Source organism: Homalodisca vitripennis, chromosome 4 (assembly GCF_021130785.1).
Source record: "Homalodisca vitripennis isolate AUS2020 chromosome 4, UT_GWSS_2.1, whole genome shotgun sequence".
NCBI lineage: Eukaryota > Metazoa > Arthropoda > Insecta > Hemiptera > Cicadellidae > Homalodisca > Homalodisca vitripennis.
In genome coordinates, this window is record NC_060210.1 from 89,117,775 (window position 1) to 89,189,863 (window position 72,089).

The 72,089-nt window shown below is 34.0% G+C and overlaps 1 protein-coding gene across 1 annotated transcript; it reads right to left on the reverse strand.

The window, feature by feature from the left end:
- Nucleotides 1–15,046: 15,046 nt before the first annotated feature.
- Nucleotides 15,047–48,466, reverse strand: LOC124359732 (homeobox protein Hmx). The gene is made up of 3 exons (XM_046812720.1): nucleotides 47,580–48,466; nucleotides 23,397–23,557; nucleotides 15,047–17,338 (listed from the first exon to the last, which is right to left on the reverse strand). The coding sequence occupies exons 1-3, from the start codon at nucleotides 47,843–47,845 to the stop codon at nucleotides 16,497–16,499; spliced, it is 1,269 nt and encodes a 422-aa protein (XP_046668676.1). The 5' UTR covers nucleotides 47,846–48,466; the 3' UTR covers nucleotides 15,047–16,496.
- Nucleotides 48,467–72,089: the final 23,623 nt, after the last annotated feature.

A 72,089-nucleotide genomic window follows, 5' to 3' on the forward strand; every position in this document is an offset into this window, starting at 1 on the left:
AGTTGTTAACACTACGTTTCAAGGATTGAAATCTGCCCTCTTCTTCGGATGTCACAAACCCTAATTCTACACTTAGTGCTTTTACAATTATGGTTATACCATTACGATTTTTGACACCTGTAGAAGAGGACAGATTCCAGTTTTTGAAACGTAGTTTTATACTTTTTGTAGCATATGGCATATATCTGAATTCCTTCCATTTTTTCAATTACGTTTTAATAGAGAGTGCTGGTGATAAAAGGGTTTTTTGATTAATCTAGGCAATACAAGATTTGATTAAATGTCCAATCCTGGTACTAGAACTTAACGCTTAAGTCCCCCCCAACCTTCTCGGCCATTTCAGGCAATCTTAAGCTACTAGATGACAATCCTTCTCATCAGTTATCCTAACCCCTTAGATGACGAACTTTCTGGTCAACACAAACTGGCTTTTCAGGCACCTCAAATTAGTTAGCACCCAGCCGTGGTTCTGGGCGTTAAGCTCTTAGAGAGAGTTTATTTGAAAAAAATTAACTAGCGTGATCATTTGAAAGTATCTGTATTACCGTCCAATATTATGTGTAAACTATTACCGAAAGTTGGGTAGTTGTACTTTTTTAAACCTTGTTACTTCTTTAAAGCACCTGACGTTTACAAATGGTAACTGAGTGTTTATTATTTTGTTGTTATACTAGTTGAAGCTTACTGTATAGCATAACAAGTAGGTATACTTATAGATTGTTTTTTAGATCTAAATATTCTTTATGATATTAGAGTATATCAACCGTACAATCTTTAAATTATGCTTGAAATATATTATTTGTTGCATTAAACTTAAATTTAACGTTTTATTAATTCTAAACATTTTCACATCACATAGTTCATGCATAAGAAGCAAGCTTAATATAATATAGAAAACCACTATCGTGCCTGCATATTACTTATTAATCATATTGTTAGATTATTTTTATATAAATTCAAATGTACGACGTGGACTTATCTTGGTAACTTAAGATGAAGTTAATTCTATAAAGTAGCAAGTAATGCTAAGATATGTAGATATAACATTACCAAGCTTTCAATGGAATTTAAACAGGAAAACCACAAGAAATAGAATTACAAAAATGAGGCACAAAATAAATTCCTTTCTGTGTTATGATATTCAAAATTGAAAACCAGCGAATTAAAAAGAGGTTCTCAGAAACAAATCATTAGACTAATAACCTAGAAAGTCAACACGTCTAATGATACCAGGTTAGGCAACTATCCGGTCTCAAATTTCACAGCTACTTTTGTTAATGATCTTCTCTCCGATTAGCGGAGTCTGACCTCTCTCTGTCTCTCTCACTCTCTGTCTCTCTCTCTAGGTCTATCGTTAGATGACAGCCGCTATCCATCTTGCAGGCCTAAACAAACAACACCTGGCTAATTTGGCCACCTATTACTACACACCTCTCTGAAAAAGTTAGAGCGATTATCGAGTCCTAGATCATCATCGGTGAGGTTTAAAAATAGGTATAAATTCTTTAGATCTTACTTTAGATTTATTTAACTATCTATGCAATTATTGTATAGCACTACTTGAGAAGCTTTCTTAAAACTATTCTCTTAAAAAACAGATCTCTATTTTATTTTTATGCATTGACGGTCGGCAAAAAGCTGAGGCCCAACAAGCAAGGATGGGGGATTAGTCTCTACAGTCATTAATTAATAATAGTAATACAAATGTTTTGGCTGAAAATTAAAACGACAAAACTCGTGAAAGCGCTAAAAAGCGTCAATTAATTATGCAACCTCACGATTTTTAGATATTCCATACAGGTTCTTGAACCGCACAGATTGGATTGCGGTTATATATCTGCAAAATATTTTGGTGGTTACAGTCATTTTTAGCATCCAATTGGAGACCTAAAACTTCTTTTCTCTTCCGTGCTTAATCTTTATCCAAACTGTTTCACTATACATACCGAAAATAACTCATTTATTAAAACTTTTAGCGATTTTAAACGACTTTTATTCTTACATTTCCTGTTTTAGAATGGATGTTACTTTGTTAACTTTTGTTAATGCAAACTATAAAGTAATGAGCTTAATTAAGATCTCGCCCTGTGTTTATTCTTGGACCGATTCAGGGGGAATATTGTGAATTGCAACTCTGTAGTGAGGAGTTTTATTTTTTTGTATAGTGTTGATAGTGTCAATCACTCAAAAATGTAATTAAAACCCCAAACAATCTGCGAATAGTGGCGAAGTAACTTTTTTCTGCTACACAGTTCACTAAGAAGGGTCACATGATATTGCATGCGGTGGCATGTGTACCTTTGTTGCACTCAAGACACGTATAAGTATGATGTATGAATCATATTTTATTTAGTTCACCAGAAGTCTGCATACGTGATATTTACTGCAGCTGCTTGCCTGTGTGCAACACTGGGGTAGCTTTATTTAACGAATGATCGATGGTTTCCAAAACCCAAGGGATCCTTACTCCAAAATGAAATCGGCTTTTATTTAATTTTCTATTTTTTTTACCTAATGACCACAAACAAACACAAATTAAAGACGGTATTTTGAACATGTATTAAAATTAATCTGACTTTTATATTACTTCTTTGATTAAAGTTTTTTTAGCTATATAACTTTTATGGAGATAAAAGGAATGTTCGGGCATTTTCCATCATATCGAGATCTGCAATAGAACCTCTGCCTCAGATAACTACCCTTGCATATAAATATGTTAATAAACAAACCAAGTTAAAGCGTTGTGATTTTCAAACAAATACATAACTGATAGTCTGTGGTTGGTTACTTCAAGCAGATGTATTGTGCCTTGTATTATTTAGTTCAGTTTATAATAATTAGTTTCAGTGTTATGAAATGCACATTTTAGATAGTGGATATAAAGATGGCACATAATGTGTTCCTCGTGATCCGCTACTAATGTTATCATTCGTAAGCTTAAAGTAGCTTTGAAGTAAACAAATCTGATCTTTTCCTTAGGTTGGCAACAAAAGAAAACATAATTATAGATTCAGGATCACAAAAGAAATGAGATCATTAAGTAGGAGTGTAATTAAGAAATAAAGCATCTAATGTTACCATTAGTTTCCATTTTGAAATTCAAATATCTATATTTTAACACAAAATTACATGTAGAAACTAATTATATTACCTCAAAGTCCTATTAGGGGTTTTGTTTATTAATATTTTATTGCATTACACGAGGCACCTAATACCAAAACATTTCAGATCCTATTTTCATAGAAATGGAACATTAGTCATTAGTAATTTAACATTTACTAATTATTTTAAACATGCTGAATTAAAAAAAAATTGTTTTCCTAAATCCGCCAAATCCTAAAGCTTGGTACCAAAACTCACCAGGCCCGAATATATTTCAGTAATTTGTTTTAATAAATCAAAACCTTCATTTTTTAACGGTAAGAGGGCAACACTTGTAAAATGTTTTGTAAAAGAATTATTATATTTATCTGTACAAGGCTTTATTTGCGACAGATTTTGCTGATTTTTCAGGAAGTGAGTGAGAGGATTTGGATACTAGGTACCTCATACCACGAAATGTGATGTTCTCAGTTCCGGTTCACAATGAGACGAACTACTGCTAGGCTGATCCGAACCGCAACCTCAGATCTCCGTGTTCCATTGTTCCTTAGTAATCCGTCGTTCCAGGTTGGGTTCTAGTGAACCACCAATCTGGTACTAATTTGTGACATCAATATGGTCTTGAAATAATGTTTTGTCTTTACTGTTTTTTACTATCTAGTGTAATTAGTGGCTCAGTATATGCTCATATCAATTTTGAACGTAGTTTTGAATTAATTATTTTGTAGAATGGCCTAGTATAATGCACTTTAGTTTATGAATGATAACGTATTGTAATTTCACACTTGGATAAAGTATATTATAGGCGCACTCCATTTCATTGATTTTGTTTTGTAAATAATTACGAAATTGGTGATGGCACCTGTCAATGAAATTAATTATAATTATTTTAAACAGTTTTATTATTTTATGTTCATTATAAAACCTTAATGCGATCAGCATATTCTCGTACATTTTATATTACTTCTAAGGTAATATTACAGATTGTATATGTAACTAATTGTTAAAAAAAATAAATTAAGAAACTTTTACTTAGAAACATTTGTTACATTTACCGTTTGTTATGTAGTTTTAATATTTATATGAACCGTGTGACATTTTTCACATCAGCGTATATTTTGAATACAGGAATAAATATTAATTGCTTATAACTGATTTATTGTTAATTTATGCTCTGTGTAGATAATAGGTATGCAATGTTACCTAAACTGACAAAAATCTATACATAACGAATTATGGATAAAAAACAATTGATGCTCGTAAACATTCGTTTACGCGAATATTTAAATATTAGACTTATTTATAAATATATTAAAAGCTTATAGATAAATATATTAAAAATTCTTATAGTTTTAACATTTATTGACAATTTAACATATTTATCAACCATACATATTTTTTAATATAGGAATAACCTTTTTCAGCTATGACATTACTAATTTGTTCTCTGTGCAGATTATAGGTGGCGAGTGTTACCTAAACATGCCAAGATTGAACGTTCCATATCACTTATTTATAAATTACTGGACCCTAAAATAATATACTAAGAGTTACGTGGACAAAAATAGGCAAGACACTGAAAACCACTGCACCATCCCGGGACGCCGCAAACGGAACACAATGTACATTCAGGAAAAGAGTTGGACACAGGTATTACGGAAAATTTAAGCAGAAATAGAACACTTTCACCAAAGGTTGAGAACCTAGACGGATCGATTTTGTTTGTCTAAGCCAAAGGCGCGGCTTTTCACACTCGAAGAGGATGTTCCGCCTGACGACACCTCATCTTGACACCTACAGGGATGAAAAAACGTCTCAGAATAAATCGGTGAACGGAGCCTGGGACCTCCGCTTCCTCGCCTTTGTGTGGACCATGTGTTAGTTCGAATGTCACCTAATTTTCGGCTTATTGAAATTTGAGTTGTTAATGATTGCTCCCCTCCTAGGCGTTTTATTCTCTTGTTTTTTGGGGCGGGGAAGAGGTGGGGTCGGGGGAGCTTTTAATTCCCTCCACAGAGAACACATGGTGCCCGGGATACACGGGGTTGGCAACCCCCCCCCCCCCCACCGGCCACATCTGACGTCCAGTAGCACCCTGCACCACGACAATCCGACAACTTCACTTTAAACTGTGCCCGATTGTCGGCAACCCTGCAATCATACATTGTCCGCTCCGCTTGTCAACACCTTGGCGACGAGTGAGGTCGCTTTTCATTGTTGCCGCATAGCTCCAGCTGCCCCATTCACCGCTTTGAGAAATCGCTCGTTATTGTTATAATCAAAACAACCATTGTTACGTTCTCAGCCTGTACACTATCGTAATTGAGTATTTACGTTTGTAATTATTTATCGTTGCCACAGCCAAGTATTGAAGTCAACACATAAGGCTTCTTCGTTTTAGTAAGATAAATTACAAATATGTAGCTACGAGTACATTGTGACTAGAACAGTCTGTACGAAATTACTTTGAAGATAGCTATTTGTATTTCGTTTCAACCCCCCCCCCCCTATACACCCCGTGCCGAACACTCTGTCAGTTTACGTGTATGAAAAGTTCCTGATCCAGAGAACAGCCAGCGGCGATATGTCAACTCAAGTCTCATCGGACTATTTTTGTGCAGGGTGCTTTAGTGTTGTTTTTGTTAATACTAACGTTGTATGATATGGGAGGTTAACGGCTTTTTCTACATTTTTCATTGTTATTATATGTTATAAAAAGTATCTCATCTGTTCCGATGTGTAACATAATGTTGATAAATTAGCCTTCATCTGAGCTTCAAAGGTTCAAAATGGTTGGAAACTGAAAAAAGAAACACTACAGAGAATAAAAAAGGGATAACATAACAATGTGAGAAAGGGATTTCAATCAAAATTACGTTAATTAAGCTGTAACACGTGTATATTGCGTGTTACACATAAGGAAACGATTAACGTTTACAAATAAGAAAGGTTCAAAATTATTGAAAACTGAAAAAAGGAAACACTACAGATAATCTAAAAGGGATAACATAACATTGTGATAAAGGGATTTTAATCAAAATGACGGTAGTTAAGCTGTAACATGTGTGTTATACTAACACAATGTCGTGTAGTGTGTGTTACAAATAAGGAAAGATTTATCAATCAGTCAGTGGCATGAATGACGCGTGTGTACAATAAACACTATTAGATCTAAAAGCAAGCCGGGGAAAGAGAGGAGGAGAGAGAGAGAACGGTACAAGTCGGCTAACCCACACGTCACAAGGACGTTATCCCGCCCCTGGTTGTCCCGGCGCTCCCTCGGGACTCTCCTCTGACGTTTACAGCTCCAACTGCTACACTTTTCCCGATTCAATCTCGCACCGCACATTCCAATATCTTCTGTGTTTCCTCCGCGGCAATCTCAGTTACTTCTGTGGCAGAATCGGTTCCATAAAATGGAGTACGTATGTCACTGATTCTTGTTCTGTTCAGGGGATGTGAGTTTGCTTTCCTGGTTCTCCGATTCTTATTTCCGGCTTAACTCCAATCCTAGTGGTTACGAGGTGATAAAGTTTTTCAAACGGAGATTCCTTGGATGAGTAACCGATGACTCAGTTTAATTAATTTTCCATGTTCGCCACTGCGTAGTTCGTAAGTCAACATAAGTCCGCTGGTACTTAACCTACGGTTCCGAGGCGACACACTGTCACTTTATTGTGTCAGCCAAGTGAAAATTCAGTTCATTAACATTCAACTATCCTTTCTAACAAAATAATAACAAATAGACGAACCTAGCAAAACACAATACTCATTTTATTGGAATGGAAACATGTGGATGATTATTTTTAGACTAAACATGAATATAGATATTTGTTCATAAAGAAAGTAAACTATAAGTGTAGGCATTTTAAGGAGACATTTACATCCTGTACACGACATTGTGCCTACAAGTGTAGGCATTAATATTCTATTTTATTTTATTTTTCACAGAAATATCAAATTTTCACTGATATGTATTAATATGTTTCATTGATATGTCACTTTAAGTTTTAGTGACTATTTCAAAATTCCATTTCTCCAATTGTTCAAGTTCTTGTGTATCACGTTATTTGCATTGTAAAAAACACAAAATTTTAAAAATATACTTAAATATTCTTATCTACTCGATGATTTCTACGCATTGAAGGACAGGCTGGATTTCATCTAATTAATGACCTGAATTAATGAGTTTACTTAAAATGTTGAAATCAATGCACATAACACTACTGATCGGACATAACGTAATGTCGTAATCTCTTTAAAATATTTCAAATATACATCTATGAGTTTCAAAATGTTCTTGTGGAGCTTCTAGTCTGTGTGTCTACTTGGTTTTTTAATTTGTACGTAAACGGTGACATTTGCAAAATCATTTAAGTTTGACTTCCAATATTTTTCATCCCCATTTCAGGTCACAAAAGGTGTACTGATGTGATCAGATACCTGCGGTATTGAATTCAAAGCATATTCAATAAAGAAACATTTCAGTCATGAGACTAGATTTAAGTTCATTTACAAGAAGAAAACTATGAAACATTAAAACTCTAATGAATATTTATCATGGTACGTGTTATTGAATAGCCACTCATTTATTAAGTACTATTTACATGCATTTTGCTTACAGTGCTATTTGTACCTTTTTTGTGGTTTTGGGATACACAAGTTTTCCACATGATGTGTTTGTAGTATCTCTTGTAAATATTGGACACTCAACAATTTAATAATTCTAACTTGCTAAAGTACTGCTTTATAATTTGTTAATGAATGCGATATTGGCAAATCCATAACTAAATCTAAAGTAGACGGGGGCTTCTACAAATATTAATCGCTCTTAACAACAGCTGATATGTACATAACATTAGATATAATAATTTTACATTATAAGAATCTATGTTTTAAACAAAGACTTTTTTCTTTAAACCTCTACAAAACCCACTCACTTTAATAATGAATGAGGGTTTAAAATGCATAATAAAAGAGTTTAGGAGTCCTGAATACGTTAAGGACTGAAAGGCTTTACGTCCGACTGTAGGAACAATCCTGAGGACAGCGTTTCCCCTGCTTTGTTCAGAGCAGCGGATTCCTTCAAGCCCACGGGCACATTGTGGGGCTAAACGACATCTGAATGCGCCTATTCTAATTAAGCCATAGCCACGCGTGACACCTGACATTATTGTAGGGTAATCACGAATGTCCGTCCGGCCGTCCGCTGGTTCCTTTAATTGGGCCAATTTGGAAGCAGGTAACCCAAAACCGCCGGTTAACAAAGGCTCATTTATTTGTTTATAAATTCGATTTCCCAGATGTTTTTGTCGCCGGGCAGAAAAAAGAGGCGTCCCTCGGCGTTCACAAGTCGGGCATTATTTTGGACTCAATCGGAGAAAAGGAAAAAAGCCTCCGGTGGCAGTTGTTTGTCAAAAACCAATTACATCCCGTTTACCCGTGACGAGGGAGGGCACCTTTTCAAACGCTTTCATTGAAATTAAACGCCGCTTTTGAAAGGGGCTCGAATTGCTGTTGTATGGGGTTGGCCCAATAAACCGTGTATGGACCGTATCGATCGGGGAGCTATCTTACGCACAATGAGAGCTCTTCAATGCCGGACTGATTGCGCCAAGATCGGCTTCATTATACAAAGTAATCAGTTGAGCTGCGTCTGCCTTTTGTTGCGAACACCTCTGTGCCGGCCTTTCTGCAGATTAAACAGAGATACTGGCTAAAGGATGATGGCTCTCTTAATAGTAGTAGTTTAATTTGTGTAATCAACACTGATCAACTATTTGAGTAGGGTGTTCATAGTTAATCATAAATTACATTTTAGTTAATAAACTAGTAATTGATCTGAAAGTGTTGTGAAATGTATTTGTTTAAATACAAATGTGTAATTATTAATTAATACCAAATTATCCGGATGATAAGTTTTTATTGATAATTAGAATCATAAACTAAGATTATTCATGTTTAAAACTTAACTTTTGTTCATAAGATATGTGCAAATTTTTTTTCATACGTAGCAAACCAATAGAAATAAACATTAAAACAAGAATTTTTGTTGATTTTAGAATAGATCAAACATAACGTCACAGTCATACAGTACTTATTAACGCTCACAATATTAGTTTATTGTAATTAAATTCAATAAATCAATATCAAATTTTAAATTGAAATTAGATTAAAATTACTGTTAGATAGGGTTGTCTACTAAGCTGATTATTTCTTGTAAGACAATGGTGACGCCAGTATATTTCCCAAGCTGTCATGAAAGCCAGCTAGATTGAAGCTAATGAGCAGTTTTGTTTGTGAAGCCAATGCATTTCCAATGCTGACTGAAGTTAGTGCGTTTGAAGTTGATAATAAAAAAGACTTCAGGTATTACATCCTTTTGGGTATAATTAGATTTTATTTTAAGTGCAAATATTAAAAATACTTTAAAAACACAATTTTAATCATTAATCATTTTAGTCATTATTTGCCCGTTTTATTCAGTACATTTTCACATGAGAGTATTAATTCATGCAGCATCTTAATTATAACACGATTTCAACTCTAGCTATAGTGATTAGCATAACGCATTGTAAAACTAGAGCGATGATAATTGACGTGGAAACCAGATGGGCCCAATTCCTAGCGGTGAAAGTCGCTGCTTTAGAATTAAATAGGTAAAAAACAAACCATCCAATTCATGGCATTCCTTAATTGCCTCGGTATTCACCTTAGATAGCACGGACAGCTGTTTATGCTAATAGTGGACCGTTCGGCATTCCGTAAATGACATGGCCGTGTCGTCTGCGGCGTCTGATTACCTGTGTTTTTCGCGCCAAATAATTGCCGAAAAGCACCAAACCGATAGGCAGATAATTACATGCTTGCTGGTCTTGTTGATGTTTATATCCGAAGATGTATTGTATAATTTGCAAGGTGGGTATTCGGTGAGAGAGTCATCATGATAGATTGGAAAGATTAGAAATTGGATACTTTTACGAGTTTGGCAATCATATAGAGCCAAGACATGTCTGTAAAGATAGAAGTGAATTCTTAAGATTAGTGGTAAAGTGGTTTCGATTCCTGCCTTCTCTTCATAATTTTGCAAGGAGGTCGCAGCTTTTAGAGTACGAAATAGTGCTGATGATCCTCGGATGATGTAAGCCCTTTCTTAAACTATTGTTAAGCCCTTAGTCGAATTAAATCTATCAGCAGTTATGTATTCTTTAATTTAGAATTGAGAAATTTTCGTATTTAGCTCTCTAGAAAGCACTTATAAATTGCCTACAAAATAATGGTACCTCAAGGGGGTTGTGAAAGGGAGTTGGAAGGAAATAAACTGACGTGTCATATTCGAGTAAATATAAGCGACGTTAACTGATATTTATTTACAATTTTTACTTTACTGTTCCACTCTCGTTAACATAATTATGAAAACAGAAAACATATTTTTAATAAGATTTTTAATATGAAGTAAACGTGATTTTTCGGACATTTGCCATCGTTCAGTGATACAAAGAAATCAGTAACCCGTACGTTTCTAGATATGTGATTCCTCAGTTATACGTTTTTCTTAACGTCTATATTGTAATTATGTGTTAGGTTAGTTATTTAACTGAAGAAGAGATCAAGTTACAGATCATAAAACATAGTGTTACTGATTTTTTTCTGTCACTGAACGATGGCAAATGTCCGGAAAAATCCTGCTTCCTTCACATTTCTTCCATTGTCAAAAACAAACTTCAAACAAAGAATCTGTAATATATTATAAGTGCTTTAACTTAAATTTGCTTTGCTTTGTTAAATCTTACAATAGATCAGTTCAATTAATTAGATAAATTTGGTCATTTATAGTTTAAATATCGTGTATTTTATTGCCAATGTCGATACTACTTTGAGAAAGTGTATACATATGATTCGCAACACAGACGTCCAAATATTGCAGCTTTAACAAAACATTGCTATTACTAATACATTAACTACACCTGGCTAAGCCTGCCACAACCCTGACGGTTAAACAGGTCATGTCTCAAATGTGGCCAGGTCTCGGGTCGCCCCAAGCAATACATGTAATCAATTAACCTCCAGGAGGCAATCGCTTGAGTGGCCCCTTAGCGCCACCTACTGGCTCCAGCTTGAGCAGTAGCAGTAGCTCAAGCCGGGCCTGAGACGGCTCATCATCTCACCTCCTTTGTGCCATCAGGACTGCTTGTGCTCTGTTCAAAGCGGAGCCGGCTTGATTGAATTGGAACATTAAGGAGTCTAAGGAGCAGACGATAGGAAGCCCAAGGCAACATTGCAAATGTAATAAATGCATTAACGGTAAATCTCGTAAATTTAAGTGATCCTTAATGCAACTAAGATTAAATCCTTAAAACTCAAAGTGACAAAAGCCTTACAGCTGAGAGAATTTTATTGGTTTAAATAAACTGAAAGATTGCATTCAAGTCATATCATAAATAAATTCAACTGTTATTATAAATTGGAAACTCTCAGAAAGACATATGAAGAGGATTATCAATACAAATGGGCCATGTCTTCTTTTTGATTAGATTGCTAGACATTACTGTATCTTCTTAATTAATCCTGTTATTATATATATATAAACATTTTTATTTCTTGTTTATATACATTATTATATATTTTATATCTTTTTCGAAAACGACGATTAGTCGAAATATTAATGGATTGTAAAATCTTCGTTTCGTTCAGATGTATAACAGCAGTTTTAAGCTACATAAAAAACTAGAACATGTTTATTTATGATACTAAAATGTTCAGTATAGTTTATCAGTGCCAAGTACGCTAAATAAATGGTCAAAAGCACCGTTGGAGCAATTTAGCGGGTTCGGCAGTTATCCCTTGACAAGCAACCGAGGCAACGTTCAGCTTGGCTGCTCCTTGAGTAGAAAACCACTGAACAATCCTGTATTTGCAAGCAGCCTGCCTACCCGATCATTGGTGGTGGTTCAAAACTTACCATTAAGCCGTTAGTCACAATGTTGGTTAGCGAAGGCTTGTTAGTTCTTACTTCACACGGTAATCATTCATTCTACCTTTATCTTTTCTATAAGGTATTGAGGCAGTTAAAAGCTTATTTTTTCTGTTCTTCCTTGAGTATTGCAAAGGACTCTCAAGGACTGCCTGCTTCACTATCACAGAACTAATCCTCGGTTTGTCACTTCTTCCTCGGAAGTCTTACTCCATAACTTTCTTTTGTCAGGTGATATATCAAACTTTTACAAATTTTTTATTAAATTCTGCTTGTTTCCTGTATTCAGACGGATTATCTTGCTTATGTACTGGGGACCATTAATAAAGGGTAGCCATAATACCAAATTATAATATAAAACTAATTATAGTACGGGTATAAAGCTGATAGTTGTTAGCGGCCTTCTTTTACCTTGCGTGTAATCCTCCAGAGATGGGTCCTTACGGTGATACTCTGGAGTAATCTCCAAGTTGGTCCACTGTGAATACCTAAACCGTTGTGCTGGAAGTATATACTACTAAACTGATTGTTAAATTTATTCTTAGCCATCCAATCACTGAGGTAGAAGCAGGCTGCCTTTGTTTTGAAAGAGTTAGGTTTTAAGTTCCAGGTTGAATAAAGACTGGCGATGATCAGTTGTTAGAGTACTTTCCACTACGTAATATCTCATCTTTTCATCATCACATCATGTTATTAAAGTGGGAATAAAATATTTTTAATCAGGCCGAAACTACGTCGACTGAAGATAAAGTGTGAAATGTTTACAGTATTTCTATGTAAACAAGTTACAGGTTTAATGAAGATTTTTTTAATTAATGACAGGATTGTTATATATTTTAAATAAATATAATATAAGAAAACAACATATTTATTCATTTAAAAAAATCTAAATATACTTTTGTAATAAATAAACACATCCCTCCAGTTATATTTCACGTATATACTGGATAAATCCAATACCTATCCGTTCTTCAAAAGTTTTGCTTTGGGTCTGATTGTAATATGTAGAAATTATGCTTCAAATTCCTGACACTTCTCGTGGAGTATTACAAAAATTATAATTTTTTTTGTCTTTAGAAAGATTATCTTAAAGGGTATGACACAGTTTTCTTCAAACATAAAAATACGATTTCTAACCGAAAACCTGCCCGAGGATTATAGGACGTGATGGAGAATGTCTCATAAACATTCTTTCTCATCTTATTAGTTAAACTATTATATTTCCATAGAACATTTTATCTGTGTGACGTTCAATATTGGATGATTTCATTTGTTCATTGCTAGATTTTGGCACATTTTCTATATTTAGTACAGTCAACATTACAGTCAACAAATATATTTATACATAGCAGTGGTATATATCTTTTGGCATAACCCTGCTCATCGATACCAACTTTCCTTAATTAAACACTCATGGTTTAACTGGGTGAGCTGAAAGTGGAAGAGGTTTTATTTATTAAAACATATTTGCCTACAAGTTAAGTTTTTGAATTGCTAACACGAAAAAATCCCAAATTAGATAACTCATTTTAATAAGCACGAACGAATGGTTAGAAAACGTTATTGGGGACTGAATAAATCATCAACATCAACTCTAAATAAGGTCTGATTTCCTATATGACAAAGTTGTTTCTCCTTCCTGCCATCCAATTTCACGGTGAATGGGCAGCCATCTAGAGACAGTTCCAGGAAATTGAACGGTCGAGGAGACGGGCAGCATTTGTCGGCTTTATCTTGTTTGGGATAAACAAACACCTGTAGGTCAGTTAGTAAATTGGGCCCATTAATCCTTCGTTGGTTAAAAGGGCATTAATTGGCATGGGTGCGGGCCCTAGGCTCTATAAATCTAACAGCATCTGCTGCTCACCTGCACGGCTGCGAATCCGTTGCCCTAAATTAATAACCACTCTTCGATCGGTCAATTATAACGTCGGCCCACTAATGTTCCGTCGTAATTATTGCTAGACGTGCTAAACTAATTGTTAGTTGTCTTTGTTTTACAATTGATGCCGTTAATAAGGGTTAAGTGGGTGATTTAGCCTTCCAAGTTTTGGTAGGTCAATTTATTATGTTGAATGCACACCGCGGCGATGTTGAACAATCACTGCTATATTGTATTTATTTAGATGTAATAAATACATTGTATTGTGCATTAAATTTTAATTTAATTCTAAAAATATTTACAAAATATGTTTTCTTATCAAACCACTTAAAGTTGGCCCAATCGGTTTTTGGATTGATATTTGTTGTCAGTTTTTAAGGATATTTTGGTCATAGTCCTTTAAGAAACTATTTCAGAAGACGGGAAAAACTAAAGTTTTCATTATTTCATGAATATAAAAACATTAAAGCTATAATTCCTGATCATACTTTTAAAATTTTACATTTTATCTTGAGCCATTTTTATTCAGGCTTGATTAAAAAATGGCTAAATTTCCTACTGTAAACGCATTACATTCCTCATGGTATGATTAAACGGTCTTTAAGAAATGTGTCTTCAATGCCTATAAATTAAAAATAAACCGAATCCACAACGTCAAAAACAAACAATTTAACTAGGTATTCAGTTTGTGAAATCCGTACACAGATAAAATATAACAAATAGTTTATATACCTATTCTGTTTTTAGATCATTTTAACTGAAATTATTGTAGGTGCTAGTCAATAAATAATAATCCTAGTATCTATTCACTGACCAAATTTAATTAAGGGCATTCATGAGTAAAACCCCTATAATAAATATATAGGTATATAATGTCGAAGTAGTCCGATGTATAATACATACGCACGAATATAATATTTCAATTTTTTTAAAGATTTCATACTGACTAAATTTAAAATAATAAATATGCATCTTTTATGAGCAAATCTTTCCATAAGTAAATTTGATTAGCACGTGCTTTTTAAAGTATTTTCAGGAGAACTCGCAGGTAGCAAAGGACCGTTCTTCTGGGATTAGTAATAAAAACATGTTCTGGTTGAGAGTCGAGAGTTGTATTGTTTGAAAATGTACATGACACATAATAAGCAATAGGTGACAACAACAACTAACATAGTACATATATAATACATCACTTGGTAACCTTACATCACCTATGTACAAAACTTTGATTACTGTTGTTATACATACATTCATCGCATTGAAACGTACTATTATTTTAATGTATATTAATAATTAAGTTTTAAATTGAGAGTTAATTTTAAGTACAAATCTACCCATACAAATCTTTATAGGGAAACATAAACAATTATTTTATAATTGCGAATTTTGAAATTAATACACTTATGAACAAATTTTAATCCCTTATTAAATTTAAAGTATTTCTATACGACCAAAGCTAACACAAATTGAGAAATTAAACACTGTTTTCTCAAACGTTTACTGAATTCCATAATTTAAGGTACTACTGAAATTTCATACTTTCATAAACTCAAAACCTAAGCAAAGTGAATAATTCAAAATTTCCCATTATTCATAATTTGTTCAATGTAATTTTGTTTTAAATCTAAGAAAAATAAATTAAATTCAGCTTCTCAGTTATAGTAAACAAAGTGAAAAATACTGATATAAACTAAATAAATACTACAATTTAAATATATTATTATCACAAATTATAAACTATGCACTATACATTTGGTACAAAATTATCAATCGAGATCGATGTATGTATTTTGACTAGTTAACCCCTATTTACAGATTGAGACCGTCCTAACCACATATTCCTAATCTCATAAACAGTATGTATCTCACAATACAATTTTTTAAAGAAATCTAACTAGGACGTCGAAAATTCAACACCTTTGCTTCTTTTGACAATATTTTGCCCAAAGTTTGTAGCAAATTTTCATTAAGAAAATCTTAAATTAAATTGCTGTGCTGGTCAAATTTACTATTCCTGAAGATTTAAATATTAAATTTAAAATTAAGATGTACGGTAATATTAACATTTAAATTAAAACGTATTATTAAAGAAAACGTATTGTTTTTATTGTGCTAATTCTATGACAGGGCTCTCCACCATTAGGATACTGTCAATCTGTTTGACACCAATTTCGTCCTTTTCCTCGCTTGGTAAGAAGTCATGTCTGTCCACTTCTTTTACTTGTCATGTCTGTTTCACTGTTGTAATGGTCTTTAAATTCAAAACACACAACACATAAGATTGATTGATCCATTGGAGTTTCTTCACTTAGTGAAATACTAGAAGTGTGGGAGACAGTAATAACGAGGACGGCAAGGCAAGGAGTCGTCGTGAGGAAGGATTATTTCACTGATGAATAATGACCCTTTGTAAATTTTTCATCAGACCGACAGAGTTCAAGAGATAGGAGGCAAGTCTGAGAGTGGCGGATGGAAATAGTCTTGCCGATAGAGTTGATTCGGTGAGAAAATTTTGGTGTCAGAGACGTTAGGTAGGCTTCAGACTAGACTAGGTAGCGGTGCTCGTGGTGGTACAGGACTAGAAGACTGTGTGGAGGTCGGAGGCGTGTGGTGGTGATGGTGGTGGTAGTAGAGAGAGGGGTATGTGGAGGCCGAGGTTACAGGGGCCGTGAGGTGGTGTTGGAGCCCAGGGGTGGATGTAGCCTCGTGGTAGAGTATGGGTACTCGCACTAATCTCTGGGCAGCTTGCGCCATGTTAGCTGCCTCTAACTCGGCAGCCAGCTGTCTCTTCCACTTGTTTCTCCTGTTTTGGAACCAAATTTTTACTTGTGTCTCCGTGAGATGTAGGGACGCCGCTAAGCCTGCCCTTTCTGAACTGGAAAGATACCTCTTCATGTCGAAAGTCGATTCCAACTGGAACACTTGACTTCTAGAAAACACAGTTCTTGTCTTCTTTTTCCTCTTATTGTTGTTATTCAACATGCTTCCGTCCTTCTTGTCATCCTTGCCGTCCAGATCGTCCTCTCCATCGTCGCCGTCATCGCCGTCCACCACCATATCGTCCTCGTGTCGTCTCTCCGACATGAAGCCGTGGATGCCCTTCTGGCTGGCCGCGGCCAACTGGAGGTAAGAGTCGTGTTGGTGCATGAAGCTCGGCCCTAGCAGTGAGCTGAGGTGATGGTTGGCCAAGGGCTGCCTGGGAGGCGTCACCTCCTCACCCAGGGAAGACGCCGGAGAGTGCCTGTGGGGGTCGGTTCCGCTGGTCACCAAGGGTTCTCTGGCTTGGGTGCTGGAGGGGGTGATAGGAGAACTGCTGCGGGGTCCGACACTGTGAGGGGTACTGGGCCGGCTCGTCTCCTCGTTCGTGGTTGTCGATCCTCCTGTGGAAAATACATATCCTGTTAGATGGTACTAACATTCAAATAACCAAAGGTCAAGACTATAAAAGTTATACTTCGTACAAGTATCAACACTTCCTGCAGTACTTTAAACGTTGAAAATTATAAAGACTATTTCAAAGTTTGGAGATCCCGTCGTACAACTCGGTGTTGGATACTCATGCAAAGTCTAATGAATTATAAATATAAACTAAAGAAAAGGCGGATTAGTTAACCGCTCTCAATCATCTCCCACCGAGGCCCACATCCGGTTGCTGCCAGGTACTCAAGCCCTCTAAGATTAATTAATCGACTACAAAAAGACACAACTAATCAAGGAAGTATCTATAAGGTGATCGTTATCTTTACAAAACAAACACATCAATCTCACACATGACGTATGCAAGTAAACTGCCTTCAATATTATTTCGGAGGATACAACTTCATTGAAAGAACTGTAATTAAGGAAAGTGCATGATCAAGGGTGCCCAGGAAGGGAATCAATACGCCGTACGAAGCCTTTCAAAACTATCGGCCGAAGCCTCACGGGGACATTCCTAGACCGTTTGTCAACCGATCACCCTTGACGTCCTGCTGACAATTAAGCCCTCTCAGCCACACGATATTCTCTGTGTGTTATGTAGTCGGTGTGTTTCGGTGAGATATTCGGAATGTGTTTACTATGTGTGCTTTGTTACATTTTATTACTTTCGTACGTATGCAAATTTGTTTAGTAAATCGGTATCTTTTATTTTATATACGTACTTGGGAGTGCCGATGGCCGAGCGGTCTTAGTCGTTGGACTTGGGTCTGAGTTAGAGATAGCGCAGGTTCAAAATCTGTCTGTGACCGTTGCATTTTTTATCAGTACCATCGACCTTGTATTGTATCGACACTCCCCCTTATTCTGTTCGATAAGATCCTCGCACAGGCCAGTGGCCCATGAGGACGGACAGAATAAGGCTTAAAAGGGGATCGGTCTCCCCTTAAAAAAATAAATAAAAAAATAATAAAGGGCTTATGTGTGTTAAGAGCCTGGTGTAGTAAATCGATCTTGAGTTTTTACCTCATAATTAGATACAACTTTGGGCTTTTGTATACCCTTATTTTTGATCGTAGCATTATGGAATATAGCTACTTTTAAATATATAATTAATGCGCCATATTTTTAAGTTTTCTTATAAAGTGTAAACTTCACAAGATGAATTATAGAATGATGCTTGGTTTCTTGCTGAATGACAACAAAATAGAAAATAAAAGGGGTTTGATGCATATTAATCACATCTTTTAAAACATATTTCAACCATGTGACTACATCTATAAATAGGGGCATGCTATATTTAGGTTCAATAATGTTCTGATCCAAAACCAAGACGGCCTTCAGTACAGACGACTCGTAAAATATTTCTAATATTTTTAAAATGTTGCACTAATAATACAGATACGTGCTTTACGTACGAATCGAATTTGGCAAGATACGTCTATTTTAGTACGCATGTACGTGCAGACTAGGGCTTTATCACAGTGTTATTCATGAAACAATTACGTCACTTTTATAGTTTTAACGGGAAGTACTCAATGAGTCACTAACAGTAGTGACTAACCGATTCCGACTAATCATTACACGAGACGTGTCGTTTCAAATATTAACATTTAGTTTACTCGTTTCGTTATGAATAAAATCAATAAAATACCTGATTTATTAAAATTATTTATAGACTTACAGACATAAAAATCAATATTATAAAATTATTTAGCTGAAATAGAAATTTTATGAAAATTTCAAAGGAACACGCCATTGTAAAACTTCTAAAATACTAGTACCATTCCAGAGGAAACTCCTTATTTATTGTCTTAGTTATTACCCTGCTAAAGTAGCATGTAAAGCAATTTCTAGCCTGGAGTATTACTAAAATAAAAAAAAAACATATTAGTATTACTAAGAGTTCTCTCCTATAATCTTTCACCGTAAGAGATTATTTTCTACGGGCGTATATAGCTGTTACTATTTTATAGCAGATTGTTCCAAAATCATTTCGATCATGAATACTACAATAGTCTCAAATGGCTACCGAACAGAGAACAGTTCAGAAAGATTTTAATAAAACAAGGAGCCAATCCTGAGAGCAAGTTCTGGCCCGGAAGTTCCTTGGAAATGATCTTAAGTGCCTCGTCCATATTTAATGGGAGAAGTCGACTGCTTTGTCGATCTGGGAGTTGAACGCTTATTTTCTGGAAATTGTTTTCAACCTCTTAATTTATGTTTACTAATTTAAATATCATTCTTTTTATAGAACTGCATATAAAGAGAAGAACGTAAATAACGAGCTGGGATAAATTTATATTCGGTTTCAGTATAATGCAAATGGTTTGAAACAATTAAATAAAAACTTAAGCGAATTTTAAACAAGTGAATTAAGTTTAAACATTATATGACAGAAAACCAAGTCCCCCTCACCCAACTGAAGTTTAATTAAATTGTAATATTATTTATTTCTCGACTCAGTAATAACTTAAAAGTATATAATATTTGATGTCGTAATATGTTACAATATTTAAGGGATACCATAAGTAAATATTGGTAACTTTTTATTCTAATTAGGACCTTATTGTTGAATTGTTTGGAGAAATATTGAAAGGCGTACGTTTTAAATCATTTCAACTATTTATTACAAATTTACAGAAAGCAAGTTTGTTTAATATATAGATAATTTAATAGTAGCCTTTACTCTAACATTTTCCCGAAGAAAAGTAAAGAGTCTCTAAGATCCAATATCAATAATAAGGAATTTTTCATCGTATAAAAATACTAAATTAGCTTCATGGGTTTAAATTTATACAAATGTTAGCTTAGTTCTTTTATGTTGCTACAGCAAGTACTAAATATTTCCAGAATTTCATTGTGTTCAGAATGTTTCAGCGCGGTGTGATATGGAAAACTTACATTGATATCGCATTTTTCTGTCCAGAAAAATTAAAATACTACATCCTACTCACTATTTTCTCCATTTCAGTGTAAAACTTAACTTTTTATGAAAACTTTCGATTTCAAGGCAAAATGGATATAGGTCTGTAATTCATTATTGTCTTGTAGGTCTTTCCATTCGTTTCTGTAAGCCAATATTTCATCGTTATCTTGTACGTCTTTCCATTCGTTTCTGTAAGCCAATATTTCATCGTTATCTTGTACGTCTTTCCATTCGCTTCTGTAAGCCAATATTTAGAAACACTGATAATTTAAAATAGTGGGTGACACAGAGGTTCCCAACAAGGTCTTTCCATTTTTCCTACTGACTTTAGTTAATTAAATAGCACTTCCCTTTGGCAGAGTTTCGGCAAACAAGACCCGGAGGGGCTGCGCGGTTTGTCGACTCAGACGGTTGCTGCTGAGCGGATTACTGCAGAGGTGTTGACGCCAGAACTGGGTCGAGTGGCCGGCACTTGTACGGTAGCACAGTTTGAATGTAACGCCCCATATAATCAGCACAATCCGGGCTTCCTCAGTGGCCGACTACAATAACAGTTTACCCTTCCACCACCACCACCACTCATGTCTACATTAGTTTGTGCAATATCCCGCAGATTTCCTTACTGGAACTAGTTCTTCCTTAGCAGTAATAAAATCCATGAAACGTTGGTGTTACTTGGAAGGATCAAATGGAAATAACTGTGGTTTACCAGACTTCAGGAAAGAAGTAAAAACAGTTATAGCAGCCAAAAATAAGATGGTATAGTGTAAGAAATGGCCATATGGGCCTTACTTGACATATATAAATTATTATTTTTCAGTTCATTTCAAGCCATTGACAATATTTGAAAACACATAGAAATTGCATACATATACATAAGAAAAACAGAAAATCAGTGTTCATTTTATTAATTTTCTAGTTACCAGAAACCCTTATCCGAAACCGCTGATTGATAAAACAACAAAACGAATATAAATCAAACCAATAATAATATGACAAATAAATACCATAATCAACAAGTTTATAATCAGCTGTGAGTTAAATATTTGTACATTTTGACATAGAAAATACATTTTGTTTTTAATAATCTTAAGTTTAATTCGTCTGGTTGCCTTAATTTTAAAATTTAATTAAGGTACTATTTCACCATTTATTAAATTAATTAGGTTGAGGTTGGGATTGGGCTTTTGATAATTGGTCATTCTTACTCTTTATGAAGTGATAGTTTTGGCAACATAATCTTTTAGTCAATCTACAGGTTATAGTTGATAAATTGTAATTTTTTGGGGGGGGGAGGTTTTTTAAAGATTACAAGGGATAAGATTGCAGATTACGAAACGTAGTAATATTGTTTTCTTAACAATTACAACTGTCCGGAAAAATCGTGTTTCCTTTACAATCTAAAATATATCCACTTTGATTATATTCTCCCACAAGATACATTTACGGACGTTTCCCTCCAGCTGAAGTTCAAAATTTATATTCGCAAACTTCAATGAGTTTGGTTTGAAGAAAATAAATTTTAAACGAACATCAGGCTTCCGTATTTTTGGGTCATCCGATAAGAAGACATGTGAATCAAAAATTCGTTTAGAAATCCAGTTAGTTTTCAGCTATTACATAAAGCCCTTTTGGCGAGCTCAGGCCCGGAAGCACGTATGGAACACCTCAGCACAAGTGGTTAACCATTGCCCTCGCTCCTACGGCTTCCGCTTACTCGATTTGTGCCCACTCACACACTTTTACAGCAGGCCTTCTTTAATTAGATTTTAAGTAAACAGCGAAGCCGTTTTAAATACTTCTCTCTCTGGCGGCTTATGGAACCCTCCAAGTGTCCCGTCAACTTATCGGTTTTCGCTTTGTTGTTCGTTTGTCTTTCGACGTTTTTAAACCTCTCTTTCAACTTGCCTCCTGTCAACATCATTATCTCATTACTGCGTATTGACAGTGCTATTTATTCTGTTTGGTTTTTATTAACACAAGAGTTTTTGAATGGATTGTTTTGAAAAATTGTTCAGAATTGATAAAATTTAATAAATGCGTCATTCAGATTAAATATAGTTTCTTAATGGAACAAAATGTATTGCTTCAATTTATTTATTTATTTCAAAAATTAAAAATGTTCAATTTTGTATCCATATGCTTGTGCCAAACCGCTTATTTCCCCATGCAGTTTATTGTTTATTGTCTTTAATACTCAGTTATAATGGTAGCAGGAAGGCATATTAGTAGGAAACTAAGTACAAGAGTAAGGTTGAGAACTATTTCAGATACTGAACAAACCAATACGTAACGAAAGAGTAATCGCACATACAGACAGACGAAAGGGCTGCACTTTTACCTTTCGACCACCAATCAGTAGATATCTACTATGGATCAATAATCTATGTACTTAGACTCAAATCTCTAGGACATTGCTATCAAGAGTTACATACTTATTGACGGACTGCTCGTTGACCTTTTGATCCCCGATTCAAAATGGTTCTTCCTTTGGATCAAGAGGAACCTATATAACAAGTTTCAATGGACCTATATTTAGGACTTTTTCAATGGTCTTAGGTCTCTAGGGTGTCTCCATCAAGATTTATCGCACAGACGGACATATGTACGGACTTTCTTTAGACCTTTTGACTTCAAAATCAATGGGTTCTTCTTTCCATCAAGGGGTTCCATACAACGATTTTATTAAGTTTCTAGGAACTTTATTACCGGTACGGAAAACGGTATGATTTTAAGAAGACGATTTCAGCTCCTTACTAATCGAAGTATGCAAGAATGTAAAAACTCCTAATAATGGGGTGAACACATTTATATCCATTATTTCAATTCGTTATGCCTAGGCTTAAATTGCAAAGTTAATATTTTATTAACAAATGGAAATTTTATCACTTTCTGAGAACATTTTCGGCGTAATATGTCAAGAAAATGCAGAAGGGTCGAGATAACAACCATCAATTGTTAATTATAATGTGAAAATTGAAAAATCCATAAGTCGGATATTAATAAAGTAATTATATTCTTTAAAAGCATGTTTAGATAAAGCAACATTGAACCGCATTATTCTATGCTATGATATAGGATAACAACGTCACCTGTAGGACTAGTAGTAGGAGGGGGCTGGTGTAACCTGGCCCATGCTGCATACCAGGGCTTGTCCGGTGACTGACCGGGGCCGGGGGGATAGACGGCTATGAAGGGACTTCGCCCACTGGCCGCCGCCGCCAGAGCATTGAAGTGGGACATCAGACCCAGTCTGCAACAAGAGGAATGCTTAGTACTGGAAACCTGCGTCACAGACAGAAAAAGGAATATCTCTCGATTGCCGACAATGCCAGCTGTTACTTTGGAATGTTTATGGATTCGAATTCGCCCATAAATTCAAGCAGACTGCACCTGAAAGATACCGGAAACAAATTAACACATATTTCAAATTGACATGAAAAACGTTCGTTAAAGCGAATTGCCAACAAGATATTGTTCTCCTTGTTTTTTAATACGCTGTTCCTATTTCAATTATACGAGTAGATACCAGGAACTTAACCTTCTTTGAAAGTCATCTTGTAGACTTGAACTGTCTCTTTTTTTGTCTAAATACTTACTTTAAGATGAGGATATTCCTTTCATAGTTTTATTCTCCTCGCCATCAATGCTAACAAGAATTTCCTGTTCCAGAAGTTCCTCAGGCCAATTTGGTGTTTCGGATTTGTAGGAAATTCTTTAATTCTAAAAAAGGTCTATTTGGTCAAAAATTAACTTTTAAACGGATTAACACAGTTCCATTTGTTGGAAATCGATAAATAAATAAACTAATTTGGACGGACGAGAACCAAAAGTAAAGAATGCACCGCCAAATCTTCGTCAGCGCAAAGAGAAGCACTGTTTGCACCATCTAATTCTCATTTGATTTTATGTTTAACAGTTGTGAAGAACTTTGTTTTCTACTTTTTACTGAAGCCACTAACGTTAATTTTCTCAGCACATAACTTGTCTTCAAGTCAGTGAAGGCAAATGCCTGAAAGGTTTTAGCGCTTAGAAACTTAAGCGCTCACTTTGTTTGCATTCCAGTTGTGCACTGTGGTCGCAGACCTTTTAAACTTGCAAACAGATATAAATATACGCTATAAAAGGTTTCTTTTATATATTAAAAGATAATTACTAGCACAGCATACAATTTAAATACTTTAATATCCCTTTTATGTTTGTGTACTTTTTGTTTTAATTTAAGTTTTGTAAGAAAAAGACTAAATGAAGTAAACTTTAATGGCGATGTGCCGGGTAATTCCTGAGATATGCACTAAGTACAGGCTGTAAAGAAAACAAGTAGGCCTACATTTGATTCGTAAAATATTCAATTGTTGTACTGTTTATGATGGCTTTAAATACAATTTTCAGCACACTGCATGAAAAATATGTGTATATTATACGTGCACAGTCAAAAATATTGTTCATTTTCTTAGTCCTACAAAAAAAGCTTAACTTAAAAATAAAAGATTAAACATTTGTTTAGATTAAGTATCATTATTTTTAATTCCTATTTGCAGAAAAATTAAAAAGTATCGTTCAGTAGTTCACTAGTGCAAAATTGCTATTTTGGTACATGATCGTATTTACGTATTCGAATTCGCCTCTAAACCGCAATCCAATTAGAAATATATCTTACTTTACATATTAATAATAAAATACACTACTTTATACCTACTGTAAAATGTTTACTCTTTTGCACATATTTAATTTATAGTTTTTGTTTTTTAGTTTAAGAATGTACATATACATGTTTGAATGATATTAGTAGCTCTTACATCTCACAACAGTGGAATTAGTAAATGGCATAATAATCTTTAATATATTTTTTAAATCTTATAAATCATTGCACTAACAAACTTTAAACCACTACTTGTAGACATTAGAGCAAAAATAATTTAGATTGTTAAGTCAGAGATACCACTTGTTATCGGTGTATAAAACAAGCCTTATTAAGACGAAACAATACTAAAACTGTTAAAGAATAAAGTAACAAAGCAAAGAGAAGCACTGTTTGCACCATCTAATTCTAATTTGATTTTATGTTTAACAGGTTTGAAGAACTTGTTTGAAAGGTTTTAAATTGAGTTTTACCACTTGTTATCAGTGTATAAAACAAGCCTTATTAAGACGAAACAATACTAAAACTGTTAAAGAATAAAGTAATCATTGTTATTAGAACAATAGCACACAATACTTTTTGGTACAAATTTAAGAACCGTACATAAGGATAAAATAAAACATATGTTTTCTCGCAAGGGATCAAACCTGGACCTCTTGGTATTAAATAAAAAGGTAAGTGAACAATATTTTGAGAATATATAAAGTATTTTTGCAGCGTTGTGACTTATAAAAGTATGGCGGTAAATGTTGGACTTTAGAGCGAAGCCTGGACTTGCAATTCTAGAGAGAATCTAAAGTGAAGTGTTGAAGTGAGGCAAAGTACGTGCCACTGAATGTTTATTTAGATCTAGAGTGCTGTAAATGGCGGCAATTGGATTGAGTGGCGAGCACTTGACTGAAGAGCTGAGAAAGCACTTTGGCGCCCCCAGTGGCCCAACACTTAAGTTCAAGTGCCCGTGTACAGGCATCCATTTCAATACCACGTCGAACCTCTCTTATGCATATTCCCACCTGGAACAACCCCCCCCCTGCCACTGCCACCCCCTTGATCTCTTCTACGCCAACATTTACATCCACTTCCTCACCAAACTATTACGTTTAAATAAAACATCAAATCATGTATTAAAACATAAAGAAGATCATAGTATTTTTAATAATTTACTCTACAAAAATTTATTTGGTTTCAACCATTTAACATCTATTTTATGTATTGATATAATTTTTAAACTTACATCATGTATAAGTGTACTTTTAATCGACGTTACGTATTTCAATAAGAACATTTAAAAACATATAAAACATTTGTATGTGTCTTGCCCGTGATTACTACACAACTTATACGTTTATAAATAAATGTATAGATTCCAAAGATTCATAAAAATTAATTATGCACTCATAAACCGCAAAAACACTTTTTAAATATTTATTTTGCTTAGTGAACGATAAATGAATATTATAAATGTTAAACTTAAGAGCTTTTAGTAAAACGCTTTTATAAATTTTTTAATTTTTGAATTGGCACTAAAAAACAACAATCAGACCAGCAAGAAATCAAATTTTGCTGAACATTTAATTATATCAAATCTGTTTAAAGAACTTGAAAACAATTTGTTAATGTTAAATTTTGAAACTGAAGATGAGAAAATGAATAGGTAATAAATAATAATTACTAATTATAATGGGCTATAAAACGGTCCTAAAAATTTGATGAATACTACGCAAGTCAATAATAAAAATCCTATTTTAAGAAAAATATGTAAATGAAAAGAAAGTCTACACAAAGTGTATGAATATTTTACCAAGTACATCACATAGTATAATGTAACTGTGTCCTAGATTTTTATCTGTGTATTATTATTGTTACTATCTTATTATATTTTGAGGTTAATTTACTGTTACTGTCACCATGGCCTTCGATCTGAAACATGTGAGTGCAATATTAAAAAAAAAGTTAAGGTTGCTTTATCTATGGTTCTTAATAATATGTTTGTTTATAAATAAACATATTAAGAGAGGGTAAGTGGAAGAGAGAATTGTTAAGTCCTAATTTCGCCTCTATAAATAAAGACATTTTTCATCATACGAGTATTTTATTTTATAGTATGCCTATTGAGTGAATTACAATAAGTTCATCTTTTTATCGTATGATTAAATGAAAATAATATTTTCTGAATACTTAAACCAAATATAATTATTATTCTCTTACCTTAACAGAAGTATATAGAATGCATTAGTATTGTTGCTGATATGTGTCGATTCTTAATGGAATTGGAGCAAAACCAAACTAACCTAACTTTATCTAGAAACGAATGCTGAATGGCTAACTGATAACGAGGCGATAAGATACCGCTGTGGATAATTTAAGCACGATTATTGCATCTTTGTGACATTTAATCGAACAAATTACATATACACTTTACATTACTAGTGCATATTATTGTTGGTTGTCTGTTAGAAAGTATTTAAATGCATACGCCTACTTATGGATGACTGAGTAAAGCAGACTTAATTCAATGTTACAAGAGATGCCGCAAGTTTACTATAACGATAGGAACAATCACTACCCACCGCCGCGGCGGCGGTAATGAATTAGGCAGAGGCGAATAAAGGGAACTTGTGATCGCGCTGCTCCAACTTTTGCTCTGACGGTACATCATCTTACGGGGAAGTTCTGCCTCTTAAGTGTTCGTGCAAATTTAATACGCTTAGGGCTGCAAGACGTGGGGGAAGGGGAGGTGGGGGCGGAACAGTGTTATTTACAGGCGGCTTATCGATTTAACTCCGCTACTTAGCAAGAAGCTTCTGCGACCAACTTGTTAACTAAGTAACGGAGGTATCGTCTCTGTATAACTCTTGACTTGTCTCGTCGTAACCTCACCTTTCTTATCGTTACAAGGCGGTGAGGTTCTCTACCGACATCATCGCCTCTTACCTCTGCTCCTGTCGAGTATCTAGTTCGGATAGTTTCTTTCAACGGATGTTATCCAGACGTTTGTTATATAATAACGGAGGTATCGTCTCCGAATAACTCTTGACTTGTCTCGTCGTAACCTCACCTTTCTTATCGTTACAAGGCGGTGAGGTTCTCTACCGACATCATCGCCTCTAATCTCTGCTCTTGCCGAGTTTTCAGTTACGATAGCTTTTTTGAACTGATGTAAATCGAGTATTTTTCGGAATTGTAATAACCTTTTTGAATTCCACGACAATCCACTGAGTAAATCATACGATAGCGTACCAATGCACAGCTCATTTGACAGATTAAAATAACACTCGAGCTAATTACTGAATAATTAATAATTAAGTGCCTTCAACCAGAATCGAAGTACGTATATTTTGTACGTATTTGTTAAGTTTAAAGTGTTTGGATGAAATTTAAAAATTAATCTCGCCTTATATAATTTCTTTTCGATGGGTTTGAATATACTACAGTAAAATTTTACAGTTTGACGAACTGCCCATTTGATTACATACATTCCAGTGTAAAAATATGTTTTATTTTAAAATTCATTATTTATGTTTTAAATTTATAGACACTATTCTAAGAAAAAGCTAGGGTTTCTCAAGAAAAGGTTTGATTTTTATTATTCCCTATTTTGTGAGTACTTAAATGAATACTAGAGCTTTCAGAGATCAAAATTCGAGCGATTCTTAGTTTCACACAAGTTTAATGACGATAAAGTCGTTCTCCTTGCAGTTAGAGTAAGTTACGTGCAACTGTTTACGTTCTAGTTTAGATAGTCTACTAGATAACAAAATTGCTTGGTTAACCTATAATTTATATGCTCAGTAGTTTAATATTTCCTAGCTGAAAGCGTAGTCCACGAAATGCAAACATACATAAAATAGAAAGAATACTAAAAGTATATACTTATAGAATGATTCCGATTATTTGTAACAGTTTTATTATTATAATGTAGTTTAATTAAATTACACTAGTCAAAATATACCATTTTATAATATAAATCAAATTAAAAAACTTTTCCCGATAGTGGAAGTATAAAGTATTGTAATCACTTAGATAAAATGTGAAGCATACATTGAGCGAAAAGTAACTGATGATTTTTCTGTAACGCATTTCGTTTGACATTGCATTGTCCATTCCGATTTGGTTCTAGTAACTTACTCTTTCAATATAATTAAATCTTCCGTATAAAAACACAGTAGTGGCAAACCTTATACATTTTTAAATTACTGACGTTATGGAATACCAACGTTATCACTTATCGTTAATTATCCATAAATTAATTCAGTATTAAATATTAAATGAAGCGGAAATGTGATCTGCAGTCCATAACAGCGTCAGTAACCAGTTTCCGGTTTACCACCTCTGAGAAAGTTTTCCATCGGGTCACTGGCCGCGGATACATTACAAGAACTTCATGATGGTTTTATCGAGAAAATCCAACTGTTGACATACAGTTAATCACAATAAAGTTGTGCAATATGATTGTCCGCGCGTTGCCACAAATCAGCAGCTTCACAAGTACGAACTGATCTTCTCCAATCACTTGTAGTCACTGGCCGCGGATACATTACAAGAACTTCATGATGGTTTTATCGAGAAAATCCAACTGTTGACATACAGTTAATCACAATAAAGTTGTGCAATATGACTGTCCGCGCGTTGCCACAAATCAGCAGCTTCACAAGTACGAACTGATCTTCTCCAATCACTTGTAGTCAGTGGCTCGCGGCAACGCGAAATTGGGCTTTGGAAGGAACTTGAAACGAGTGAAAATGTTAAGAGCTGCTCGGTTTATTAAAATGTTTCTGGGAGCTATTAATTATTGCCTAGAGGCCCCCACTATTGTTAGCTGCATAATTGAACACTTGGAAGGAAGAAAAGGGAGGATAAGAAGAAGAAGCCGTGAGGGGTGGAGGGGCGATCTGTCTAAGTGCAGGGGCGAATCATCAAACATTGAAGGGGATTTGTTGTGGGTCGGAGTGGGCCCTCCAGCGTTGGTCGTTGAGAGGCCTCCTAAGGGTGTTTAAAAATATTAGAAGCAGTGAATCAGAGTAAATGAATTTAAGCCTAACTTATGTGAATATTTTATGAAATTGCAAGCAGCAGTGAGGTGTTAACAAGTGGGTCTTAGCTCCAGTGTGAGTTTAGTAAATCATTCTTCCCAGGAATTTGCTGAACTTCGTGTTTTATTTTACTTCTGCCTTACACGAACAAAGGGAAAACGTGTATCAGGTCTGGAGATAAGTAGAAAACATGTTACTTGACCAACTATAAATTTCCACCTTCATCAACAAAACACTTTATATTTGTACTTACTTTGTAAATTAAATGCCTAATTTTAATTGACACTGATTTTGATTTACTGGCAGCCAGGGAACAACAAGGAAAGTCGTAAAACGTTAACGAGCCGCGATCTCGAGGATCAGTGCCGGGAGCGACGGCACAATCAACAAAGCGGGCAGGAGGCGAATACCTTCACGCTCTTGTTGTGACTCAGGCGGGCTCACGAGTAGACGGAACTGCGGCGATCGGTTCCAATAATTAATCTGATACAAGGAAAGCCGTTAGTCGTAATGGGTTTTGCGAATTCTGTCCGGTCAGAAGTTAACAAGACGCATGGCGGACACGGTCGCGTTGTCGGACCGATGGGGGTCCAATTAGCGTGATAAGGCCGGGGTGATAACGACTATCAATTATAGGATGGCTCGGGTGCCCGGGGTCGCGTGTCTCCCGTTAATTTGCCCACAGCCATCTTGATAGCGTGTATTTGTTCTGGCCAGCTGGCGACGCACGGCCCGTGCCGCGTGCGTGTGCGTTGGCGCGCGTGCTTCCGTCTGTTCCGCAATACGCGATAACGTCATTACGTGTAAGCGTTGTCATTGGGCACCGGGGAGTGATACTGTAATTAAATATATTGGCCAGATAATGTGAGTAACATGGCGGTCTCTTTGTGAGCAACAAAATGGCGACGTCTTCGCGGGCTTACCTGCCCCCCTTGCGGGATTAATGCGACATTCAGATGCTAATCCGATACTGGGAGGGTCCTCAGTGCGATCGTGACGTGGGAAATTCAGGAGAGGGATCCAAATTATTATGTGGAAAATAAAAGTAACCGACGCTTAAAGCCGCTGACAAATCTTAAAGGGATGTAAAGTAAATACTGTGTTGAACTAACCTGTGTGTTTGTGTGTGTGTGTGTGTGTTTCTTTTTTTACTTTAAAAGCTTTTCCGCACAAAAAAGGAAATAATATTATGAACCCAAAAATAGAACAGCCTATTCTACGTTTTTAAGGAAAGTAAATTTAATGTTATTTAAGCAAAACACAATAATAATAATACTTAGAGAAGCTGATTTAACTCTTACTCGTTATTAAGCACACGACTACTAAGTCCTTCTAAAAAACATATAGACTTAAGAATTGGTACAAAGAAGACCAAAGGTCTAATGGCATCAAAGGTTTTACTAAAAAGGTCAAAGAGCTATCGGTAACGATTATGCAATTTAGATAAACTCAAAATAAACGCATTTTTAATTAGGTTGCCAAAGGATATGATGAATTTATTTTAATGGACTAGTTATTTCACAAGACGATGTAATATTATGTTGTACGTGTATGTTATATTGGATGTTTTCACTGAGGTTTGCGACACGTGCTGTGGGTACCTCGATATTCCGTTATGTCGGTGTATTCCTATTGCCTATTATCGCGTGTTTACTGTGGATCTGAAACCGGGTGTGGGAATGAAAGGAGTAAGAACTTTTATTTTGAAACATAATTTTTATCTAGATAAACGTTGTACAATCTATAATAAATAAATATCTTTCTCATGCTTACAAACACGTATATTTAATACAAAAATTACGAATAACAGTATCGTATTTTATTAATTAAATAAAAGCACTGGACATTAAAAATAATAAAATAACGTGTTACATAAACGGCAGGAGAGAACACAACAGTGAAGGAATGCAGTTAGGAGTTATAATGATAAACAGAGAGCAAGCTGGAGGGACGCCTCTGGGAGGGAGTTGTAATGAAAATGCATTGCCACTGTTTTGAGGCGCGCAGGTACACCTTGTTAACAAGGGCCGACGGCTTTTAATAATTCTGCGCCGTTAAGCGACATTCACTCGCGCCTTTGCGATTAAAATATAATGCCACCGCGTCGGTTAAGGCGATTAAACTTCAATAGTAGTCTAGAATTGCAGTATCACCGCAGTGTAGTTTGTAGTTTGGTGAGGCGTTCGTAAAGAATCATTGGATTTGATATACATTGGGACTGAAACTATTCTGGCTCCTAGGTGACTTTATTCAGGGCGGTGTTTATATCAAAGATAACAAATTAGGTTAATTACTGATTTTTAAATCATGCAATTTTTATTCAGTATACTACTATTCACGGTTGTCAGAAATCCTAAATCAGTATAAAAACAGAAAACTTGAAAGTCGAACAATTGATTTTCGATTAGATTATGTGTTTTGTAAATGTACAATTATAACTGTTTTACAATTTTGCAATGCTTACACAAGACAATTAGAAGAGATGTTTGATAATTGCACTAAAAAATTGCAGGCGTTTAAAGAAGAATATGTGTGATATGAAATGTTTACAAGTATGTATATTTTGGCTAAAGGCAATAAGATGATTTTATATAAAAGTAATGTAGTTCCTTAAGTAATATTTTATTTAAATTCATGAAAGTAACTGCATGAATGTTTCTCATAATAAATCGCTAAAAACATGTCCTTTGCTGAAGTTCTAACTCATATACGGATTGTAAAAACCCTTCCTCATTATCCGTTTTTCTTTAGCCCTAATTGATTACAAAATTGTCAAAAATTCCTTGATTCAAATTAAATATGAATCATCTTGGAGCGATATAAATATGTTTTGTCATCTAGGAAGTAATCTTTACGAAATAAAAAGAACAAACACATCCAAAAGGTGGCTTCAATAGTCTTTTTGGCGCCTAAACCTGCTGAAGTAGTAACGCTGGTTTTCTCTGCGTAGTTAGCTCATTCATTCCGATATTCAATCTCGTGTTGTTCATATATTTTTAAATAAGATACTTACTATAAGATACTATAACACTATTCATAAGAATTTAAAAAATAATTGCAAAATAAATGCCACCAAAACAACCAAAATCCGCTGACTATAATTGTCTTTCATTATTAATATGATTAATAAATCTCTAATGTAATAGTTCTAATCATAACGGTTTGTTTCAAATACGCATCTAAACGTAAGAGTTGAAGTTTGTCATCTCTTAGCCGTTTTCTGCCCCGCAATAATGGAGGATAACGAAAAATGAACTCGAGACAACAGGCCTATCACGAAAGCTCTTGAAAATCTCCACAGGCGCTCATGAATCTCAATATATTCTAGAAACCCAAAGTCTGTTTGCTCAGTATAAGAGCACAACCTGGACTCGCTAGAAATTGATAGGAGAATTTTTTCTAAGAAAGAAATCGATTATTACCCATGCTGGATAGTGTTGGTGAAGGTTGTAATTTGAGGTATCAAAAGGCTTCAAAATATGAAAATATAATATGCTTTTCTCACATTATATTTTTCCCAGCTTGGAACACTTAAAATCGACTGTTAGACACATAAATAATCCTCATTACATCGTCAGACAATTAGATAAAGATAAAGAAATTGGAAATCGGCAATTTAAGGCTCTAAATATAAGTTGACATTGATTAAACACTTATTTACGTATATGACGGTTAGTCTTAATCGTTTTAGGCTAAAAAAATATGGTCCAAAACCTTTTTTATCATTTTATATTTGAAACCAACAAATACGCTCCAATATTCGCTCTTTACCAAAAGTAGGGTGGCTGACGATTTATCGATTTATTTTATAGGGGAAATCTCTGTATCGATTTCAAGAAAAACCAAACTGAATGCTCATACAGTGTAAATTTGATCTCGGCCCCTTGAAAAAATATGAATCAGGCAATAGTATATAACTAGTCGTAACTCGATCTGGAAAGACTTAGATTCTAACAAGTACGTCGTGAAACAGGATGTGACGGTTACAATATTGTGGTTCATTACCCAAAGTAAATTATACGGGTGAAATAAATGTAAACCTTGATCAGATTGAAATATTTCAGTTTGTGGCATTCACATTTGAAAGAATACTTAGGTACGATCTACTATAGAACAAAACAAATAAATATTTGGATTCCCTACTAAACCCGTATCTCTCCATCAATAATGTTTGACCGGTAAGTATGTATTGTAAGGCCCTCCAGCCATAGTGAAACATTTTGCTATAAATCTGTCATATCGTACTGAACAAATATGTCCCTATTGATAGTTAGTACAGCCGCCGGCTACTGCATATAATAACTTATTTGAAGCGAACATCAAACATGGAAATTAAAGATAACAGATATTTATTCGCACATAAAATTTAGCAAATACAGAAGTTTTTCCGGTCATGTAGGAGAATTCAGTTGTAACAACGTACTAATATTGAAATCATATTATTCGATAGTGACAAAAACTTATAAAGGTACCAACGCAGCACTTTAAACTATTAAATCACTGAGTCTTTGTCTTTTTCTTGTACTCTTAGAGCTTTTTAGAATTCCACTTCAGATTCTAAACTCTTAGTTAGGTCAAATTTTGAATTGAAGTGTTCTAACTTTAGAGCGTTTAAACAATAACAAAGACAAATATTTAAGTAAAATGTGAAAGTAAAATTAAAAACTTCAAAGATTGTTTGAATTTAATCTTTTTTTTTGTGGTAACGTATTTTCTTTGTTTAATGTCCACTATTACATATTTAAAAATATAACATAAACTAAATCATGATGATTTAAGAAACCCGTAATTCTAGGCAACCACATTAAATTTAAAGATAAATTAAATAAATTTTAATTTTAAGAAGAAATTGACGAATACGTAAAAGTTTACACAGTTACTGTACGTAAACAGAATCTAAGTTTAAAATATGAAAATATCGCACTGTCTATATGTGGAGTAGAGTTTGTTTTAAATAATTTAATCAGATTTAACTTAGATTTTAAACAATAATTTTTCGTACTAACAAAAAAAAACCATTTGAAGTGAAGTGAAGGTGAAACATTTTCAAAATGTGAAATTGTATAGCTATGTGAAAGATTTGTTTAATGAGGTATTAAATTAAATTTTTTAAATTAAATATTACCTATGTAGTTATTATTAAGACGTTATTGTTCCTGTATCTTATATTAATTGGCATATGATTGTCATTGTGTAAAGGATAATTCAAACATAGAATTATTCAAGCATTAGTTGATACTGTTATGCATTTGATTTGATTGAGAGTCAAGAGAATCACTAGCCAATAAAATTGGGAGTAAGGCTTAACTCCTTAACCGAGAAGGTCGATTTCCGGGAAAGTCAATGGAAGTTGTGAGCTTGGACTGTTTTATTTTAAATGCGCTTAGAATAATCAATTAAGATGCCCTTAGCGTATAATGAATACACATAACAAGTGTAGAACTATTATTTTCTATCCAAGAAACAAATAAAGGTTTCATCATTTTATACCTATTCATTTAAATGTCAAAGGTGTCACATATTTTAACGTGTTTAAGGTTACCCCTGAGGGTTTCTCCTCAGCGGTGTAGGGAGAATTATTAGAACATTTATAAATGACCTGTTACGATGACGATACGCCTCAAGTGACAAAGTTATCAGTGTTTATCCTAGCCTATAGCGAATAACAGGTTATTACGGAAACATATAGCCTATCCATTGTAAAACAAGAGTTTCCTGGGCCCATCTAGACCAGTGAAGACCGCTGAAGAGGGAAATTAACTGGAACAAATAATACAGACGGTACGCATAACAGTCGTCATAATTCAGCCTGTAGACGTGGTAGATGGGTGGGGCGGGGAGGGGGCGCCCGGGGAAAACACACAGACGGACGGGTAATTACGAGAGAACGGGTAATTACCCCTCGTCGTATAAATTTGCAACACGGAGATGATCTTTGTTTCTAATTATTTCGCAGCAATAAAATTGTCGGAATGGGCGCGCAGCGATGAGATGCCGAAAGATAAATGAGCTGTCAGCTGGAACCCCACTCCACCATCTTCCCCCAACTCACAATTTGGCTGTTCGGACAGTGGTTACAGGACTGTAAACGTCCACTGGAAATTGGGAAATGGAAAGAAAGGGGTTACTGTTGGTGAACTTAGTTGCCGTACTCAAGGCACCTAGTTTCCTTATTCTTATCCATCTGACTTTAGAGCTTCGTTTATTTACATGTATTCCATTAATATGGTACATAACTTCGTACACTTGTATATTACGTTGAATTTTGACTTGTTTTATACAAGCAGAATGAATATATAGATTGGTCATAAGATTTACCCCAAATATAGTTGAACTATTAACGAATAAAGAGGAAACTTGTGGTGAGAGGGGGGGTGTTCGGTCATTGAAATAAAAATGTTACAATCCTGCAAAGGTTCAAATTAATAAAAGAATTAAGCTGTTAGTATTGTTGTGGATATTCGAATCACATGTAGGCTATATCTTGCTTGCTGCATGCTGTGGAACAGATAATTTGTTCCTACATCTGAGTTTATTGTGACAATATTCAGAATAGAAAATGGCGGACGTTTTCCGGAGCCGCCAGAATGGTCGACAAAGACACGCCTAACCTCTTTGTAATTTGCCGTAGTGGCAATACAAACATCAATTTACGTGCTCATAACTATGCCGCCGACCCAAATCTTCAAGATGTCTTAGAGTGAGGGTCGTTTATGTGATTAATTTTGATCAATATCTAATTAACACTCGTTAGGATGGCCGTAACAACGATAAAAATTTAATTTCCCACAGTTTATAATAAAATAGAGAATGAACTAGGCCTTGTGACCCATATTTTGGCCTGCTATAATCATTTGTTCTTCCGCCTCTGGTATTTGAATATTGGAAAGTCTGTTACGTACTTAAGTACAAAGTTCGCAATAATCTTTCTACTCCTTTGTTTTTCTTCCTCTGGCATTAGAAAATTGGGAAGCCTGTTGCATACTTAAGTACAATGTTCAAATCACAAACTTTACACATCACTGAACAGACTATAGATAGATTAAAATGAGATCAGGATTTTGGAATTTTGCCATTTTTGGAATTCACTCATAGATTTTGAGTATCAGCACAAAAATGAAAAGATCAACAATTTTTCAGTTATATATGAACTAAAACTCTCAGTACTGAAATACACTTATGTAACTAAAAAGGAAAAAAGGAATTATTAAGTTATTTTTTTACACGGGTTGATATTACATCGAACTCAGTAGCGCTTTCAACACTTTATAAAATTAATAATATCATCAAATTTGGTTTCACGATATTTCCCCTTGATTAATGTACTCCCAATTCAGATTTCAATATATAGATAATCACTGCTTGAAAGAAACAATTATAAATATTATTAATTTTCAGCCGAAAAACGATCTGGGATATTTCTCTCAAAAGTAAAAAACAAACCAAGGCAGACCATAAGAAGTAATGTATAGTCATCATCAATAATTAAATATGCACACCAAACTCTATTTTCAATAGAACTGACAGGGATACTAGACAAAGAAACTATCATATCAAATATTTTCCAAACCCATAACAGCACACAAGAAATAAATTTATAGCCATCAACAATAAATAAATACGTACACTAAACTCTATTGTCAATAGAACTGACAGGGATACCAGACAAAGAGACTATCATATCCAATATTTTCCAATTGGTCGAAAACCAACAATAGCTAATTAAAAAGATCGCCAGTTATAGAGATACCAGGCATCGGTATTGCTTTTCAAAACCCGTATCGTGGACGCCATTCATTTGTTTGTTGACCGCGACAAAACAATGTGTCCATGAATGGCTGACATTGAATTTTGTTTGATACACTTTAAAAAACGTTATAGCTGGTTACTGTAATGATTTTATACCCAAATCGTTAAATTTAATTGGATTATTACTTATTTTATAACCGTTTCGTAGTCTAGGAGTGAGTTTCCGGTTCTCTAACCGGGAAGTTAAAGATTTGTTTTCTTACAGTTATAGGGGGTAGGAATTACATATTTGTATGGTGTGGAACGTTTTAATTTTAAATATCTATCACAAACTTGAAAGATCCAATGAATATGAAACAAAAAATAAATATTGTACGGCACGTTATGATTAATAATTCCCACATAAATCAACATTTCTTATTATTTTACAATGTAATTTTATTTCCAATCAGTTGTTTAATTTTTCCATTCTTATCCTTTGTATAGATTAATTTTATGACTCCTTATACAGCTAAGGTGAAATTAAAATGAAATATGCGTTTATTTAAGAGGTGGAGTTAGGGCTATTTAACTCTCTCTACCACTCAACCTCACATAACGTACAGATATATAACATTGAATGACCTTAACTAATAACAAATTAAATTTTAAATTAAAATAAATGCTTAAAAATTAACCAAAATATTATATATACTATGTAATAATTAAATATCAAAATTATCAGCTTAATATGTAAAAACATTACAAACAAAGTTAAATTAAAACTTAAATTAACAGATTACTTTTTAAAGAATTTCTCGATATTGCTACATTCGTTCTCTCAAACACACAGCCTGACCACAAGCACGCCATGGGCACCGCCACCCGGCGGCCACCTTTTACATGTTGGTAAAACATGTGAAAGAGATGGGCATACATTGATGAATTATACATTTTACATATTTAAATTGTGTCAACTAAAGCTTTTTAAAAATTATACAATTTTAATAATAGTATATTTAGTTAAACAATTAGTATATTCTCTATACCCCCACTACTAAACGGGTGCCAGCCGATAAGTGCGGGAAAACAGCTTAACTCACAGAGTATAAAATACTGTTAACTCTTATCGCCGCGAATCTGTAGTGATAGATAATCCGGAGCGGTATTACAGATAATGGAGTTTGTGTGTTGATTACTCCACTATTGAACGAGTGCGGGAAAACAGCTTAACTCACAGAGTATAAAATACTGTTAACTCATATCGCCGCGTATCTGTAGTGATAGATAATCCGGAGCGGTAGTACAGATAATGCAGTTTGTGTGTTGATTACTCCACTATTGAACAAGTGCGGGAAAACAGCTTAACTCACAGAGTATAAAATACTGTTAACTCTTATCGCCGCGTATCTGTAGTGATAGATAATCCGGAGCGGTAGTAGTACAGATAATGCAGTTTGTGTGTTGATTACTCCACTACTGAACGAGTGCGGGAGAACAGCTTAACTAACAGAGTATAAAAATACTGTTAACTCTTATCGCCGCGTATCTGTAGTGATAGATAATCCGGAGCGGTAGTACAGATAATGCAGTTTGTGTGTTGATTACTCCACTACTGAACGAGTGCGGGAGAACAGCTTAACTAACAGAGTATAAAATACTGTTATCTCTTATCGGCTCGAATCTGTAGTGAAAGATAATCCGGAGCGGTAGTACAGATAATGCAGTTTGTGTGTTGATTACTCCACTACTGAACGAGTGCGGGAGAACAGCTTAACTCACAGAGTATAAAATACTGTTATCTCTTATCGCCGCGAATCTGTAGTGAATGATAAACCGGAGCGGTAGTACAGATAATGCAGTTTGTGTGTTGATTACTCCACTACTGAACGAGTGCGGGAGAACAGCTTAACTAACAGAGTATAAAATACTGTTAACTCTTATCGCCGCGTATCTGTAGTGATAGATAATCCGGAGCGGTAGTACAGATAATGCAGTTTGTGTGTTGATTACTCCACTACTGAACGAGTGCGGGAGAACAGCTTAACTAACAGAGTATAAAATACTGTTATCTCTTATCGCCGCGAATCTGTAGTGAAAGATAATCCGGAGCGGTAGTACAGATAATGCAGTTTGTGTGTTGATTACTCCACTACTGAACGAGTGCGGGAGAACAGCTTAACTAACAGAGTATAAAATACTGTTATCTCTTATCGCCGCGAATCTGTAGTGAAAGATAATCCGGAGCGGTAGTACAGATAATGCAGTTTGTGTGTTGATTACTCCACTACTGAACGAGTGCGGGAGAACAGCTTAACTAACAGAGTATAAAATACTGTTAACTCTTATCGCCGCGAATCTGTAGTGATAGATAATCCGGAGCGGTAGTACAGATAATGGAGTTTGTGTGTTGATTACTCCATTGCTAATCTATTGGTGATGCCGTTCCATTAACAGAGAGCCTAAGTGCTCGTTCAGCCGCCATTATAGCCTTGCTACTCGGTGTAGCTAGCTGCTGCTACTGCTACAGTTACACTGTGCCACTTTACTATAAATTGTGTTACCGACATTTTACTGTCCAAACAAAATATCTGGTTAATATTGCTTCGGACTGTATTGCGTGGTCTAGTATAAATGCACATACTACACATGTTATGGTATTAATACGCATATTATTTATATAGCCTACGCCTGATAAGATCAAGAGGTACCTAATATTAGATTTGACATATCTACAAAAAAACTTAAATTTGCATTAAAATTATTTTCTTAATTTTATTCCTTCCTTCAGTTTGCTTGCTTTATCCACAAAAAAAAAAACTAAATCGGTTGAGGATAAATTTTTCTTTGCTTTCCAATATATATTATCTTTATCTTTATCTCGTGAACATTTCTACTAAATTAAATATTATATTTAAAAAAAGAAAATACAAGAAAGGAATAATAAAATTATTGAAAGGTAATCAATTATTATTTTTCATTCGGCCATATACATTTTTATTTAAACTCGGATATCGTGTGTAGGCCTACTGTGTAAAATTATTTAAAACTTCCCTTCTTTTACAAAATGATGTATGCAATATCAAAATGTACATAACTCAATCGCGCCATAGTTTTATACGCATTGTCAAATTTAATGAGAATAATTGCAATAGTTGTGTAATTAAACAAAATCCTCTTAATAAAATATTATCAATAATGGAGCATTTAAGATTTAAAGTTTGTGGGAAATTTTTGCTTAGAAAGTTTATAATTAATGCTTTCAATTCTCAGGTAAATGTTCTAATTAACCTTTTATTCTAATTCTTAACTGCCTAATATAGTGATGAACAAACATGGTTATAATGTTTATAAAAACTAAGAATCGTAAAATTTAAAGAAGTGAAGAAAATTCAACTATTTTTGTATCCAATTACATGATTTTACCGCTCATAATAATACAAAATACGAGTGTTAATTGTTTCTTGGCGTAAATAAATGATACATGAAACGAAACATAGGTTACAAAATCATTAATTGAATCACTACAATGAAACTATTACCTTCAGTATTATACCTCTATCCTGTTAAGATGATAAAATGTCGTCATTAATAAACGAAATTTCTCCGTATGCTCCAGTGGAGAATATTTAAGCGTTAAGTGCAACCTATCTTTCGGGAGTTCTCAGTAAATTTTGTAAAGTAAAAGAAAATAATAAAAAGCCTATGTAATAGACAGTTAAAAATTTTCCTTAACTCGAAAATCTTGAAATGATTAGATATAATTCCTAACCACAGCTAGACACTCAGGAATATAATCAGAATTGATACAGTTTACTGCAGTATCTCTATTAGTTTAAAGAGTAAACTGTTTATATAAATATATGTTTTTTAATAAACTGTAATCCTTTGTTTGAAGGTTATTTTTGACGATGGAAGGATTGTGAAGGAAACAGGATTTTTCCGGACATTTGCCATCGTTAAGTGAAACAAGAAAACAGTAACACTACGTTTCGAGATCTGCAATCTGATCTCTTCTTCAGGTAAAGAACTAACCTAATACATAATTACAAACTAGGTTAAAATAAACAAATCTTACTAAAGCGTTGTGGCACGCCTAAGTCAGGAATCACAACCTACATGTTGTATGTCAACTTCACTAACACTAAAGACATGCACTTAATACAAAACTATACAGTGTTTTGTATAGTTTTGTATTAAGTGCATGTCTTTAGTGTTAGTGAAGTTGACATACAACATGTAGGTTGTGATTCCTGACTTAGGCGTGCCACAACGCTTTAGTAAGATTTGTTTATTTTAACCTAGTTTGTAATTATGTATTAGGTTAGTTCTTTACCTGAAGAAGAGATCAGATTGCAGATCTCGAAACGTAGTGTTACTGTTTTCTTGTTTCACTTAACGATGGCAAATGTCCGGAAAAATCCTGTTTCCTTCAAAAACTGTAATCATCATCAAATCTAAATTTTAACATTTTATATATATACTTATTATATGTAAACTACTCCCAAATTGTACAACCGATTTTCGGCACGGTATATTAAAAAAAAATGTTTTTGCAGCTCTTTAATATAATTTTTCTACAGAATTTAAAAATATAAAAAGCTATTTGTTACTCTGTGAGGAGTTTTAGCCCTTAAAGAAAGAATATTTGAGCCATTTTTAAATCATGCTTATAGAAAAAAAGAGAAATTAAGGATATGCAATTTAATACTTTCTATAAATATATCATTATATACGTATAAATCACATTATAAGTAATGTTTCATAAATGATCACAGTGGTAACGGGCTGAGTCCCAAAACGTGTCAGTCTAATACAAATAACTAAAATTTTCAATCTGCTTTGTTTTATTAAACATCGTTTATAATATATTTACATTTCATTTTACAAATTGCGTATGTTAGAATTATACTTTATTAAGTAACATATAATTATTTTTATATATGTTCCGTTTTTCCTTGAGATTAATTCCTCCAAGGCCAATTTTTCTTAGTTTATATTATATTAGATACATTTTTTTTAAGTTAGAGCAGCCAAAGTAGTCCGATAGCGGATGTTGCGTTTTAATCCTCCGCACCTTGTTATACTATTATAAGTTTTGCGTGTATGAATTCGTCTCATTCTAAAAGAGCTATTGGTCAGCAGCGATATGGCAACACTGTTAATTTCGTATATAATAAGACATTTAATATGAATAATTTTTATCATAAATACATGAAATGAATTACAAATAACTAAAGGATGGTTTTTTTCATATATTTTTCTCCAAAGTTGTGTAAATATCAATATGGTGTAGTTTTTTGTAGTAAAAAGTATTTAGTCTGTATTTAGATTTCGTATTCTATATTACAATTACGTAGGCATTATCACTACCAGACAGTATCCCTAATTTAAACCCGGCTTTACCAACGATTTCATGTCGCCGGATATCTTTTCTTGTATGGTAAACATAATACATTTACAAGGACATAAACTTTCAATAATATTAAATCGGCACGCAAAGATTTGAACGCATCAGTTACTCGCGAGTATTCTGCAACTCAGAATGAAATATTGCACTATTATTTCAAACATTACACAAATTTCACAGTGTTTTAATCTGTAAGTCTTTGTTAATAAGAACCAATTGGAAAATATAATTGTATTTTTATGGACCCCGTTTTCCGTATCCGTTGTACACAGATTATCTTTATTTAAGATGGAAAAAATATTGATTGTGATGACTGACAGACTAATATATATATATATATATATATATATATATATATATATATATATATATATAGTATAATATATAGTAGAGTAAATGCGATTTTGTTAAAACCTCACTTTTAAACCACCTAAAAAATGCCACTATTGTAGATAGTTTTAGGCTTCGATTTCTTAAACGTATTATAACTGATTTAGTTTAGGTTTTAACTATATGTGTACTGAGTGTCCGTAGTGTAATATTTATAGCTAATTTAGCAAGGTTCTGAGGTATAAACACAAAGTTAATCGCAATAACTGCTATTTTAAGAGAAATACAATCGCATGTTTTAAAAGTAAGAGACATTGTTATTGATTTCTTGTCTATTCTGAACATAACTTAAACTTTATGGGAAAATTCATCTTTGTCATGATTAACTTAGATAAAGCAACCATGGTACCAAAAGCGCAGATTACACCGTCTATAACTTTTGGATATTAAATTCCTACGCCTTTTTAATAATATTTCAATTATTCAATAGTTAAAAAATGTTTAATATAATAGAATTAGCTTTTTTGTTATAGATTAATGAAATATTTTGTAAACTTTACAGACTATTGGTTTATTAAATATAAAAATATGAACGGTATTATACATTGGTGTAGCTATGGAGGAATGTATAGTGGTTATACACTATATATAGTTATATAAAACGAGAAAAGTTTGGCGAAAAATGCATCATTAACAGTTTGATCCACGGGACCTATTTTGGTTTGCATTGTATAACTCAAAAAGTAAATTATTTTTTGGACGTTGTATTTTTGTTTAAACCTTTGTTTTGGTAATTGGTAAATAGGATCTAATTCAGTGCAGCCATTTTGTGAAATAAAAAAAAAAAAACTTGTCTTTTGCCATGACTATGGTTTTCGTGGTAAAAATCAGTAATAAAAAAGACTTCAAAAGTAATTGAAGTATAATAATTACAGAATACGCCTATTATACCAAATTTGAAAAAGTGAACTGCCGTGATGTTTTTACATGGTTGCCTTAGTGATTTTATACAGAAAGCCAGAAATGAACTATACTTTAATTAAAAATATAAATATAAAACCTATACCGACAATTTGTATGTCTGTATCGAGAGTTTCAAAATGATTCACTCATCCTTTTACAGGTATTTAAGTGGCACGTTTCAAGCGGTTGTTAAATTCCTTGATCATTCGCTACAATATTTGATGGCAGTACCTCGGCCGGTAAATTAGTCCTCGGATACCCCAATTGGCCCTCTAATCAGATTTTTATTATCATTAAATTGATCGCTGCGAGTTTTATTTACGGTTTATGTTCTGGCCGCCAGTTGATTACCTCTACCCCGACACCTCTTTGACCTTGTACTCAATAAATTATGTCAGGAAACAACTGATTATCTTCTGACTGTGCTGATTATCTGTTCTCTTCTCTTCGACATCAGGATTGTGAAAGATCCAAATATAAAACAAATAATGCCTTAGTAGTATGTAGCCTTTATCTCTAGCCGTCTATTTGTCATCCTACCGGGTTAAAACGTCGCCTTGGTGGTCGTCATGATGGTTCACAATGGATACAAAAGTTTAGTATTTTTAGAAAGATTGTTGCACAAAATAATTTTAACCTTTAAATGTGCATATATTAAGCAAATCGCTAGACAGTTTAAAATAGATTACTTCTTAGAATAAAGTGAACGAGTTTTTATTTTACAACATAATGATTTATTGTGTGTTTATATTTCTTAAAATTAAAACACAACTAAATCTTTAAGTTAAAACCACATCTAAGAAATTTTGATAAGTTTAGTTGCAAACCAAAACTAATTATATTCACTATACTGTATCTTACTATTTTTGTAAATCATGATCATATGCCAAATTTGGTCTGTATTAAAAATTCAGTCATTCAGCCACGAATCGGATGATGGCTAAACATATACAAATACATAGACTAATATTTGAAAGGACAAATTTCTAAAACAAGCTTTTTTATTTTTGCGTTTACAGTAAGACAAAATGTACTTTTGTGGGACATTTCAATAATTTTCAATTGCTATAGAGAACAAATTAACGGGCTTGCTAACAAAAACGTATAATTATGTAGCTCGTCTTTTTCTAATTTTCACAACTATTCAGATATTATTTTCATAAAATGCACGCAATAATTAAAAGACGTCTAATTATTCAAACAATTAAATGGTCTAATAATTTTTGATTCCTTAGGTGTTAGTGATTAAACAAACATAATTTCTAGTTAACACATTTTGTATTTACAGGCATTGTAAAGAAAAAACGCACTAATACAATTATGGTTTTTATGCTTCGTAAGTGCCCGGGACATTTCCACGTAGCTGGTAGCGGCTTGTGTCGTAATTTACTAATTTTAAAACATTAAACGTTGTATTATAAGGTTATAAAGTATAAATTTTAAAAGCAACGGTCAGTTTTGTGCAAAGAATTTATATTTTCTTATTTCAAAAATTGTATTCATAGGTTAGCGCTCCAACTGTTGCGATTTACAATGTTTGGTACGATACTGCAGTACCTAATCGTGGAGGCATCGTGTGGAAATTAATAAAATAATTGTTATTATGCCAATTAAAACTACAGAGTCATAAATTTGGAATATTAAAATAGTTAGCGATTAAATATATCAACAGTAAAAACATCACAAGTAAATCAAACTAATACAAATGCATTAAAAATAATACTTATGAAACTTTTTGTGAAACTCACAAAATTTTAATCACGTCTAATTAAAAGAGTATTACATAAAATGTGTTAATTAGTTACTTAATTAGGGAATGAAGAATACTTTATTTTTTCTTAGTAGAAATTTTTTCTTGAATGATACTGTAATATAATAATACAATTATAATATATTAAGAAAAATAATACATGATCTTTATACTTATCAAATTACTATACCAACAGAGGAGTATCAGAGTAAATTTCATCGTTTAAATTTTAAAATATTGCATTAGTTAATCTTAAATTTTTAAGATTAACCTTCTAATAACCTGTTTTGGAAACTCTGATGAAATATTTTACAATTTTTGCGAATAAAAGAATACATATTTGAAACAGTAAAAGTACCTTAAGTACAAAGTTTCGTTACAAACTAACATTAGCTAATTTATTCTTAAGTTGTGTATTAATAATAAAAACTGTTATTTCCTGATATTTTCTTTTGCTCCTTTCAAAATTAAAATAGAGCCAAAATAGTAATGTAATGTGTTATAAAGAATAATTTACTTATGAGGTCATTAAAGTGAGTAGAGTAGTAAATATTTTTGTCGTGTATGTCTTTAACAGGTTGTCTTTAATGGATAATATGGTCAATGCAATTTATATATAATTTTCAGTTTAATCAAATTATATTTTAAAAATTAAAAGGAAATGGCTGTTGTGATCTGAAAGGATTCATTCCAACTGAATAGAATATAAGGTATTACGTATCATGAAAAAGTATGTACAGCATAAACAACCATGTATCATAGGATTATGCAGTTAAATACAATAGATAATTTTAAATACAGTTATAAACGTAGGTACGTGTTTATTTAAATGCTTATTTGAGAAAAGAGCTAATTTTTTTCGGAGAGTTTCTCAGAATTTCAGCGCTTTCTGTTACTAAGCGTATTGGTAAAATTACCGTAAGTATTGCATGTCTATTGCTTTAGGATAAAATTAACTGGTGTTTATTTTTTTTTAAGTAGTATATATATAAATATATTTTAATATTAATGAATAAATTTTAATGAATCGTTATTCTAATACATTGCGCAAGAGTTTATAAAACAGTAAAAAGGAAAAATATTATTTCTTCGCCGTTTACGTCCGCGCTGTTTAGTAAGAGATTGAATAACATTTCTGTAAACTTAAATTCCACTGAAATTACGCTGAAAAAAGTTTCCCTGAATTCTATTGCTACTACTAATTGTATATATTTGTGCGAAATGCTGTGATGTACTACAATACAATAATTTATACTTGTTTTTACAATATAAAAATGTATGATAAAATTATAATGATAATTTTTCCGTACGATCTAAATAAAATCTGACGGTATAAACATATTCAGCCCAGAGGTGATCGCTTTTCTGTATTTTAGTATATTAGAGTGACGGGAACATTGATAACTTAACTAACCGTACCTGGAGAGCATGGCGGAGTCGGAGTTGCAGGGATGGAGGGCGGCGGCGGCGAGGTGTGCCACGTCCAGTGGGTTGTCGCGTCTCTCTGGCTCTCCGCGGCTCAGGATACTGGAGATGGAGAAGGACGTGTAGGCGGCTGAGGAGCTCTTGGAGTCGCTCACCTCCGAGGTCTTGGTGGGGCAGCACCGGAGTACGGTGGAGGCCGGTGCCGGACTCACGACGCGCTCCGGGGACGAACACACATCGATGTGGGGCGAAGAGCTCATCTCGGTGGAACTGAACTTCAAAGTCCTCTGAAAGTCTACTACTTCTGTCCAACTTCAGAAGCACTCATCCACGTAGTCTTGTACACTTAGCATTAAAGTTTTAATATTTTCACCACGAAGACGTGATCAGTTGATTACCGTAAAACATAACACCTGACTATTATCACAATCACTTATCACAAGTTGGCGGCCGGCGCGGTGCCGTGCACGAGTCCTGTCCAAGTGGTAAGTTAAACTGAACTGAACAACTTCTAGATGTGTCTAACACAAATTGCAGCCCCCTCCCTTCGCTGGATATCCATTTCGGGGTGGGGTTAGAAGTTCTTTGTCGTTGTCGTCGGTAGCCACCGTAAAATCAGAACAACCCCCTTTCCAGTCCGAGAATTACAAACCTCCCCTCGGCGATGTTACCCTAGAAAATAACATAATTTCAGAAACCCTCGCACAGCGAAAAACCCAAATTGGAAGTGTCAACGGCGTGAAATCAAGACACCAGGTATCCCCTCCACCCGTGGACGCGGACGAATCTCGACCTAATCCGGGTTGATTTAAGGGTGATTTTAGTTTGAACGAGGCGACATATCACTCGTGTCGTTCCCAGCGATACACGTGAAGCTATCGCGTCCCCTCGAACGAATAAGGGCCTTACTTCATCCCTCGTTTAGGCCGAGTTTCCTCCACCACGTCGGTGTTAACTTCTAAATAAAAATTCCTCCCCTTCCTCGATGTAACCCCTGTTTTATCGGTCTAATAAAACTCTACCCCTATTTATGAACTACCTTGTGATACGCAATTGTGATCCGTATCGTGAGTAGTAGAAGGTTCAAGATTCCGTGCGTCGGTTGACGCGCCTCCCCTGTGGGCTCCGCGAGGGGAGGGGGTGCTGCTCTCTGATTGGTGGAACTCATAATTTGATCGCTGGGGGAGGAAGGGGGGATCGATAGTTCACCCGCCAGTCTCTCCGCAGATGTTGTAGGATGCACAACACAAATTCTCTCCCTTTAAACTGTTGGTCTGTATTTATCACATGTTAAATAAATTGAATCATCATTTTTCACACTAAATTTTAGTCAAAATACTATAGATTTCGTATTCATGTATATTCATTAAATAATATTGTAATATGTAGGATAAAGATTCACAATTTTAATTTTTGCACATTGCCCACAAGCTTGAAGTACAATAAAATTGAGATTATTAGTTAGAACAACGTTCGTTAGTATAATTTTGTGGTTTATTTGCGTTTGTATATACAACTCAAGACATGTTTTCTAACCTTTAATAATTCAAAGTGTTTTAAAAATGTTATAAAACAAGTATTTATTGTATATTTGAATGTTAAAATTATTATTATATTAAAAACAATTAAATAAATAAATAAGCAGCTTAAAAATTATGTTAACTTGTACGTTAGAGCACAACTGTGAAAAGATATTTAAATACAACATGTAAAAATTCTCATTTATCGAGCAATATTAAGTTAATAGAAATAAGACAACTAGAGTAAGGATTCCAGTAAAACCTGATTGAAAATTCTTTACTCGATTCCACTTTTATTTTTAATTTCCAAACATCTAACTAAAACAACGAAAATAAAAATATGATAGCTAATAATTAAATGTTTAATGTCCAAATACAATTAACTATTTGAACTATGACATACAGATCATTTTACCCACAAAGACAAAATTATCCCACAATGTAAAAGGTCAATGAACCCAAGGAAAATAACAAGCAAGTTGTACCGGCAAAGACGCTGTATGCAGCTGAACCCCATTGTAAAACCAGTCTGCTGTCGGGCAGGTTTGGTCAATGGGCCAGCTAAAGGATTACTCTCGAATGGCCCAACAACCCCCAATAATTGTTCTCCGACCAGCTGTTCTACCGCCGATTATAGTATTACTTACCAATAGCAGCAGAAAACAGATGCATTTTCGTTGTACCTATTTGTTTAATTCTAATTACGGAATCGACAAACTTTAGATTAATTGTTGTACTTGACCAAATTTAATGTGACCAAATGTCGTTTGCCAATGTAAGGAAAACATTTTTGAGTCAGATATTACTAAATCTCTTTATCCTTCTTCCTCTACAAGTTTTTGGTGAACGACATCAATTGGTAATGCAAAAATAAATGATTTTACTCGACAATTTAAAATCTCTCATATTCCTTCATCCGTGAATACGTCGTTATTGACTTTATTTTTTGTCTTTTTCTTTTGAAGCTTCTAATGAATAGGCGTACACTACCCATTTTTAGAGAAGGGGTGTTTGTTGATTCTCCCTGAACGGGTGTTATAATATTGTTGCACTGATTTACACTTATCAAGGAAATAATATAGAAATACTCGTACTTTACGTTTGTAATTAAAGTATAAGAAGATACTTCGGTCATTAGTAGACCTATCAAATTTCAAGCTATTAAATGGGTCAATATATTTTGTAGCTAATTTGTAATTTTAGAGTTGTATTAAGCTGATAAAATTAATGTGAACAGTTTAAATATTTACTCATAACTAAATTTAACAGGGAATAAAATGCTGTTACAAAATGCTTGGTTAAAAATATACTTCAAAAAGTGTTTGATGGTTACATGCTTAATCGTAAATATTTAAATGATCATGAAATGCTCTTCTAAATTTAATGCAACTAATAAAAAAGTACACACTTAACGAGTGTAAATTTTTATACTGGCCTTTCGAAATTAAACATTTTATCTTCTGGCAACTCCACAAATAATTATTTACATCTTAAAGAAATATTAATGTAAACACGGTAAAGGATTTGGTTTGTATTCTAAATGTTCATACATTTAAGAGATAGACTAGTACCAGATCGTCTTAACCAGGGAAGTTTTAGTAGTAGAGGCCAGTGTCCTACAGTGGCTGGGATGGAGTTACAGCGTACTCAGTTTTCGAAAACCATCCCAGCTAGTGTAGGAAATTAAATTCCACTACGTTTAAGATAGCCATAATTAAATTTTTTGAAACCTTCCACTCATAAAAATATATTGAATTTTAATAACCTAAATTTGTAAAATTATTTTAGTAATTGTGGGTGGTACCAACCATGCTAAAATGTATTCTACCAGGTTGAATTAGGAGAGTCTATACTTATACTCCTTGTAGCGTCAAATCACTTAAAATGGTGTTTGTGGTCTCTTACAGTTAAGATCTGACGGTGATCAGGCGTGACATTTCTATGCCTTAAACCACACAGCAGCGTCTAATATCTAAGTGGCTGATACTTTCGTGTATCCTTATCGTGGGAATTCTCCACTGTTTGGAAACTAAAAGGATGTTTGTAGCAGACCTTGGCATAGAGTACGAACACAAACACCAACACTGAACACACTGCACACCAAACTAACTATGAGAAGTCTGTGCTACTTGCCACATTAGAGCAAGATCTACACTAATGACAGAACAAGTAGTTCAAGAACTCCGTTTTATCAAGACTATTTCACGCACATTACTGCCGATTGTTGTGTTAGTCAGGAATGATGTTTGCTAAGTGAATCCGCCCATTTTATTGCTCTTTGTTGTTGTTAAAATGCTCTTAATTGATTTCATGGCAGATTCACTTTATAGTTTGTAGTTTTACCGGATGCAAAAGCACAATAGGCTACGTAGACCAGCGTTTGCTTCGTCCCTTACAAAGTGTGTAACAATAAATGATAAACACATTTTTTCGAAATTAAGTTTAAAATATTATTATTGAAATGAAGATTATAAAAATATTTTAAATTTTGCCTGCTGCAATCTTAAGAGCCAAAACATGTGCTGACGGCCATCCTGATTTTAGACTAACATAACTATGTTAAATTTCATTATTTTGGCAGACATGAGACATATATATCAATAATTTTAATATTCAGAAAAACTTTTTCAAACATTTTGTTCATTCATTGTTTGGGTATTAAAAAAGAATACACTTTACATAAAAACTAAAGCCTTTGGGTACGTATTTACCTTATTCTTAAACTAAGACATGTCCAATATTTCTAGAATAAAGTATAAAAGCGTAAAAGTGATTGAACAGTTTAAGGTGTTCAAGATTGTTTTTATTACAGAAGACTATTAAATTGTTTCAGTAAATATAGTAATAAAATATCAGTTGTTAAATTTAATTTATCAAGCAATGAAGTTATTATTTGTAACTCTTTCTTCAATGGTATCTACCGAATTTTCTGTACACCCTGATCAAAGAAAATCCAAACCCTGTCACCTTACTAAATTTCATAAGTAGGTCAACAGAATTTATTAGTGATACCATACGTGCCGCAAATGGTGGGTCCTAGACCTAGCCGCCTGAACGCGCTGTTAGCAGTGTTCTATTGAGGCTTATTTGTTCTACATTAATAATTGTAGAATATCCCTAATGAAATTATTAGGCTTAGGCAGCATTATAGTTGCAGTGTTATTTGTGTAGCTAACAACAGGATATCCTAATAATATTATAATTTAAAAACTGCCTTTCTATGTTTGTTTTGAACTGTTGGTCTGTTGGACTACATATAAGTAAGTATGTTTAAAACTTTAAACGTTATAAATGCATGGCAAGGTTTAGGATTTTAAGCGAGCATATCATGCCACTGCTTACTCTATGAATCGCTACTTTATTTTGAAGCCACAGCGGAAATAAATTAATGTCTTATTTGTGTAAAGAACAGCTCTGTTCTGGATTATTTTCCTTGTCAAGTCCTTGGTCAATCCATTAGTCAGTTATCAGGCAAACACATAACAAAGAGACAAGACATACCGACTAAGTAAAGTAAGCAAATACTCGTATAATATATGTTTTATATATATACAGGGTGATTCAAAACTAAACGGCAATCTCTCGGGAGCTTATTCTATAGCTAAAAACAAGTAAAAAAGTTCATATAACCATATGCCCGGAAACGCTTCGTTAGCGAGTTACGCCTAGCGAAAGATTTCCAAATAATCACAGGATCTCACAAAATACAATCTTCACACGCCACAATACAAAAAACCTCCATAAAGGTTATTCAAATATTACTTCATGAACTTAATTGTTGATCAGCTGATATTGCCAACCTTTGCAAAGAAAATATGACGATAAAAAGTGTTGAATAAATGATCAGCTGTTACTCACAACCTAAACATTAGTTAATATTTTATGCAGATAAGAATATGCATTTTTGTGCGTCTGTTTTATTTGTAAATAAAGCTAAATTTCAATACCTATTATTAATTTTTTTCCTAAGTAATTCACATGAATCTTTTCAGAATTAAATGTTCTACAAATCTGTTTAAGAAAAAAAATGACCTTTATTTAACATTTATGGAAGTAATCTTACGTTAAACACAAAAAAGTGTTATTTCTTTGCACCAATTCTTGTGTTTTACGTAAGATATCTCTGAAAGTATTGCATTTACAGCTCTGGGACGAATTTTAATAAATTTATCAGATATAAAAACATAAAAAAACAATCGTATTTGTATCTTTGTAACTACCTTTACCATTTTTATACGGCCTGACTTCACCAAGGGTTCTGAAATCCGGGCGAAATCTTTCGCTAGGCGTAACTCGCTAACGAAGCGTTTCCGGGCATATGGTTATATGAACTTTTTTACTTGTTTTTAGCTATAGAATAAGCTCCCGAGAGATTGCCGTTTAGTTTTGAATCACCCTGTATAATGGTGTGTGTATTGTGTGTGTTTGGAAATTATGAGCCGTCCCATGCGTTTTTCAACGTGCGATTATTGTAAAGCATATTTACTTATATCTATTTTATTATATATACACATATATACTGATATATATATATATATATATATATATATATATATATATATATATATATATATATATATATATATGTTATATGTATATATACTGTATACATGACAAAGACTGAAGTAGTGAATTAAATGTAACTCCCTTTTTTTATTTCGTCGACAATATTATAAATTGTACGAAAGATGTAATTTACCAATTAATACACATACATTATACATATATAAACCAAGTTTGTCCTGTATGATAAAAAAAAAGAATTAACTGTGTTTTATCTATGTCTATCTACCAAATACTTCTGAACGCTGTAGAAGCTCTTGTTTTGTCAAACGTGTAGTATTCTTTTCGAAAGAACTCTTTAAAGAAAGGTCAAGAATAATAATTAACCAACGTCAGTACTTGTTAGTCGTATTACAGTTTCTTATAGAGCTTGTGTTCCACAGTCAAATGTAATTGCATGACCAGATGGTAATCTCATTATAATCTCTTTTCCAGAAAGAGGATATGACCAAACAGATTATAGTACCCGCCCCGATTCAAAGAACAATCTAGAAACAATCGGATTCGCAGAATGATAATTCTGAGGGTTTCCCACTATAAATTTACTAGAATAGCGCTTCTTTTATTACAGGTAAGATGCATTATGGTCGATTGATCAATATTAATCAAAAGGAGTGACTCTGTAAACAAATTCAACAGATGTATCTTCCAAGAAATTAGTGCTTTAAGAAAGTTCAGCAAATAAATCATCTGGATATTTGCTTGTTTTATACCACAAACCTACGGAATAAAATTATGTACTACAATTGACTACGTATGACTTTCTGGAAAGACTAAACCTTTATTATAACACCTTAAACCATCTTATATAGGTATTTAAATATTTGTGCAACCTCAATGTAAACTCAGAAAAATTACAATACCTATGCATTGTGACCAAAGTAATAACGATTAAAAACGTAACATAACGCATTAGTATAATTTACTCAATATGATATCCAACACATATTATTTTAGGAGTCGCACGCCAAGTCACCCACCCCCAAAAAATGTTGTCGACACACCGGGGAAGGACATCCTATATCATGACTGCTGTTCTCAGCAATAATCCTAATAATATTATAAATGTGAAAGTGACTTTGTTTGTTTGTTCGCTTTCACGCGTAAACTTTACAACCTATACACTAGCAAAACATCCCATCTTGGTTTCTAAAGTTATGAAATATTAATTGAAAGAACCTGTCAAACGTGATCAAGTGTTCTGTGTAAACATTGTTTATTATTTTAAATTTGTTGTAGAGAAAATTTATCTACGTATTAACTATTATTTTTTTTTAGATTTCAGTGATTAGGTAAGTAAGCAAGATGGTCTGAATTTGACTCCGAAGGCTCCCTTTGAAGCAGTCAGCAAGAACGCTATATGAAAGTTCGATGGACTGTGTTTTTAAACTAATGTACCATTTCCAGCTTAAAATGCTCAATAATATTAAAAATATTTTTAGTGTATAAAAAACGAACGCGTAGTGTAGTTGTTAATGTTCGTTTAACTGTATACTTTTATAAAATATTAAAGAGTAGCGTCTTATGTTGTAGTTACAACTTATGTACAATTATATAATTAATAAAACGTGTGTAATAATATACTTTTTGTATTATTCAGAGATTGTGCACTATTATAACTCATTTAATGTATATAATAAGACATATATAATGAAGTCACATAATTTAGAGTAATAGTTGCATTTTTACTACCTTTTATAAAGAGTGATTTTAGCTTGCGTTTCTTTTTTTTATATAAGAAAAAAAGGATTTTGCGAAAAACATACCTTTATGGGAGGGAATTTGTGTACATTAAAAGTCAACTCCCAATTTCCAATTTAAACTTCCTTCCCTCAACACCTCTTATTTAAAAATTCCAAATAGTAAAGTACCCCATGTGACATATTAAACCAAAGGGGAGGATAAAAAGACAAATGTTTTGGTAAAAAAAAAAAATAAAAAAAATAAATAAATAAATAAAAAAAAAAAATGGGATGTCAGTTTTCAACATGATATAAATAGGTGTTTTTAAACGAGTTATAAGATTAATGTTTGGTTTTCACCAGCGATCACATAAGACCAACGATATGTTGAGTTTTAATTTAAGAGCCGAGAGCGGCCTGGAGTGTAGGCGATCTGTTTTAGGTCGGGCGATGCGGTCAGGGTTTTCGCCTATATTCTGCCGATAATATCAGGAAAACTGGTCTTAGAAAAAAAAGTTTCGAATGAAAAAAATAATTCAACTCTTTATCTCAAACTTTCCCGCTTACAAAACTTGCCTGTCCTAAAAACAAAAAAATTCCTCATAGACCGACTTTTTCATGTTACGATTTCAAATGTGTATAAAACTTTTAAAGTTTTTTGCTCATTAAAATTATATAGAGATCAAAACTGGTAATTTGAGTTGCGCCATTGGAATCGGTGTTTTATGAGATATACGTACACCAAATTTGAACATTTTGGCTTAATCCTAAGTGGGCTAGGTGGCGATTTATTTATGCGCGCGCACTGCAATTTTTAAGCTTCTCTGGACGGCGTTTGGCGTTTCTAGATGCTCTCAAGATGGCCGCCGCTGGCTTCAACACCATTAATGTTGTAGGAATAGGAGTGCTCCATCTATTGGTCTTATGTGATCGCTGGTTTTCACCCATCATTTTGTTCTTTTAATCCCCTTTAATTTGATACGTCACATGGGGTTACTATGCTGTTTGACTTTTTAAGTTTCGAGTTAAGGGCGAAAGTATATGTTTGCCGCAAACTATATATTTAAATCTGTTTTAAGTTTTATAATAAATATACAAATACCCTGTATTGAAGAGGACTAGTTTTATAAGTTTATAAATATTACTCTAATCACTTTTTTATTTTTTAAATTAACTGCATTATTTATTTTTAGATTATGATTATGGCTATGAAGTAATATGTTTTTCTACAATATTGTAATTTTTACACGACCATTTCAAGGTTAGAAACCCTTAAGTATCAAAATTGGAAATTAAATTTAGTAAAAACTAAATAATTTTATTTTGATGTAAACAACAAACGTATCTTCAAGATCCGTAAGCAACAAGCAACATAATGGCTACATACAGACAAGGTAAACACGAGTGTTTACTTTGCCACCTCGGGTCGGGGTGGGATGAAGGATCAGTCGACCGTGCTCGAGGTCCCCGCGGACTTCCCTGGGATTGAAAATATCACCAGTACTTTGTTTAATTTTGTTAAAACCTCATTCCCCTTGAATTCCTCTTTACTTTTTAATTTAGTCCTGAGCCATCAAAGTGTTCTCTCGCGGTCAGCGACAAAGAGCTACTTAATTCCACAACCGGACATTTCATTTGGTCGCCATTTCTCTACTTGCTTTTTCATTTAAAAGAGCGCCATTAATTCATTACACAAGGTCGCTGTGAGTTTTGTTGAAGACGGTCATTAGTTTAATTATCCATTGTAAATCACTAACGTGACTCTATTATATTATAATAAACAAAATGGTATAATAATTACGTTCCTGTTTAGTTAAAAGCTCAAAACTATTTAAAAAATAGTTGAAAAGTTGATATTAACAGCCGTAAAGTACAAATTATTCATTACAATATCCCGAAAATAACCGAAATCAGCAAACTGATATCACAAAGTTAGTACAGTGTCCTCACTCATTTTTTCAAACTACCTCGTTATTTAAAATATATTGACGTCCTTATTTTTGTATGTGAACAACAATACAAGAAATAGATAATGGACAATGTGTTACCAAATAATAATAACTTAAAAATCTATACGATTATACGCTTTTTGTTAGTATATTTTGCAATATGACTGGGTTTCGCCGTTTAAAATTTTTACAACTAGTAACATAGCCTCCCTCTGATCTTTTCATTTAATATAATATAACCCACATCCAATAAAAATCTAAAAATTAACTTACTTGTTTCTTAATTCCCTGAAAAAAAAAAAACAAATATCTGGATATTCCACTCACTGGTGGTCAATTTTTGGAGATCACTAAGGCAACTATCACTTTAGGGATATCAACACTGTTCCACTTATTTTGCTGATGAACATTCTCTTTGCTGAAGTAGTCCAGTAGGGGTAGCGTTTTTGAAATGTAACCACTGAAAACATTATGAAAATGTGGATTTTTAATTGTCTATTACATTTAAAATGGAGGACTAATTTTCAGCCATGTAGTCTTTTCTTAAAAACTCTATTTTCCGGCAACTAGAGGTCTTGGCACAAACTTCAAGAGAATTAAAATCCATAAAAAAGATCCAATAACGCCTTCTTGTATCTATAACGATTAGGTCACACAACGCCACAAAAGTCGTAACTTTTTAAAAAAATTTGAATTAGTATTTAACCTTTTCCACTACTCAGTTTAATTAAAACTACGTTTCATAATTTGCTTTAACACCTATCTATACACAATGTGGCGGATTTGCGTACTTTTCTTTAACTACAACTAGTTTTTAACCTCTCTGATCAAGTAATAAAATACCCGGATAGCCAACGTCCTAAATTTGACACTTTATCTACTTTTAATTACCTCGGAATTAACATCACCTAGGTAGACACCAGAGAGCCCATGGCGAGTACTTGTCTATATGAGTCTATCCTTCAAATATACCGGAAGTCAAGTCTGTGGCAGCGTCAGATTCCAGAGGAAGGAGTTAAAATCAAAATGTTCATTGGACCAACCTTTTCATAACACAGCTACATTATCTGTATCCCCACGTTAGTTCTTCACATTTTACTGTTGATGCGCGGCGTATCAGTTGGTGGAGGCTCCGAGGCGTTCCAGCCACAATGCAAAAGTCAGGGTGGTGTGTAATGGTTAACATTACATTTAAATATTCTCTTATAACTGATTAAATATATACTCTAGGATCAATAAAAACGTCATTAGGAATTCTTTACTGTGCCCTCATGTACTTCTGACCCCAGAAATAAAGGTTTGGAGACAATGCTCAAAGTCACTCTCACTTGCCTCGATGATGCTTGAGACAATCTCTCCGATCAAAAAAGGGTTTTAAGTAACACTCAGGTTAAAGATATTTTACGACTTTTAAATAGCGAATCGGAATTCCTCACAATAAAGCAAAGACAGGAATTTTCTGTTTAAAAATTGCGCTATGATTACCAGATCACATAACGCTCCCTTTCGGCGGTCAGGACCTTTATTTCGGTTCATGTTTATTGAGACTGGACTAACACAAAGATACAATATTATCGGTGATACGGATTTCTCTTTGTAACCGTCATAGATCTAAGAGATTTTTTGGGGCGTCTCCTATAAAAACAGAGGTTTACATAGAATCCGAATCGGAAGCATTAAAAACCTCAACAAAGTTGTTCAAATGTGACGACATAAAATATAAATTAAGTGGTATACAGATCGTAGGTATACGCCTCACTTTGGCTCAGCCTCATTGTTATACATTAGTAGTGTACTGCGCCTGCTTCATTCTGTCGAAGGTTGGCTATCACGAAGACCAAAACAATCATATGCCGAAACTTTTTTTACATTGCTAGTGGGTTCAAAGTAAAACAAAAAGGAGATAAAAGGACGGAATGAAACCTACACTTCTATTTCTGTTAATTCCGCATACTCTTATCACCCGATTTTGGCTAACACTGAGAAAATGAGGGCTTAGATAGATCAAATAGATGAAGATGAACAATTCAATATAACAAATAATTCAGCACGTTGTCTCTGTTATATCAATATTATAAAGTATGTTTTACACAAAGCCAGGCACCAGGCTAAGGTGATTGGCACCCTGGGCAAAATTGACAACTTGCGCCCCCCCCCCTTTCATACTCGGTCACTCGATAATATTGTGTTTTCCATTTATAATAATAAGCTTTACCATTTTTCCGTTATAGACTACCTACACCACAGTGTAATATATGTGCCTATGTATATATGTCATGTCTAATGGCATAACCCAACCAAACCTAACCTGACCTAGCTGTTGTTATCTATGAAGGTTAGGTTAGGTATTGTCTATAGAATTAAAAGTGATAGGCTATATGGGTATCGGAAGAGATCCACGTTTTTATAAGCATTAGACTTACTAATTTTGTACATGTGCCACAGGAAATAACAACAAAGGCTGGTTGATATTTCTCACAGCGCGTTTGCTATTTATTTACACAGTAATACTACAAATGTTTAATATCGAATAATTGATTGAACATATTTAAATCAAAGCTTCCTTTCTGGCTTTCAATTTTGAAAACTTGTTTATAATTTCAAAAAATTCTGCACTGAGATTTAAGTCCTTTTCACAACACAACATTAGAGAATTTAGTTCGTCATGTGAAAGAGTTGATCTCTTCGCATTCTTGACATGGGTCATAACAGAAAACCCTTTGACAAGTAACAGAAAAATCCTGATGGACACTTGAAAATTGGAAAATATTTTTAAAATGATAACACTCTTTTTCCAAACCAATTTCAATATCATTCGGGTGCAATCATAGTTTATTTACATCCTGTGATATGTCCTCCTTCTGTAGTTCATTTTGTAAGAGAATGGAAAGTTTCGAATTTGTTAGCCAATGTTCAGAAGCAGCTTTTTGTCTCAACAGGTTGCACATTAATGAGTCAAAGATTGTTATGCACACTTGAATTTCAAAGCGGATCTTTCATTTAGGTTATAAGGACTTGGCCTTACCAACTACGGCCCTTATCTACAAAGATTTTTCTTGTTCTGACTCTTTTGCAGTTGGGAGATTCAGATTAAACTTGTAACAACACTTTTTCTGCTTCTGTGTACTTATACTCATATTGTTTTTCGCAGAACAGACGCAGCGTCTGAACGCCTGCCATGCATTGCTGCCACTACAAGTCTATCAGTGTCAGTGTCACCAATCCATCGTGTTATGAGTGATATAATTATGTGGAAAAACAAAACTATATGTTTTAAGTTTACGTGTATTCAACATAACTCCTGTTTTTTTACAATTCCCATATTTTTCCCGTTTTTTTTTTACGTTAACCATATTTTAAAAATCAATTTATCATACCTTTCTTTATTGTTTATTATCTTTTATTTTTTTTCTTTAAAGCAAAATCTTGCACTCTTAAAATTTAGCACCCTGAGCAGATGACTATTTATAGCTGCAAAAAGCTCGGACTTTAGTGGGCAGTCGTGCAACAGTAATTATAAATCTCTGTACCTAATCATTTTGAGCTAATTTTGAAATTGACAAGAACGGCAATCTAATTCACTTTCCGTGTTATAAGTATTGCACTAAGAGTGTACTTTCTCTTCAAGGCGCAGACTCTTAGATCTATAGGTATTTTCCTTAAATATCCACACCAAAAGTGGAAGGTAACCATGGTTTAGACATAAAAAACGGATGCCTACCTTCGAGCCAGCTTTAAGGAAGAGGCTTACACTCAGCCAACAATATAAATTTCAGTGCTCTTTAATTATCAATAAATTCAAACTTTTTACTTGACTTTAATTTTATATATTATCATAAAAATATTTATATATATGTTATTTTTATTTATTTATTTATACATATTTATATTTATATGGTATTAACAATGCACGAGGTTTTATTCAAACACTTTCCCGAAGCTAAGTCATTAAGCGACGAAAAGACCGACGCGGAGTTTTTGAAGACACTAATGGTTTAAAACTCCACACCGTACAGAGTTCAGCTTAAAACAATACTGCAAGCGAGCAGAGCTCCGGACATGAGCCATTAGGGGAAGATATGCTTGACCCTCTCTCACTAAGGGTAGCAAGCTATCCTTTGTTTAGCAATATCCCGACAAAGAGGGCCCGCTTGCCAGCTTTTAATGAACATATTAATTAAGCCAGAGCTGTAGAATAAAGGTGCAATCTGATCTTTATCCAAGGTACTGACCGCCCGCGCTTACGCGAAACAGTTTTCATTATCTCTTAATTTTAGAAAGCTCGAGAAGATAACTTACATCTTTTTTTAAATTATTTTTCCTCAGTAACAGTATTTTAACACGATATTGTTCGTTATATTGTTATACTACAAATACGTCTTCATATATGCATCTTTTAAGGAATGTCCAATTTTTCTACTTTAACATTGCAATATTTACCGTAATTTAGCTAATATTATGCATAATGAGACTGAGGAGAATTAGGCATGGAAATTTGACCTAGATTTTGGCTTTTTATATCGTGAAGCCATTTTCAGCTGTACATTAGGGATCTCAAGAGAGGTTTCTTTACAATCAGATTATTTTATTGTGTTCATGTAAGTTTAATGTAGCTGTTGGTCTCGCCCCTTTATACATTTCCTTAGTTCCTTATAAGTTTTGTATTTTTTAATTTAAATTATGAGTCTTGGAAGGAAAACAAAAGACGCTCGCAGATTGAAGGCATTAATTTAATGACATGTGGTCCTTTAATCACAAGAAAAAGACAAGTCCATGATGATGCTAATTTGATAAAATCTGATCCTTCTTACTCTAAAAGAAGACGACTGGTACCTCCACCAGCGAACAGCTAATCCTAATTTAATGACGCGTGGTTCTTCCACCATCTAAAATTTGGAAATGATTCCTATTATAGGTGATGGTAACCGTTTATCTTATTGTTTATTTAGAACTGAAGATAGACACCATGAGGATCGTTTGCCTGCTATTGACCACATTGCTAAGAAGTGGCGCGCATTTAAAAATGTTATTGTTGGGAATGAAACATATGGGCAAAGTATTAAAAATGTTATTGTTGGGAATGAAACATATGGGCAAAGTATTAAAAATGTTATTGTTGGGAATGAAACATATGGGCAAAGTATTAAAAATGTTATTGTTGGGAATGAAACATATGGGCAAAGTATTAAAAATGTTATTGTTGGGAATGAAACATATGGGCAATAATGAAACATATGGGCAAAGTATTAAAAATGCTACTAATTATAAACGTGTGATGAGCGCCAGTGGCCAGTATGCAGGATATGCTAAACTTCAGAGTGTGAGTAAGCTAATATCAAATTATTTGTTTACGGTTTACCGGGGAAATGATGACATAATTGCTAATAATGGTTCTGGAGAGACTATTTAAGATTTACTATTTTCTTATCCAAAAAAAGAGTTAATATTGATTTGACTGAGCTAAATGATAAATTAGTCAGTCATCACCGTGAGGTTCTATCGGTCGTTATAGACTGATGTCGGTATCTGACCGAGGAGATGTTGGCTTTTCGAAATAAAGAGTCTCTAAACGGAAAACTAGTAAATTTATTTCGATTGCTTGCTAAGTATAACCCAGACGCAAGAGTTTATTTGGAGAAGCTTGATAAGTCAAAAGAAAATAAAACTAAACTTGGTTCTAATTTTCTGAGTTACAGAAACATTTATGATTTAATAAATCTCATGAATAGAATTGTTGTTTCAAGAATTGTGGATCATGTTAATGAAACTAATACTTCTGTAATTCTTGACTCCACACAAGATGTTAGCAAGAAGGAATGCACAAAAGTGCTAATTCGATATGTCGATCACAGAGATACATTCGGAGAAATCAAAGAGAATGTGAAGCCAGAAGAGCGGCTTGTTAACGTTTTTACTAGCGGAGACACAACTGGCAAAAACTTATCAATTGAGCTATTAAAAACTCTCCAGGAAATTGGATTTGATAAGAATGGTATAATTGGGCAGAGCATGGATGGTGCGGGAAACGTGCGTGGTCCATTTAGTGGGGTCAAATCATTTGTCCTCAAGGAATGCCCTAAAGCATTCTACATTTGCTGTTGTTCGCATAGATTTGCCTTAGTTGTCGAAAAATCAATGGAATTGTGCCCACAAATAAGGGACATGTTCTCAACTCTGCAAGAACTGTACAATTTCATGTCTGGACATAAAAGACATCATATTTTCGTAGAGAAGTTAGAAAAAGGTCCATGTCAGGCTAGAAAAAAGCGTTTGAAAAGAGTCAATACGACAAGGTGGTCAAGCAAAAACGATGCCGTAAAAACCGTTATAACTTGCTATGATGTCCTAAGAGAAACCCTGGAAGACATATCTGATAACACTCAATCTGAAACGGACTCAAAAACATCAGCAAAAGGACTTCTGAAAGCACTATTTGATTATGAATCTGCTGCAGTTATGATCATTGCTGCCGAACTATTAAAAATTCTGTTTGTTTACAGTCTAAAATTATTGACTATGGAATGATTCCGACAGTGGTGTCTGAAACTATTTCTAAACTCCAATCTATGAGAACCGACGAGGGATGGGACAAAATGGTGGGCAGTATTAATCATTTTCCTCAAGAACACAATCTCCAGAAAACTTCAAACAAACGAATCCGAAAGATTAAAAGATTCATGGACGAACTTGCCATTGATGAAATAATATTAGATCCTATGGCAAAACTGAGGAAAGAAGTCTTCTTTAAAGTGCTTGATTCCGTGATCACACAACTACATGATCGTTTTTCTGAAAGGTCATTAAATTTTGTGCAGCAAATGACTCATTTTTCTCACGAAAAGCTGCTAAACACTGGGGACGACACCCTAAACCCAAACATTGCCAGTGACCTGTCTGGTTACTATGGATTGGATACCGAGAAACATTGTGAGGAGTTTGATGTTTTCAGCCAGTTATACAAAGGCAGCTATCAAAGTATTGACCTGTCAGATGTCCTTTCTTCAAAAGATGATAAATACAAAAATGCAAGGCTAACAAATGAAGAAGTTGAAGTTGAAACCCAAGATTCTTCTGATGAAACATTGGATTGTACAAGTACAATTGCAAAGCAACGATATTTTGATCAATGGATCAAGAAGGGCTTTATAAGACCCTATCGCTGTTTATTGAACATATCTGGGGTTCCATATTTGACATCATTGTATCAGATAATTCTCGCCCTGCCAGCAACAAGTTGCTCAGCTGAAAGAGCAATGAGCAAACTTAAAATCGTTAAAAATAGACTGAGAAGCAGTATGGGTGATACCTGGTTGTCTGATATGTTTGGTTTTGGCATCCGAAAAGGATATTTTACAATCAATTCCAAACAATGAGATCATAGACAATTTTGGCATTTCAAGTGAGAACAGGAAAAAACTGCTGCTTTACAAAGGCCATCAAGGGTTAAGTTCATCAAGTTAGTTACCTTTTTGAAACACCTCTAGCCATTTTGACTTTTAATTATAGTACTGTACATTGATTTATTATTTTGTATGGCATATGTGTTGTTTATACATTTTATTAAAAAAACTTGACAATAATTATACTGTATAATTTATACACCCCCATGAATGGTAAATTTTTTTTTGGGGGGGGGAATGCGCCATAGCCTTTGGGGGGGATGGGCACCCCTGGTTATATATATTCTTAATTTTGAGAAAGCTATTGAAAAGAGAATGTTAAATGATTTTTACAAAGGTTTGGTCAAACATACACTTACCAACTTGAGTCATTTGCTTAATAAATTAAATCCTTATGTCCGTTCATACAAAACCATGCATCATAAAGAAGAAGAGGAAATAGCCCTTGAACTTAAAGAAAATCGTTCACCAATAAATGTTGTTATGCGATTTTACCATGAATCATCTGCAGATCAGCGGCGTTCTACAACTTCTAAATTGCTGGAGTGTTTGAAACAGCAGATGGAGCACCTCCTACTCATTGACCTCCTACATATAACTGTTTATGAAACAGCATTTGCTTTCCAAAAGATACAATATGATGTATAAATTGTGATCTTGTGAGGTACGCTTTGATTTGACCATGTGGTAGAACTGGTTGGTAAATAGATACGCCAATTCAAGGCGTGCGTCAAACTAAATTACGAAATACTGTTACTACGCGAGAATATGTTTATGTAGAATTGCAGTAAGAGAAAATAGTCCTGCAGAAGACTTCATCCAGAAATAATATACTCAATCCTAGAAAACTTACTCAGCATTTTTTTGTTGACGTATTGAAGGAGATAAATTGAAGTACATCTAAAGAGAAAAAAACTAAACTGCGTGTAGAAACATACATAAGCTTAACAGATGCTTTACGTGTGAGGGCTGTGCATGAAAAGTTGAGGGTAGGTCGGATTGTAGTTCTGCCTTCATATTTTATTGGGAGTCCAAGAAATGTGATGCAGAATTACCAAGATGCTATGGAATTTTTGAGAAAGTCTGGCAAGTCAGACGATGGAAAATCATAACATTTACTTGCTATCCTACATGGTCTTAAATAACCGATAGTATTCATTCTGGTTGGATACCAAATAATAGGCTAGATATTGTGGTACGAGTTTTTCATGTTAAAGTGGAAGAATTGTACAACTAAATTGTATAGTGGAGATATTTAAAAAAAATTTAAAAAATGTTTGTACACTATGTAATTCCAAAAACCTGGAATGCTCCACATTCACCTGCTTTTAACATTGGAAGATAATTTTAAGTTTAGGAACCTACAGGAAATTGACAAAGTTGTATCTGTTAAAATTTCCAACCCTTCAAATAAAGACTATGAATTAGCAAAACCTCATGTGGTACATGGACCACATGGTCATCTCAATCATTCCTGTATTTGTATACAAGAAGGAAAATCTAGGAAAGATTTTCCAAAATATTTTACTGATAAAAATGAAAGAAAGACAATGTAAATGCCTACCTACTTTATAGGCGAAGGGATAATGGGACGACCATAACTAAACACATTAATGGAGAGTTTGTTGATGTTACTAATCAGTTCATTGTACTATAATCCATTCCTCTTGCTATATTTCCGCGCTCATATCAATGTGGGAATTTGTTCGAGTGTTCGCTCTATCAAGTATATCCACTAGTATAGTTGTAAAGGTCATGATTACTGTAATATAAAAGTAGCTGCTGAAAGTGATATGCTTAATCATGATGATATTAATGTATTCTTAAACGCTCGATATGTTGGACCAGGTGAAGCTGCTTGAAGAATGTGTACATATGGCATTCATTATCAATCGCATAGCCTATTGTAGTTAGGTTACCCGTCATTTGGCTAATTCTACAAATTTTTATTTTAAAATGATGCTCCTGAGGAAGCATTAATCCAAGCAGAGTTACGTAATACTCAGTTAATGGCATGGTTCAAGTTAAACAACAATCCTACTACAAGAAGTCCTTACATTTATCCTAAAACGCCAGTCCACTACGTATGGAGTAAAAATCAATGGTTCAAACGTAAAATTTATTCTAAAACAATAGGCCGAATATACATGGTCTCACCTTCTGATTCAGAGCGGTACCATTTACGTATATTATTGCTTCATGTAGTAGGGGCTACAAGCTTTGAAGATATGAGGACCTTTAAAAATGTAACTTACCGTACTTTTAAAGCAGCTGCCACTGTCCGAGGATTGATATTGGATGATGTAGAATGGCAACGTGCTTTAGAAGAGGCTCCTTCCATTCAAATGCCATGTCAGCTTAAACAGTTATGTATATGTCATAGTTCATCAAATGCCTTCAATTTACGGAGTCTCTTAAAAGAGGCAATGTTTCAAGATTTCCTTATCTCTTACATGGCTGAGGTAGTCTATCAGTTAGATTTTTCAGAAACGCGAAAGGTACATGGTTGCTATCTGTCGTCCTTTGATTTATCTAATATTGACAATTTACCTCAAACTATGGAGAAAAATACAGAGGGGGCTCGAGTTGATGAACTAATGCAATTGATGGCATTCGCAAATGAAGAACAACGATTCCCTATAGACGAAGATCTCATCTTAATCCACAAGTCCCGTAGGTCATTAGTACCTTGCGCCCGTACGGGTATTATTACCTTGCATTGACTTATCACCGTCTGACGCTACTGTTCCGTTTTCATTAAAGAAAATTCCGTATCAATGTGGCATTCTGCATGACAATTAACAAGGCGCAGGGACAAACAATCGACCGAGTCGGAGTATACTTACCTGAACCAGTGTTCAGTTATGGTCAGTTGTGTGTGGCCCTATCGCGCGGCATATCGTTCAAAAATGTTAAGGTAGAAATTGAACCTCAAGGTCGTCTCATATCCAACGGTTTGGAAGGAAACATTATGTAATTAGATAGCCTCTTTTGTGAACGAAGTTGGAACGACATAGCAACTAATTACTATCCTTTTATGATATGTGATTCTAATGCGACATAAAAACTGATTTCTTGACTAAGTATGTTACTCTTCATGTACTATTTTGTCCTTTGACGAGGTAAACAATTACTAACGTGCCCCCCTCTTCCCCCCCACTAATTATAATATACAGTAATGATGAGAATATACAGCAGCACGGGTCCACTAGTATTCTAATAATATATTTAGCATTTATAGTTTAGGTTAAAAATTACGTATTTTGCCTTTTAGGTGGGTTATCTTAAGCCACCAGTAAATCTAATTTGATTTAAAGTTTAATTCAACATATTCAACGATGTTTTTAAAGGATCTTTCATTCTTCAAAATGTGTATATGATGTATTAACCAATTATATAATATTTATCTCATATTATACTATACGAAATAACCAAACAAGCGTGCCACAGTCAATTTTGGATAAGTCATAAATATAGCATACGATTCAATTAGGTTCAGTGAACATCTATTTATACATGAGTAATACTTTTATCAACACAACTAAAGTGTCTTTTATAGTTAAAAATATTTACTAATTACAAAATAAACATAAATTTGGATTCACTAAGCAATTTGTTTACATTGATAAGTATTCTTTACTTCATTTTGTATTACGGATTTTTGAAAAATGTTGAAGTTAAATTTTTATCAATCGTTACAATCAGATAGTCACGGTTAGAATTATTGTATACGTGTTAGAGAAGTGTACAGAATGAAATTGAACCAAATTGCAAATTTATTGCAATTTGCAAAAAAGTTTCCAGTATGCGGTCAATGACATTGGTAGTGAGTATTGAGTGGTAGTGGTAGTGGTAACTGGTAGGTAAGCAGTGGACTGTACCGTGTGGTACGTTCTCGGTGATTGCGATGTTTTCACGGTAGAGAGCACTGCAATGGGCCACTATCGCGCGATTGCACGCTGCTTGCACACGTTCAGCCCGGGACAGTACGCCTTGCACACGCGGGATGTCATCTCTCACTGCTGCTAGTTGTGCTCACAGCGGCCAGGTTAAACAAATCTGTCAGATGTAGGCTCTGATGTTCTACGTGATAAGATTACCTCATTTGCTGTAAAACCATTTGGGTGACATTAAAAACTGTCTGTTATGCATATGTACTGTATATTCGCATCCGAGATATGGTCTAAATCTTTAGGGTTCGGTTGATTTCACATACATTTTAGTAATTCAAAAATAACTGTGTATTTTAAAATGTAATTCTTACCCTCCCATCTAGGAAATTTAAAAAAAAATCTTTGTTATTACAAGTCTAACCCAAAAAATTTAATTTTAAACACTCTCTTTTCTTTTTAATTTTCTTTTCTTTTCTACAAAAAAAAGGAGACGTCGATTCTCTTTGAACCTTATTCTGCCCGTCCTCATGGGCTACTGGCTTGTACGAAGATTTTATCAAACAGAACCATCGATAGGGTTGAAAGAGTACAAGGTCGAAAGTACTCATAAAATTGCTACAGGATTTGAACCTGCGCTATCTCTAACTCAAATCCCGAGTCCAGCGTTTAGGCAGTGCGACCATCGGAGCTCTTCCATTGGTACTGGAAGAGCAAAACATACTTCAATACTTAGTCCACAGAGTCTTAAAGAACGAGAGGTTCGTTATGTGGCAATACGACTGTAAATAGGCTCCAGTGGTGCACTGCGGGGGGAGCTATATACAAACAGGACCAACCCCCCCTCCCCCCAAGAGCATTTGATTTCAAAACAATAGATCGCCTAGTAGTCTATTTTTTTAATAAAAATAAAATAAATATTGGAACTTAGATATAAATTATAACTTTATAATTATTTATATTTACAAAATACACGGCGCTTCAGATATAATAATTCAATTTTGTTCAAAACGCTAAATATTTTCATTTCACCGTCACGCAGTAGCAATGAAAGTGAGGTTAGTTACTTTTTTTGTGGTTTCTACCTATACCCGGTACTTTCAGTAACCGAGTACCGTATGTACTGATTTAGAATATGTTAAAGAGTACTCGTAAAATGGTACATGTTCCAGTTACTGTTACTGGTAAATAAGTCCGAGTACTTTTACGAGGAACAGGGGTAATCGTGTAAAGTATTTGTATCGTAAAAGTACCTGTAACAGTAACCTGTACCGGTACATTCGGTTGCGGTAACTTGTACTCTCGGGACAGACGAGTACAAAGTAGTGAGTGAGTTGCCGAGCTCTGAGTAGTTGTGTACTTCGTTAGTTTATATCATTCGTTGTCACTACAAAGCAACACCGCCCTGGAAAGTCTTGTGATTTCCTCGTTAAAATAAACATTTGGTGGTTTCGGAAAAAAATTAGCAAAACCCGAAAATTTAATCTTTGTTAAAAATTAAACATTTTAGATACTGGTTTACAAAATTACATGCTCAGAATGACTAAGTGCTCCATAACATGAACTTTGCCAAACCTTGCGGAAGAATAAAATTTAAGGTGGTGGTTTAATAACGACTTTATTTTCTAAAATTATATACTCAATTACAGTATTGTACTTATCTTGTACAAATATTTAGTCTTAATCAGATCACAATTTTCCGAGTTATAAATTGGTTTTGAAATTTGGTTAAAAGCACCCAAAACCAGCATTTTGCGTTGCTATCAATATAAAACTGGAAGTTATTTCCATTAAACAGTTTTATATATCGAAACGCAAAAACAAGCAAGCTAAATTTTAATATAACTTCCGTTATACAAATTCGGAATGATGTCTATACATTTTTATCCAAAAGTAGACATCAAAATTTTGCTTTGGTCTTTAATTGTGATTTAATCTTGACTGTTTTGTTCAATATTTTGATAATGTTATGATTAAGGTTTGATTTAGTTAAATATCCTTCATATAAACTGTATTTGTTACAGAATACTTGAATTATCCATATGTAAACGTCCTGGATTTGATTGGTGGTAGAGTAGTTTTGCTCTAAAGTTTATACACTCTAACTTGATATTTTCCTTTCTTTTTATTAGGTCAGAAGTACTAACAAAAAATTGTTTGTACCTAATATTTCCAAAATGTCCTGGAGGACCTCGAATACCCCACAACTGATCTAAAGGGGTTTATATTTCATCGAATCGTCTAACCTAACTGATAGAAATAATACACTGACTGTAAGTATAAACAGGAAGGAATGAGTTTTATAAAATGTTTGATATAATATAACGAACTTATCATCATTGTTCAGTTTAAAACCCAAATTTATTGATGATCTAAGTGTGAGCATGCAGTATATCGCTTGCACATTAAAAATCTCGATTGTTATTTCCACGTTCAAAAATAAAACTTTAATGCATGCAGCCTTTTTCAACACATACATCATTTTGTAGTAACTTAATGTGTGGACATTTATTATTTAAACACAGATATGAAACCCAACTTAATGAACAAAAACCTAAATGTATCACGTAACAACATTTTACGTGGAATATTTTATATGTAGACTACATTGTGCATGAAACTTCGTCTCTATAAGGAGGAGTTACATCATGCGTCATTTTCATGTCAACTTGTTTTCGTGTGATTTTCTGTCTATCTATCTGGGCGCTGGACACTTTGAGAATTAAATGAGCTATACGTTTGAAATTTTGCACCCAACTTCAGAGATACCTGATAAGACACGTGATGTGGCGGACTTCTGTCTTGTATTTAGTACAAGCAATCATAGATAAATTAAGAGGAATTAGAACGGTAATATACTGGGCGATTTTTCAGACAATAAATTTGTTTATAGCAATTCTGATGATCCAGAAGAATGAGACCATGATGACCTAGTAGGTTCTAGAGAGTCATTCGTTAATACACAAACACTGCTACTTATAGCTAGTTCAAGCAACGTCGAGCGTGGCTGCTGCTTGGATGGGTGACTGCTGAACGATTCTGTCCTTGCAAGCAATTCGCCTGCCCAGCCTTTGGTAGTGGTTCGAAAGTCACCTTTAAGCCGTTGGTCCCCAGGTTAACTGTTTGAGAAAGCTTCTTAGCCCTAACTTTGCCTGGTAAAATAAAACATTACGTTACTCTTTTTTACTTATGCTCCAAAACTAAAGATCAGACGCGTCCTACAAAATGCACCAGTTGCCTAAGAGAAGTCTGCAGCCGACACAATGACCAAACCACTATCTGTAATTACTGCAAATCTGAAAGAGTACAGTTAATTTTTAAAGTAAAGTTAATACCTATATCTAGACGCAAAAATTCAGAAAATATTACAGAATTGTATATTTAGAGGTGATTAAGGCAAACCCAGTGTAGACAACTAGAAGAGTATCCTAGAAAAGTAATTTGATGTTGCAACCTGTAATGAATTTTGATTTTGAATACAACTACAATAGAAGGTGTCC

Excerpts from the sequence above, each read along its gene's own strand:
- LOC124359732 (XM_046812720.1), bottom strand. The coding sequence starts at position 47,845 with ATGAGCTCTTCGCCCCACATCGATGTGTGTTCGTCCCCGGAGCGCGTC. Across the intron at positions 23,558-47,579 it reads GACTCCGCCATGCTCTCCAG|ACTGGGTCTGATGTCCCACT; the intron begins GTACGGTTAGTT and ends CTCTTGTTGCAG. Across the intron at positions 17,339-23,396 it reads TCCTACTACTAGTCCTACAG|GAGGATCGACAACCACGAAC; the intron begins GTGACGTTGTTA and ends TATTTTCCACAG.